The sequence below is a fragment of the Hibiscus syriacus genome, unplaced genomic scaffold (assembly GCF_006381635.1).
Source record: "Hibiscus syriacus cultivar Baekdansim isolate YM2019G1 unplaced genomic scaffold, ASM638163v2 tig00110418_pilon, whole genome shotgun sequence".
Lineage (NCBI taxonomy): Eukaryota > Viridiplantae > Streptophyta > Magnoliopsida > Malvales > Malvaceae > Hibiscus > Hibiscus syriacus.
The window spans coordinates 2420791-2492879 of NW_024062730.1; the positions used below are offsets into that span (position 1 = coordinate 2420791).

A 72089-nucleotide genomic window follows, 5' to 3' on the forward strand; every position below is an offset into this window, starting at 1 on the left:
CTAATGCATTTGAGGCACCGTCAAAATGCATTTTCCAAGAATCACATGTAGAAGTACTTGCTTCTTCTAGAGATATGGCCATCGAATATTCGTCTGGGAAGTCAAAGTCGAGTGGCGTAATTTTTAGAATCTCCTAGCCAAAAAGTCATATATAACACTTCCCTTTATAGCCTTTTGGCTAACGTATTCGATGTCAAATTTAGATAATAACATCTGCCATCAGGCTAATCTTCCAGAGAGAGAAGACACACCCATCATGTACTTTAACGGATCTAACTTAGAAATCAACCAAGTGGTATGGTACAACATATATTGTCTGAGTCTTTGTGTAGCCCAGACTAAAGTGCAACAAACTTTTTTAATGGGTGAATATCTAACCTCACAATCATTGAACTTCTTGCTCAGATAGTAAATGGCTCTCTCATTCCTTCCAGACTCATCATGTTGGCCCATGACACATCCCATTGAATTCTCAAAGATGGACAAATACATGAATAAAAGTTTGCCTGAACGGGAGACATTAAGACCGGAGTGTGAGATAAATACTCTTTTATTATCTCGAATGCAGTCTGACAGTCCTCATCACATATTCCAGAGCTGTTCTTTCGAAGAAGGCAGAATATTAGGCCATACTTGTCGGTCAGCTGAGATATGAATCGTGCAATATAATTCAATCTACCCCAAAAACCTCGAACTTCTTTTTGTGTTCATGGGGAAGGTAAATTCTCGATGGCTTTGACTTTATCTGGATCAATCTCGATGTATTTCTTACTAACCACGAAGCCTAGCAACTTTCTTGATGTTACCCCGAATGTACACTTGTTTGGATTCAACTTCAATTGAGCTCTCTCAATATCTGGAAGAGTTTTCTCATATTCTCGACATGCTCATCTTCAGTTTGTGCTTTGAAAATCATGTTGTCAACATAAACTCAAATTTCCTTATGCATAATGTCATGAAATAAGGTCACCATAGCTCTTTGGCACATTGCCCCGTCATTCTTTAATCCGAAGGGAATCACCTTGTAGAAGAATGTACCCAACATTGTGATGAATATGGTCTTTTCCATGTCTTCAGGGTGCATTTTAATCTGGTTATATCATGAGAATCCGTCCATGATGAGAAGAAAACATTTCATACTGTATTATCTACCAAAGTGTCTATGTGCGCCAAGGGGAAGTTATCTTTAGGACTTGCTTTGTTAAGGTCTAGGTAGTCGACACACATACGCACTTTTCCATCCTTGTTTGGAACTGACACTATGTTAGCCATCCACTCCGGACACTTGGCCGCTTGAAGAAAGCCAATATCGATCTGCTTCTGGACTTCTTCTTTTATTTTAAGGAGCATTTTAGGTCTCATTCTCCTTAGCTTTTGTTGTACAGGTTTGCATTCTAGCTTGATGGGTAGTTTGTGGACTACCATATCCGTGTCTAGACAAGGTATGTCTTGATACGACCAGGCAAACACATCTTTGTATTCTTGAAGTAAGTCTATCAAGTTTTGTTTTTCTTCAACCGAAAGTGTTATACCAATTTTAACTTTCTTCTTTTCCTCTTCTGTGCCCAAATTCAAAACTTCGATTTTCTCTTCATGTGGTAATATTTGTTTGTCTTCTCTTTTCACCATCCTTAATAATTCAGAAGGTAAGTTGCACTCTTCTTCATTGTCACATTCATAAATTTCTCCAAGATAACAGAGCTATTCAAATTCTCCCTCCAGGTCAGAATCATCATTGTTTGCATTATTAACATCTGGGGACCTGAAAGGGAAATAAGAGAAGAAATGTGTATATGCGAGAGGAAAGTATCCCACGTAGAATGAAGAAAAATACAAAAGAAATGAAATAAAAAAGAGAAAAAATGTTTGTCGGAAAAGAAACTGTATCTTTTATTGAACATGAATAAAAAATAATTTATTAACCCTTACAAAAGATCATCTATTGCCCCAAGTATAGGCAAATAGGGAAAGTTTGAGTATTACTCTGAAAGAAATTTGAAAACCACATGTAGTTCTTCAGCCGTCCAATTATTAAGCATAAACCTAGGTGGCAATGGGCAGATTCCGGATATATTCGCATCTCAGCTTTCTCTGTGATTATGGCATTGATACCTAAGTCTTTCAAAGTAACCTCCAAATCTGGTAAGGTCGTCTTGAACACATAGCCACCAGATCTAAATGTATCTTGAAGATGAGGGAATACCATTGGTTTCCATTGAATCTCATCCTCAGTCAATTTTTCCAATCTTCTCTCTCGACACTTCTGAATTTCCTTCCTCTTCTGTTGGTTATTGGGCTGGAAACAAAGCCCAAATTGATCTAACTTTGTGATAGGAAAAATGAGATCAATTATTCCATGCAACAGACTTCCAAATCCCTTTCCTATCTTAGCACCTTTTCCTAGGGTTTGCTTTAACTCCATTTTGGTGCATTCTGATTGCATAGGTTTGGGAATCTTACTTTCTTCAGCCACAAATGTGGCATTCACAAACTTCAGGGAGCGGAACGAACACTCTAAAGCCTCCTCATTCGCCTCTATGTATAGGGCATCAGTGGTCACACTTTCCACTATATATTCATCCCCATTAATGATTACAAGGGCCCCGTTGATGACAAACTTGAATTTCTGGTGTAGTGTTGATTATACTCCTCCAGCTTGATGGATCCAATACCTTCCCAAAAGGTAGTTATACGAAGGTATAATGCCCATCACCATGAACTCTATGTTATAAGTGGTGGGTCCAATGGTTAGGGGTACCTCAATCTTGCCGATTGCCTCCTTCGTGGTCCCGTCAAATGCTCGGACCACACTCCGGCATGTTCGCATGTAGGAGGTATCAATTGGTAGTCTTTTTAAAGTGACTAGAGTCATCACATTCAGAGCAAACCCGTTGTCGATTAACACACTTGGCAAGGCATGTCCCTTGCAATGTGTTGTAATGTGCAATGCTTTAGCCCAGCCTCTTCCTCCGGATGGGATCTCATTATTAGAAAATGAGATAAGATTGTCTGCCTGAATGTTGTTGACCAGTCTGTCCAACTTGTTGACTAGTATGTTGTGTGGTATGTAGGTCTGATTCAGGACTTTCAGGAGTGCATCTTCATGTGCCTCTGAATTCAGTAGTAGTGCCAGCATCAAAATGCATGCTGTCAAATTGTGTAATTGTTCCACAACACTGTACTCGCTATGCTTCAGGAATTTCTTGCGTCTTTGTTTTCGAATTAGTGTTAAAAGGCTGGAAACTTCTACGAGAATGATAAGTGTTTACCCCAATGCTAGTTTTACCGTGTCTCCGAGAGGCTGCCGAAGTTGTTACCGATACCTGAGTCCAATACGACGGAGGAGACGATTCTAACCGTTTGGGAAAAATCATTGCAGTGGCTTTATGGTGATAACTCCGTAAAAAGACTACTTTTAAGGTATTTTTCACTAAAGTTATTATTTGTTTAAGGGTACATATAGGTCATTTTATATGTATGTAGTTGCATTTTTGGTGATTGTGTTATTTTATTTTATTAAGGTGCTATATGAGGAGAAAGGTATATCTTTTAGTGATGTGCAGGAAATAACAAGCAAAAAGGGCAAGCTGGGAAGGAATACCGTGACATCACACATTGCTGAAGCAGATTGAAATGCCTTGGCATTTTTGACACAAAAAAGGGAAAAAAGATATTTTCATAAAAGGACAGCTGCCAAATCACGAGTTTGCTGCTTGTAACCGCCTGCTGGGGGACCACTACCACCTGGATAATAAGGTTCACGCACAAGGTGTGACCCTAGGGGTATGATGGACATTTTGAGCGCAACAAACTCATCATTACCCATAGATATTTTTATTATATATTACACCTCACAAGAGAGAGAGTGGGTGGAAAAAAAAGAGGTTACCAACCCAGAAAATTATCATATTCTCCACCATTTTTTCCTTCATTTTTCTTAGTGTTCCTCAATTGGTAAAGCTCGAGGGAGTGGCGAGCTAGGCATCCAAGAGGAGCTAGCGACCTAAGGCGGTTCGTGGTGGCCGAGGAGAGCTCCGATAGCGCGCGTTGAAGGTTGTTTCCTCCATCCCTTTACTGTTTTCTTTTATTTATTTTATTTGGGTTGTTTGGCATGAATGATTTTCATGTTTTATTTCATGGAATATTCGGGCCCCACCATGAACTAACCTTATTTGGTGGGGTTGTTTTATGGATGTTTAACTTTATTTTAATGGTAGATTAATATTTATCTTTTATATTTGCTTGCTTTGCTTATGAATGTTTCATCATCTAAGAATGTAGGAGGCATGAGAGTGTCCATTTCTTAGATGAAGGCTAGGTGTTCGAGAGAAACTTAGCTAAAAATACTTGTAGTATTCGAGAGAAACACAAGTGAGATCCAAATAAGCAATGGGGTATAGTATTTTCTTAAGCTTTGAACCGGCCTAGTAATACTAAATCCTAATCCCTTAGTGCTTGAGAGAGACTAAGATAGGATTTCAACGACTAAGTGGGGTAGTTTTTATCAATAGTGTAGGCTGCCACAACTGAGACTGAGAAAAGATATCGTGGCATTCTATTCTATTAGGTTCCTTTGACTAGAGATAGCGATAGCACTTTCAGCAAACTCCGTCGAGCAAGTGAATTAGATAGATTAAATCTGCTAGAGAGATAAGTTTTAGCAATCTTAAATCATTCTCTATCACTCATTCCCGAAGTAGTTTCATATGTGAGGATTATCAAGTTATTTCATTTATTTGCTATCTTTACCATTTTCCTTTGCCATGACATTTTCTTTTGTTACTCATACACATTTCATTTTCCTTGGCATAATCATTTGTGAATACCATTAGCTATACTTAATTACTTTAGAGTAGTGTATAAACTTTACTCAAGATCCTTCTAATCCCTGCGGAGATGATACTCACTCATCACTTCGATTGTGTATACTTGCACATTATTTGCGTATAATTTTATAGTACTCAAAACATACAACAAGTTTTTGGCATCGTTGCTGGGGATTGGCAATTGATGATGTTGAGTTTAGTTATTGCATCATTTTATTTCTTCTCTTTGTACATAGTTACTTGTTTTTGTGTTTACTTTTTTCAGGTGTTACGTTGTTGCATGACACATAAAAGACCCAAAGAATCATTATTTCATATTGAACCTGAGGCTTATGTTGTTCAAAATCAGGTGAAGGATCCTACAGTTCTAAAAGCCACGACAATTCCAAATGCTGGGAATACTGCTCGACCAAAAACTATTAGAGATCACTTAGCTCCCACATTGGATGACCTAAAACTTGCTATTATAGCTCCCAAGATCCAGGCAACCCACTTCAAGGTCAAACCAGTTATGTTCGATATATTGGACTTGATTGGACAGTTTGGTGGTGCTCCTCATGAGGATGCAATGCAACATGTTCGAGAATTTTAGGAGGTCTGTGACTCTTTTTGATAACAATGTGTGCATGAAGATGTGCTAAAATTGAAGTTATTTCCATATTCTTTGAAAGAGCATGATAGGGCATGGCTCAATGGATTACCTTCTGGCTCGATACGGTCTTGGTCTGACTTGTGCAAAAAAAAATTACTACGGCATAATCCACCCAATATGAACAACTATCTTAGGAATGCCATAACATTTTTTCATCAAGCTGATGACTAGTCAATGTATGAGTGTTGGGACCGCTATAAAGAATTGCTTCACAAATGTACCAACCATGGATTCCACGACTGGACTCAAGTCGTGATGTTCTACAATGGAACCAATGAACCCACGAGGATGATGCTAGATGCCTCGACAAATGGCACTTTGCTTGATAAATCACGCGAAGAGGCTTTTGAAATTCTTAATCGAATTGCTAACCATGATAACCAATTTCTCTCTTCAAGGTTTGAAAATAGAAAGAATGCATATGGGACTTTCAAATTAGAAGCTGAAGATTCAGTGTTGGCCCAACTCTCTACCATCACCAATATGTTGAAGAATTTGTAACATTCTAATGAGGTGAAAGAAGTAAAGGTTGCTAGCTTGGCATGTTTGTTATGCCAAGGTAATCATCACGAGAGTGTATGCCCGACCAGCCATGAGTCTATCAACTATGTGAGAAGCTTCAATGGAGGTAATAACAACCCTTATTCCAACACCTACAACCAACGATGGAGTCAACATCCCAATTTCTCAGGGGAAAATCAAGGAGCTCATAATGTTTGTCATCTTACTCAGTAATAGTATATGGATGAACCCCCAACCTTACAAACGAATATGCCATGACACACTTTTAATAAGGGGATAACATCTTCACTTAATACAAGTTCTTTAGAGGCCACTATGGAAGACTATGATAACTACAAAGGCTCTATTACAAGATCACGCCACATCTATTAAGAGTCAAGAATAATTATTACAAAGTCAAGGCGCATGGTTGCAAAGTCATAATTTGTCTTTGAGAGCTTTGGAAATGCAAGTGGGTCACATTGCAACGGCATTAAAAGAATACCAACCAGACAGATTGCCTAGTGATAGTGAAGTCAATAAGGCTAAAGGCAGTGAGCAATTTAGTATATTCACCTTAAAGAGTGACACCAATACCTACAAAGATGCTAAGTTTGGGGGAAAACACTCAAAGAACCTAGCTATGAGATTGTGCATGAAGAATCTCAATTGCAAGAGGACTCATATTTGCTGGAGAACAAAGTTGAAGGTTCAAAGAGTAAACCCAATGATGGCATGCAAAATAATGCCACGACAAAAGAAAAACCCCCACTAGCAGGAGTTGATGACCAAAGGGAAGTTGCAGAATTCTGCCACGATAATTTTTCAGGCACTGACGATTACTTGAAGCTCGATGAAGAATAAAAAGATGAGCTTAAGGATATTCCAAATTATATGAGTTAGTCTAGCTTACTCATAGCTAGACCAATTACGAAAATTGAACCTTTGGATTTCATTGAATTTACTCATCCTAAACCCTAAGGGTGCGTTTGGTTCACGAAATATAAGATTACTAGTAGGAATAAAATATTACCAGGGAATAGGATTACTGGAAATGTTACATTATCGTGTTTGGTTGGTTTGACAGGAATGTAAGATTACAATGTTTGGTTGAAGGAATAAAAGAATACTGGAATGCATATTTTACCAAATTGTCCTTGTTCAATATTTTTTAAGAAGTGAAATTCTAAATATTTAAATAAAAATTATTTAAATAAAAATTATATCTGTTGATAATATATTACTTGAGTATTTAAATATATCATGTATTATTAAATTTTATATAACTTATGTAAAAATATGATAAATAGTTAAAATTTAATCCCCGATAACCTCTAATTGATGCTGGCTACAATGCTTTAGATTCGTCAACAAAAGAAATAATATATGATAAATAGTTAAAATTTGTCTACAAGACTTAAATTACTTGTAATTTACATAGTTTTGAGAACATACAAGGAAAAGGGAGCGCACAAAGGCAAATAATAAGTTTCCAACATGGAGGTAAGAACTGAAAACCAACTCCACTCATGACACCCACACACAACAATGGCAAATTATTGTGTTTGCAATTGTTGGTAATTACAAATATTTTATCAGAAGGTATATTGCGACAACCAAAATCACGATTCCGATAACGGCTAATAGCATGCACGTACAGGAACAACCACATTTGGTTCGCTTGTTCAAATTGCTAGGTTTTTCTGCGCTCTCTGTTAGCAAAGAAAACAAAATCCTTAGAATCCACTATGACAATATAATTTAAATAACTAAAAGTCAAATAATTCTTAGTTTACTTGAGATCTTTTTGTCTACTCTAAACACAAATTGAATGGCCATGAATTATATCCTTCCTCCCTAACAAGATTCATCACCAAAGATTTCCCACAACATGACATATTATGAGGCTTAAAGTCATTTATAGGAATGCCTATTTCTAGTAGGAGCTGGATAAATATATTAAATAGCAGTCATTCGGTGTCATACCTTTCAAAAGCAAAAGGATAATATTGTGCTATGCATTTAAAATGTTAATTAATAACAAGTCTTTTACCCGTAGGTGAGAATCGGTAACATCAACATGTTCATCTAGGTCATCCAGCATTGAGAGGGAGCACAACATAAAGTTTACTGACTGTGAATCAATCTTCACCAAGCATTTCCTTTAAAGAAATTAGAAGCAAAAAAAAAAAAAAAGAATAAAGAGCAACATACAATAAGTCTGGCATGCAGATCAAGTTCTTCATTGACCGCCAATGCAATATGCTTTGTACTTAATATTGTCTCCTCCAACTTCTCAAGACCCTTATCTTGCTCTGCTTGAAAAAGACACGTTCATCAGTTGAGGAAACTAAGGCAATTATACAATTCAACAGGGATGCCATTTGAAACTAAAATAACTTGCCTTTCATGATTTGTCGTTGAAGACCAACAAGACCAGAGTTATCCAACCCAACAGTCCTACTCATGGCATCAACCTTTGTTTCAGGCCTTAACAAGCTATCTTGGTTTGCAAAATTCGACATATTGAATACAGAAGCCATCTGATTTGCTTTTGATAACAAATTTGCAACCATATCCTTGTGACAGTTCATCTCCTTCTCTGTTCTGTAACCAAAATATGAAGTATTGGCAAAAGGACAGTTTATTCCTCATATTACAACATATTCCAATTCGACATATCTTATGAAAATCCCAGCAGACATGATCAAAATTACTAAACACAGTATCAATTCACTCCTATTTTCTCCACAATTAAGATAACTTACAAGGGCTTCCCAGTAGGTACATAATGGACTGCAATCCATCAAGTCTAGTCCCTAAAATCATAATCTTCCTTCTAATAGCCGATGAGTGACGCTGAGTTTCTAGTCCAGATGCAGGTAAGGAAATCCTCTCAGATATCATGCCATTAATATCATCATCAATTTTTGCTTCTTCATTATATTCTTTTATCCACATGTCAGCTGTCATTGACCTAGAATGACAATCAAATTAAAAGATTATTTAAAAGCACACAATATACACACAATCAGAGGATAAAAGAAGAATAGATAAGAGTAAAATGAAGCAAAATGAAGGGAGGTTTGGAAGGTCAGGGCATTGATCAGGCTTTAAGTTCTACATCAGAGGATTCTGCTGGTTCATCGCCGGGGAAGTTGAGGGAATCTGAAGGGTTGAGGGAGGTTGCAGCAGACAAGGTTTTTGGAATCATAATATTTTTGGAATCATAATCTGAAGGGAATCTGAAACGTTCACAAGGAGAGTAGAGGACTAAAATCATAATATTTTTGGAATAATCAAGGTTAAGAAGCAATTAGTAGAACCATTGAAGCAGCCAAACAATACAATACAACAACCAAAACTTAAAAGAGGAAGCATAAAGAAACAATCACATTATTAAAATTGAAAATGTCAGTTCAGGTATAATCGAACCACTGTTCCTGGTAGGAATTTAGCCCAGAGTTTCATCCATTGAAATTAAAAGTTTAGCAAGACTTTGCAAATTTAAGCGACTCGGACCGAGAAACATATGCTAGCGGGGAGAAGAAAGGGAGTGGAGAAGAAATCTTACCAGGAATCTCACTGGGAAACGATGAATTTTTCGCAGCAAGGGGAGAAGAAGATATCACGCAGAGGCAAGCTGGAAAAGAGAGGTATTTTAGCCCTTAGCACGAGAATAAAATAAAACCTAAGACACATGTGGGAATAACATTCCCAAGAATAAAACACCAAAATTTACTGTTGGTATTATAGCATTAACCTCACTTGGGAATCATACCCCAACCAAACATGGGTATCTTTCATCAGGAAACAAACATGCCTGCTGGGAATGTTAAATTTCTTGATCCAAACGGGCTCTAAGTAGCTGCCCATTTTTCTAGGCTAGAAATTGTGAAAGAACTAAGGAATAAAATGGAGATTAAGAAAAAAATTCCTTGATGAGAAATTATTATTTGCCACGGCATTGTCGTGATATGCTGACATTGTCAATTTTCTCGTTAGTGGTGTTTTGCTTCCGTACTTGAATAGCCAAGGCAAGAACATGTTAATGCAGGATATTCGCTACTATCATTGGGATGACCTTCTTCAAAGACATTGTTGCCCAAGCAATTAAAATATGCCATGGTAACGGGGACTGAAAAGAGATCATATTCCACTACCAGTTAGCTTTATGTAGAGAACACTCAAGAGGAGAGAGGACTACTGCAATGGTCCTATAAATTGGGTTCTATCGGCTTACACTGAAGGTGTCGCTGTTATATGTGTGGAGCATTTTGGTATATACTGGTTCTCCAATCAAACACAACAAAAATGCTATAACAATTCATTATGTTTTGGAGTTTGCATCCCTTCAACCCTCTTTAATTTATGTTTTAGAAGTTTTGTTTTATCATGAGTGTTATTTATTTATTTTTCTTTATTTTATTTCTTTATTTTTAATTTTAATATTAGTTCTTTTTAGGATGAAGGGTGTTTTGGAGGATGAATATGACGAAATTAGGGAACTCAATTAGAAATTGCCTAAATTCGTTAAGTATAGATTATATACAATCACACACACACATAACACCATAAAGAATCTTGACCTAGGGAAGAGTACTTGAATTCTTGATATGTCTAGCATGTTGAAGCCAATTTTTCTGAGGGTTGAAATTCAATTTTTGTTTTGTTGTCCTATTGATGAAAATTGCCATGACATTTTGATTGTGTTAATTGTTATCCATTGCTTGAGGACAAGCAATAGATTAAGTTTGGGGGTGTGATAACTCTGTAAAAAGACTACTTTTAAGGTATTTTTCACTAAAGTTATTGTTTGTTTAAGGGTACATATAGGTCATTTTATATGTATGTAGCTGCATATAATTGCATTTTTGGTAGTTGTGTTATTTTATTTTATTAAGGTGCTATATGAGGAGGAAGGTATGGTTTTTAGTGATGTGTAGGAAATAACAAGCAAAAAGGGCGAGCTGGGAAGGAATGCCGTGACATCACACATTGTTGAAGCATATTTAAATGCCTTGGCATTTCTGGCATAGAAAATGACAAAAAGATATTTTCATAAAAGGACAACTGTCAAATCACGTGTATGCTGTTTGTAACCGCCTGCTGGGGGGTATGATGGACATTTTGAGCGCAACAACCTCATCATTACCCCTAGATATTTTTATTATATATTACACCTCACAAGAGAGAGAGTGGGTGGAAGAAAAAGAGGTTACCAACCCAGAAAATTATCATATTCTTCATCGTTTTTCTTCCTTAATTTTTCTTGGTGTTCCTTCATTAGGGAGCTCTGATAGCATGCGTTGAAGGTTGTTTCCTCCATCCCTTTGCTGTTTTCTTTTATTTATTTTATTTGGGTTGTTTGGCATGAATGATTTTCATGTTTTATTTCATGGAATATTCGAGCCCCACCATGAACTAACCTTATTTGGTGGAGTTGTTTTATGGATGTTTAACTTTATTTTAATGGTAGATTAATATTTATCTTTTATATTTGCTTGCTTTGCTTATGAATGTTTCATCATCTAAGCTTGTAGGAGGCATGAGAGTGTCCATTTCTTAGATGAAGGCTAGGTGTTCGAGAGAAACTTAGCTAAAAATACTTGTAGTATTCGAGAGAAACACAAGTGAGATCCAAATAAGCAATGGGCTATAGTATTTTCTTAAGCTTTGAACCGACCTAGTAATACTAAATCCTAATCCCTTAGTGCTTGAGAGAGACTAAGATAGGATTTCAACGACTAAGTGGGGTAGTTTTTATCAATAGTGTAGGCTGCCACAGCTGAGACTAAGAAGAGAGATATCGTGGCATTCTATTCTATTAGGTTCCTTTGACTAGAGATAGCGGAAGCACTTTCAGCAAACTCCGTCGAGCAAGTGAATTAGATAGATTAAATCTGCTAAAGAGATAAGTTTTAGCAATCTTAAATCATTCCCTATCACTCATTCCCGAAGTAGTTTTCTGTGTGAGGATTATCAAGTTATTTCATTTATTTGCTATCTTTGCCATGACATTTTCTTTTGTTACTCATACACATTTCATTTGCCTCGGCATAATCATTTGTGAATATCATTAGTTATACTTAATTACTTTAGAGTAGTGCATAAACTTTACTCAAGATCCTTCCAATCCCTGTAAAAACGATACTCACTCATCACTTTATTGCTTTAGCGATTGTGTATACTTGCACATTATTTGCGTAGAATTTTATAGTACTCATAACACGCAACACACGGTGTTTGATAATAAGGGTAATTTGGTGTTCAGGGTTGATAATTACATGGACGACCACAAGGGTGAGATCCTTCTCATGGATGCCACCGACAACCCTCTCCTCACCATCCACCGTATCTCACATTGACTTTACATATTTCAATCAAATTATCATATATTTTAAATATTTTCTATGGATAATTTATATTCAACTCATCGTCCTTTAAGCATACAATTTTATGTCCATGATGATGTTTCGACGTTTGTTTTGTCAGAAAATGAGTTTAGGAGATAACTGACTGATTTACGAAGGAGAAACCTCAGTGAATCCCAGACTTTGTGCGAGGAAATCGATGAACATCCTAAATAAAAAAATTCTTGGCCTACGTTAACAACAATGGAAACAATAATAATATGGTTTACGAGGTCGAAGGGTCATATTCGCAGCGATCTTGCTCCGTATATGACGAGAGTAGGAGATTAGTAGCGGAGAAAAAGAAAAAAGAAGCAGTTAAAGGAAAGAAAAAAGAAGTAGTTAAAGGAGTTGGCTATGGAATCGATGTCTTCCATCTTGTTGTTCCGCCCGGTCATGTCAGCACAGACTTTTCCATGGCTCTGGTCATCATTTTGGATCAAATGTTCGGATCTTCTAGACGATGATTATCTTTCTCCTTCTATTTTATTTAGCACAAGAACACCAAACAGTAGAATAGTTGTTGTGTATGTTGATATGTTTTCTTTCCTTTTTTCTTTTATGTTTGTTTGTGGTATAGGTTGATAATGAAGATGATGCGGCTGTGATCACAATTTTTACTCTATATTTTAGTGATCTTTTATTCCAAATAAATATTATAAAAATATATTAAATTCATAAAGCAAAATTAGGAAAATAGAATGTTGTTATCCCAGAGATTCTAAATTCGAATAACCAAGTCCGTAGTTATTTCGATACATTATAATCCCTTATTACGTCACGTCAATTATATATAAAGATAAAATAGAAAAATAAGATAAAAGTTCGAAAACTAAGAAAATTTCACTGAGAATTTTGCCACGTTGTAGTATGATAGGGGATTTAAGCCCAAAAAAATTATCATAGAAGAACCCTAATTTTACCCAACAAGTATGACGGGCTCCTAGTTATAAATGTCAAAACTTTTTTTGAGGATGTGTCCCAAAATCAAGCCCACCAGAAAGCTACCTTATTTTCTGACCTCCGCAACTGCATATGTGCAGTCATAGAGATAGAAAGAGAGAGATTTTGGAGATAAATGGAGAAAAGCAATGAGCCGCCTGCTAGAACCCTAAACCCAATCAATGGAGGAGAGGAAGGAGATAAATCTAAGGTTGTAGTAGTAATGGGTCCAACCGGGTCGGTAAAATCCCGATTAGCCATTGATTTGGCCGCCCATTTTCCTATTGAAATCATCAACGCTGATTCCATGCAAGTCTATCAAGGTCTTGATGTCCTCACCAATAAAGTTCCTCTCCATGACCAAAAAGGTATTGCCTTTATACCATCTTTGTTTGGAGTTTGGAAAAATACTCGTTGATTTTCTTAATTAGTTTACATATGTTATTTAGGTGTGCCACATCATCTTTTGGGCACTGTTAGCTCTGATGTGGAATTCACTGCAAAGAAGTTCAGGGATTCTGCAATTCCCGTGAGTTCAGCTTCGAGTTTTATTGCTTTAGAAGTATTGACTTCAATAATCATAAATCATATGTCAGTTTCTTTTCCATCTTGCTTGTAAAAAGCATGTCCTTTACTTGTTTGTCTAGTCACATAACTATTTTTCACTTGTCTGCCAATTATTCATGCTATATACTTTTCTATGTCGTAGTTTGCGAACATTTTATGCCTTAATTTGTGGAATTGTACTTTCAGATTATTAATGATATATTATCTCGCAACCATTTGCCGGTCATTGTTGGAGGCACCAATTACTATATTCAGGTAAGCATTTGTTTCTTTATGTGATTAGTTATCTTTAACAAATTCTGGAGTTTATACCACTAGCATGGTTGTATGAAGGAGTTTTGGTCCCTTTTGTCTAATAGTATGCTAGGAATCAATTACTTTAACAAACGTTTTATGTCAAAAAATCTTGTCCATAGTTTTCCATAAATACATCCAGTTCCAAGGATGCATTCATCTTTCGTCTCTGTCTGCCTGTCCAACTTCATTTCTTTCTTTGTAGTTGTGCTTCCTGCTTATTTAGAGTCTGAGAAAAATAACTCTTAGTTTCCTGCACTTGCTGTCAAATTTACATTTTAACCCTTGTTTGTAGGCACTTGTGAGTTCATTCCTTCTTGATGAATCAGCTGAAGATATGTCCGAAATCTATTCAAGCGATCATCCTGGTATGTAGGAATTCTTGCTTTAGATCATTCCAATTTAGTAGACTACTGATGTTGTTTAATTTATCACAGGAAATGAGCAGACAGATCATATGCTTGACGTGCTGGGAGACAGTTGCAATTATAGCTATGACCTTCTTAAAGAACTTGATCCAGTTGCAGCAAACAGAATTCATCCAAATAATCATAGAAAAGTAAGAACCAGATGTTGATGTACATGATATGCTAATCACATTCTGGTGTTTTGTCGAATGGTATTTTTCCTAAATATTTTTGCTGTATGTCTCATTAAGATGAATTTTAGGTTGAAATTCAATTGAGCTAAGTGTAAAAGCAAATTTTGATGATGAATTGTAATTTGTATTTTGGCTTAATGGATTTGATAGTATATTTTGCCATAGCACTTATAGGCTGAAAGCTGGGTTTCTTACTTTTTTCAGTTTGACTCAGCTAGTTAGACGTGACCCACTGCTTGAGTGTTGTCCTAATAAGAACTTTATAAAACCAACTTAGAATTGAGGCTTGCGTAGAGCTTGCTTTTAACCGTGTTACTTTAGCTATGCAAAGCACAAGTTGTTTAATGTTGTTTTGTTAATTGAGCTAAAATGGTTATTTCTTCTGAAAAAGGTTTCAAAAGTTTAAGTGACCATATATGTATTCTTGATATTGGTTCAATTTGCAGATTAATCAATACCTTAGTCTTTATGCTCGTTCTGGTGTTCTTCCAAGCAAACTTTTTCAGGGAAAGGCTGCAGAGGTTGGTGTTCCTTAATTATGTTTATGGGTCTTGATTATGTATATCCATTATAAACTTTTTTCTCATTTATTTTACAAGATATGTATTGTAGGTTCAAGTTAGAAAGACAGAACATTCACCTTCAAGATCAAACTACTATTTCTTTAGAGGGAGATGGCACTATGCTGACTGACTTGCATTTGAATTTTGTTAAATTTGTCTGTGGCAGGGCAGAACTGGGGTCGATTCGATAATTCTAGATACAGTTGCTGTTTTATGTGTGTTGATGCTGCCTTACCTGCGTTGGATCAGTATGTGGAACACAGGGTAGACTGCATGTTAGATGCTGGTTTGCTTGATGAAGTTTATGAAATTTACAATGCAAATGCAAATTATACTCTAGGTTTGCGACAGGCCATTGGTGTTCGAGAATTCGAGAATTTTCTTCGAGCTTACTTTTCTGGCAACATGGGTGATGAGATGGGTGATTCTTCTGATGGAACTCCCCTAAAGCTGTCAACAAGGATGGATGATAAATTGTGCAAAGAAAATATTAGGGGAATACTAAATTCCACTAGTGATAACCCACAAAAAATTCTTTTAGAAGAAGCCATTGGCAAAGTAAAAGTAAACACCCAAAGACTTGTTCGTCGTCAAGTAAGTCAATCTTGTCACATTATTCTTGATATTGGTTATGTTGATGCAACAGAATCTATATCAAGTATGCTCTTGCAGCCGATTCCATCTCTTATATTTGTATTTCCACGGAAAATTTTATCTTTCTTCCTGGGTGATTCATGATTATTGTGACTAATGGTTTCTATTATTCCAGAGAATTCAAACGAGTGTTGGGCAGGACAGGTGGTTGGACCAGCTGTGGAAATTATTAGATCTTTCCTCAATGAAGATTATAGTACAGGACGAGCGTCGGACGAGGGAAGTAAAACTGTGACGGATATAGTCCAAAGGGACTTGTGGACTCAATACGTATGCAAGGTCAGCTACTACTGAAACGGAATCGGTCCATATAGTTGTCATTTCCCTTTTTGTGTTGGTCTCTTTTGGATGTTAAGATTAGGGCTCTGGCTTTTTAAATTTTTGAGCTTTATGATTTTTACAGGCCTGCGGAGATAGGATACTAAGAGGAGCACACGAGTGGGAACAACATAAACAGGGTCGTGGGCATCGAAAACGAATGTCGAGCCTTCGGAAGTCCCAAAGTTTCACACAAGAGAAGCATCCAAGTTTGTAACATTTACTGTTGGAAAGATACTGGGCACTGGCTATTGATGACTGCATTCATTCGATGGAACCATTATCCTTTCAAATGTTGATAAGATGCATATTAGATATATATTCTATGATATTTTCCTCATATTTGAATAACTAAAATTGATTAAATTATGGATTTTGATTATATTTCGTATTTTGTGGATTAGGTTGAAGATTTGTATAAAACAAGTTCAAAATCTTATGATTAACATGATCTTCACAAAATCCCCGAATTAAGGAGAAAAAATTAGAATTCAAGAAGCTAGCAAGACAATAAGAGGTTTTCGCGTAAGGCGTGGGCACGACTTATTCATCCTGAACTACCGTAGAAGAAGTCTTCAGTTAAGGCGTGGGCGCATTTTACCAGTTCGTACAACTCTAAATTAGAGTTACGAATTTACAAGGGAAAAAAAGTTTAATGACGGCTGGAAGACTCTTTTGAATTATTCTTATCTTTAGAAGGTATTTAAAACTCTTATTTTTGTGAGATTTTCTTTAAGGGAAAATTCTTTATCTAGAATAGGAAAATCATTATAAAAGGGGAGCTAGGGCCATTAGTTTTACATAAGTTTTACATTAAGTTTTCTTTATTTTCTTTTGGTTTTCTTTCAATTATGAGTAGCTAAATACTTTTGTTTCAACCGGAGGATAATTAAAGCTTTGGTTCTTCAAAGATTGTGAGATCTAAATAATTTTTATTGTTCTTTTACTTCTTTGCTATTTATATATCTTCTGTTTTTATTAAGAATTATTGTCTTGATTGATTGCGTAAAGGATCTGTTGTTCAATTATCAAGTTGATAAACTGTCATTTAGAACTTTAAATCCGTAATTGTTTAAACGTTCTAATATTAGTAGTAAAGTAACATGGTTGATTATGATTATGTTATGAAGGTATATAACCTAATCTAAATGAATCGAGCTTGTGTATTCTTTGGCTAGAATTGGTGGTCCCTCTAGTGATTAATGCGTGATTAATGCTGTTGGTGGATTAAATCTTAAGAGCTTGTCTAGGATTGTTCATTAACTAGGGAAATAATCAAAGAGCTTCTCTTGATTATCGAGAAACTAAGGAGAGACATGTTGTTAGAGCTTCTTAATAACCATAACCAATTTAGTGAAAAATATAATATTTTATCATTGCATCTATGATAAATTCTCTGAACCAATTCTGAAATTATACCTTTAGTTGGATGTTTGCTTAATATTAATTTTTCTCAATTTTTAGTTAATTAGATTTGCTTCTTATTTTTATTTTTCTCAATTTTAAAACCCCTTTTCTTTGCTTTAATTTTCATTAAAATAAATTTACCTAATCCATGTGGATTCGACCTTGTTTATCGCTACTACAATTTTATATTTCCAAAAGCAAGAATTATTATTTATTGGATTCGACACCCATCAAATTTTGGCGCCGTTGTCGGAGATTGGTGTTATTTAGATTTATTTTGATGCCTCGTTCTTCTCGTGCAGGTGAACTCCAATACGATCCTGAAATCGAGAAGACCACTCGCAGGTTAAGAAAAGAAACTAACTTGCGCAACAAACAAGCTTCTTATTCTTCATCCCCTGAATCGGAATCTGCAGTCAACTTGGTTGATTCATCCAGCGATTTTGAAATAGAAGGAACAATGGCCAACGAAGAAAGAACTCTAAGAGAATTGGCTGCACCAAATGTGAATCAACAACCACTCTGCATTAACTACCCAACTTTGGAGGTAGCTTTTGAATTAAAATATGGTTTGATTCATTTGTTGCCTACTTTTCATGGACTTGAGAATGAAGATCCTCACAAGCATTTGAAGGAATTTCATGTGGTATGTTCAAGTATGAGACCGCAAGGAGTGACTGAAGAGCAGATAAAACTGTTCGCTTTTCCATTCTCGCTAACCGATAGAGCTAAAGAGTGGCTCTTCTATTTTACCCCCTATTTTTGTAACTACTTGGGCCGAGATGGTGAGGATGTTTCTTGATAAATTTTTTCCTTCTTCAAGAGCAGCTGGCATTCGAAGGGAAATATGTGGAATAAAACAAAAAGATATTGAGACCCTTCACGAGTATTGGGAACGATTCAAACGACTGTGTGCCAGCTGCCCTCAACATGGGATTTCTGAGCAACTTCTCATCCAATATTTCTATGAAGGATTACTACCCATGGAGAGAAAGATGATGGATGCAGCTAGTGGAGGCGCCATAGTGAATAAGACTCCTCACGATGCTAGGGAATTGATCTCCATCATGGCTGTCAATTCACAACAATTTGGCTTTAGGCAAGACACATCTTCAAGAAGGGTGAATGAGGTAGGTTCGTCCTCCATTGAACATCAACTATCACATCTCACCTCCCTTGTTCAACAACTAGTTGTAGAAAAAATGCAACAAGTGAAAGCTTGTGGGATATGTGCTGCGATTGGTTACCCAACTGACATGTGCCCTACACTTCAAGATGATTCTCATGAGTACACCAATGCAGTTGGAAGGTTTCCAGATCCACCACAAATGAAGTATGATCCTTACTCAAATATCTATAATCCAGGATGGAGGGATCATCCTAACCTTAACTATGGACCAAGATCATCACAATTCCAGCGTTTTCCACCTGAGCAGTCTTCTTCAAAGCCAGGTATGTCCCTAGAAGAAATTGTCAAATCACTTCCAACTAATACACAACAATTTCAGCAAGAGACAAGAACAAGCATGCAAAATTTGGAGAATCAAAATGAGTCAATTGGCATCCTCCGTGAGTCGGTTAGAATCCCAAGGTAAGTTACCTTCACAAACCATTGTTAATCCAAAGCAAAATGTTAGTGCAATCATATTGAGAAGTGGAAAGGAGTTGAATGAACCTAGTTCATTGGCACATGGGAGAGCCTTAGAGGAAAAAACTGAAAAGGAAGTTGCTCCTCAAACTCAGAAAGACCAACCTAAAGGACTCAAAAGCGAAAAATAAAAGAAATTTGTCATAGAACCTCATTTTCCCTCTAGATTCGCTAAATCCAAGAAAGAAGCAGAAGATAAAGAAATTATTGAGACGTTTCGCAAGATCGAGGTAAATATTCCTTTACTTGATGCAATTAAACAAGTACCTCGATATGCTAAAGTTCTTAAAGAATTGTGCACCAACAAGAGAAAGCTCAAGGGTAATGAAAAGGTAAGTATGGGGGAGAGTGTTTCAGCTGTCCTCCAGAAAAAACTACCCCCCAAGTGCAAAGACCCAGGTATGTTTACTATACCTTGTAAACTCGGTAATGTTAGGATTGAGAGAGCAATGTTGGATCTAGGAGCCTCAATAAATATCATGCCTCTTTCTATTTACTCATCTCTGAATGTTGGTCCTTTGAAAGAAACATGAGTGATTCTTCAACTTGCTGATAGATCTAATGTATATCTCGAGGGAGTTTTAGAGGATGTTTTAGTGCAAGTTAATGAATTGGGTTTTCCTGCAGATTTTTATGTACTTGATATGCAAGAAGATGATTATTCTAAGTCAACATCAATTTTGTTAAGAAGACCATTTTTGAAAACAACTATGACAAAAAAATTGATGTAGATGATGGTACACTTACCATGTAATTTGATGGTGAAGTTATTAAATTCAATATTTATGATGCCATGAGATGTCTCTGTTTTTGTCATGGATGTTATTGACCCTTTAGCACATGAAATGTTTAATAAAAATGAATATGACAAGTTGAAATATACACTCAACATGAATTTCACTTCTGAAAGATTGCAGGGAATCATGAAAAAGTCTGTGTTGGATCTTGATTTGAAAGATACAATCCAAGAACTAGAATCACTCAAACCCATGAGGTATGATGTATCTTTATATTGAGTCACCTCTTTCTAACACCAAGCTTCTTCATTCTCTTGTGCAGGCACCAAAATTGGAAACGAAGTCATTGCCAAATCATCTGAAGCATGTATATTTAGGAGAAGAGGAAACTATTCCAGTGATCATTCCCAACAAACTCTCTCGCTTAGAAGAAGAAAAGTTGATTCGAATGCTTAGAGAGTACAAGGAAGCTATTGGGTGGAGAAAAAATTTCTCTATTGTTGAAACACAAAGTTTGGATACAAGTCAAATGTTTAACGTCAACGATCATCGTTTGAAACCTTTTTATGAAGGTTCTCTGGCGCATACTGTTGGTCAAACCATTTTGGAGTACCCAACTTAGGATGATTGAGAAGCTACAACGTCTAGCCAAAGACGTTAAAGAAAGGCGCTCTTGGGAGGCAACCTAATTTTTTCTTTTTCAAATTCTATTTTCGTTGTTTTTATTTTTATTTTTATTTTTTTTCCTTGACTTATTGGAGTACAATTAATCTTGTTTTACTCTTTAGGTTAGAAGATGAATTTTTGTAACCCGTGGGCACGCCTTACAAAAGCATAATTATTCCTAAAGTCTCTCACTATTCAGAAGTTCTTTTTGTATAAGACGTGTCCACGTCTAAACTCAATACTACTTATGGTTCAGGAAACAAGATTCAAAGATTTTTTTAAAATATAAATGTGCCTTTTTTTCTTTATTTTCTCTGCTTCATCAGAAGAATGTGCGCCACCAGCCTTCCTTCCCGCTCCACCCGACCCACGTCTCCGCTCAATCCGAGAATCAGCCTAGCCGACCACATCACCTTCACCCCCAGCTCGTGACATATATTATGGTTGATGTTCAACATTTTCAGGAGAGTTTTCTACTCTTATTATTTTATGGTTTTTGAGCATCTACTTTTGATACATTGAGGACAATGTATGGATTAAGTATGGGGGAGAGTATTTCATACATAGTTTTTCTCTGAACATAATGTTGCTTCAATTTTTTTTTTTAAAAACAAGTATGCTTTAGTTCTTTTTTTGTGATTTTTCTCTTCAAAATTCCAGATTCTTTCGATGCTTATCCTTACATGATTTGGATTGTTGTGAATTATCGAATTAAGTTGAAGCATAATAGGGGATTAGTTTGAGTAGTTGAATTCTTATTTGCTACACACTGGTTGATTACTCTTGATGACTGATTGAATGAAAATGTGTGGGAGATAATACATGTTTACCTTTTTTGCGAGTTTTTGGGCCAATGAGCACTCACTTTCAGCATGCTCCATTTCTTGATTGAGTGATTGCCATACATAGTTAATTTTTCTAGAACTTGCTTTGATATACATGTCGAAGACCACATTTTAGAATTAGATGCATCAAAAACGATAAGGGCATTTAGGTGAAACCACTTTTAGCTTTCGTAAAGAGCCTACCCTAATTATCATCCTTAGAAAGCCAATTTTGAGCCTGAGCCTTTTTGTTTGAAATTAACCATGGTACAAGCAAACATCAAATTCTTTTTGTTAATTTCTCCTCTTTTGAACCTTGAATTAGAGGATTGTATGAGATTCTTCACATGAAAATTCAAATTATCTTAAGAAGATCAGAAGATATTGGAATATAGTGATTCGAGTTGCAATATCTTTCAAAAAAAAAAAGAAAAAAAAGGAAAAAGAGAAGCAAAAATTGTGCAAAGGAAATAAAGAAAGAGAGATTGTGCAATGAAAAAAAAAGTTATATGGCTTGAAGAGAACATTTGAAGGTTGAGTTCCATGTGGATAAGTTTGTATGACCCCTTCAATAAAACATCTCAAATTCCTCTCTTATCAAACCTCACTTAAGCCCCATTACACCCTGTTTAAGACCCTTAGGTTTTTATGCATTCAATTCATTGACTAGTGGTGGGGATGTGATAGGTTAGCAAGCCTATGGTAAAAATTTTCTATGTTTTGGCTTGAGAGTTTGTTGACACCCTTAAACACTTCAAGCGTATTGAGTGAATCCAATGTGAGGGTATTAGATCTCACTGCATTTTGATTTCGAAAAGATTGATGGAGTGATTATTCATGTGTGTTGGTTTATGAGAATTTCTTCTATGAATTGCTCGTTCCTTACTTATGTCTAGATTTGAGTCTTTAAGGCATGACAATTTTGATTGTGGAAGGATGAACAAAGGAAGAAGAAGGATTGATGTTGAGAAGAGTTATGAATTTGAACTATTGTATGCTTGAGGACAAGCATTGGTTTAAGTGTGGGGGAATTTGATAAGATGCATATTATACATATATTCTATGATATTTTCCTCATATTTGAATAACTAAAATTGATTAAATTATGGATTTTGATTATATTTCATATTTTGTGGATTAGGTTGAAGATTTGGATAAAACAAGTTCAAAATCTTATGATTAGCATGATCTTCACAAAATCCCCGAATTAAGGAGGAAAAATCAGAATTCAAGAAGCTAGCAAGACTAGAAGAGGTTTTCGCGTAAGGTGTGGGCACGGCTTATTCATCCTGAACTACCGCAGAAGAAGTCTTTAGTTAAGGCGTGGACGCGCCTTATGAGCCCGTACAACCCTAAATTAGGGTTACAAATTTACAAGGCAAAAAGAGTTTAATGACGGTTGTAAGACTATTTTGAATTATTCTTATCTTTAGAAAAAGATGAGGGCATTTAAAACTCCTATTTCTGTGGGATTTTCTTTAAGGGAAACTTCTTTATCTATAATAGGAAAATCCTTATAAAAGGGGAGCTAAGGCCATTAGTTTTACATCAAGTTTTACATTAAGTTTTCTTTATTTTCTTTTGGTTTTCTTTTAATTATGAGTAGCTAAATACTTTTGTTCCAAATGGAGGATAATTGAAGCCTTGGTTCTTCAAGGATTGTGAGATCTAAATAATTTTCATTGTTCTTTTACTTCTTTGCTATTTATATATCTTCTGTTTTTATTAAGAATTATTGTCTTGATTGATTGTGCAAAGGATCCGTTGTTCAATTATCAAGTTGATAAATTGCCATTTAGAACTTTAAATTCGTAATTGTTTAAACGTTCTAATATTAGTGGTAAAGTAACATGGTTGATTATGATTATGTTATGAAGGTATATAACCTAGTCTAAATGAATCGAGCTTGTGTATTCGTTGGCTAGAATTGGTGGTCCCTCTAGTGATTAATGCTGTTGGTGGATTAAATCTTAAGAGCTTGTCTAGGGTTGTTCATTAACTAGGGAAATAATCAAAGAGCTTCTCTTAATTATCGAGAAACTAAGGAGAGACAGGTTGTTAGAGCTTCTCAATAACCATAACCAATTTAGTGAAAAGTAGAAGATTTTATCATTGCATCTATGATCAATTTTCTGAACCAATTATGAAATTATACATTTAGTTGGATATTTGCTTAATATTAATTTCTCTCAATTTTTAGTTAGTTAGATATGTTTCTTATTTTTACTTTTCTCAATTTTAAAATCCCTTTTCTTTGCTTTAATTTTCATTAAAATAAATCTATCCAATCCCTGTGAATTCGACCTTGCTTCTCGCTATTACAATTTTATATTTTCAAAAGCAAATATTATTATTTGTTGGATTCGACACCCACCAAATGTTAAGCTTATTCCAAGAACCAAAAATTATGAGTTCAATTGGTGATTTTAGCCTGTTTAAGTCGTTTAATTAGGTGATTTTAGTTTTTATATAATTAGATATTAAAATATCAATAGTGAAAACACTTGTAAATGTATGTGAACTCATTTAGTTCTATATTAATATAAGTGGATTTATTTTAATATATATGTCAGAAAACCGTAGAAGATGATAAACTACTTTTTTTGACTTTGTTATCACACATTAATGAGCTTGGAATAGGTTAATTAGGCTTAACCAAGATGGTCCCTTCTAATATTCCTGTCTGCCAAAATCATTCCACAAAAGACCCATCAAATTTCATCAACAGACTCTGAACTCTACATGTAAATACAGTATATCAATGATGACTTGCTACTAAAGGCCATGAACTTGATGACCTACAAATATACATGAAGAAAGTTAGCAACCAAGATCAAAATTGAGATTTTGTGAAGGACAAAGCTACAAGAGGATATTTGAAGAAGAAAAACAATATTCCACCGCAAAAAAGATGCATTGAAAAACGAAAAGATTCTCTGTTTCTTTAACCTTCTTATCTCCCCCTTGCCATCAAACCCACCATCCCTGCAATTTCATTCATATCATCTGAAAGAGTCGAAGGAACAATGGAAAAGATCCTGCTAACATTCAACAGACTCAAGTTTCTATATTTTCTCCTTTTTATCACCTCTAATGCCCTACACACTCCCACGCTCCACTGTGGTAACATTCAGCTTCAAAGGCCTTTCTTGGCTCAAAATTCCACAGTGCCCTTCCCTTTGAACCGCATGATCAGATGCAAATCTCAGAAGCTATACTTCAGAACCTCTCTGGGTCTTTTCCCCATCTCTTCTATTGATTACACAAGTAAGACACTAACAGTGTCTCACACTAGTTGTTCTCCTCCATCACAGTTTGTGTCCCCATCACTCCTTTCAGCTGGTTTCCCTTCTCCTCCTCACCCCAACTCACTTCTTCTCTTCAACTGCTCACGCACAAGTCATCCCGCTGCATCGTTTATCCGCAACTGCACTCGGTTACACATGTGTAGAGCTGCTTCTGAAGTGCCTTATTCATGTCTAGTAATCAAAGATATTGGAAAGCTTGGCCCTGATTTTCATCCCAAAGATTTGAGTTGCACAAGTTACAAGAGGGTTTATAAAAGGACTTTGAACGAGGAAGACTTTGAAGGAGTTGAGTTGGGGACGAGGATTTCGTTCGACATTCCCGACCATGTACCGGATATCTGCAATGAATGTAAAAAGCCTAATGGCAGCTGTGGTGTTGGGTTGAAGTGCATTTGTCATGCACAAGAGTGCAGTAAGTCCCCCTGCTCCCTAAGGCCTAGTTTCTATTTGATCTTTATTATTTTCTTTCTCAATCTTACAATTTTTTGATTGATTTAATGGTGTTTTTGCAGAAGATAAGGTCCTTTCAGTTACCGGATCACTTGACACTGGTATTAGTTCTTGCTCCTTTTATTTTCCATCATTGTTCAGATGAATTCATGGATGATTTGAGCAGCTCTAGAGCTCGAAACAACCAGAACAAAGACTTTTTTTTGGATCTCTTCCTCATGGTTGTTAGATACTTATTTTGTACGTGATTGCTTGTATGTTTCTTGTCCTATCTCCATGCGCATACACATACAGAAAGTGCACCTAGTTTGGGTATCTATATGAAATGATTCCTTATGAATGCTAACCTTGAATCTTAACAATTACATGGTCACTGCAATGAGAAATATGATTCACGAATAGATGAACATTTAATCTCAGCCAAGTGGTTTTTATTAACATAATCTTTGTCTGAATGAAGATGATTATTAACGAAATTTCGAACTGCACACTTAACAATTCAATTCTAGAGTCTAGGCAATGGATGCACACTTTACTATGTCATGGGAAAATAATTGAACAAAAGCAAAAAAAAAAAAAAAATGAGCATACGCATCCATTGCCTTTTGACATAAAGCTTAGTTTTGAATGATGAAAAGGGAAGAAGAGTACATTAAAGAGAGTCACTTTGATAAGGCTTTCAAAATAAAGCAGATCCATAGTCATACCAAAGTTGAAATGGAAATATTGATAATTAATGGTAAATTATTCCAAATGTCACTGAACTTTAAGGTTTATATTAATTTTAGCATCAAACTTTGACTTCAATAGTTAGAGGACATGACAGTTTGATGCGACGTGAATGTTAAAAAAATATTATTTTATATTTTATATCGTACTCTTCATCAAAGAAATTTTTTAGCATTTGTCGATAACTGTCACTCTGATATATTTTATGATATCTTAAATACCGATAAATTCATCACATCATCCTTTATCATTTTGTTAGTTTTGATTTTCTTGAAACCTATTTAAAACTCACGTGATTAAATATAAAAAGGTATTAATTTTGGGGTTTAAAGTTCTCTTGAATTTGAAGTGTTTGTACAAAAATCTGTATGATGAGAAGTATTCTTTCAAGAAAACGGATAACATATCTTAAAATAAGTGTCATCGAACAATCATCAAAAGATACTATAGTATTAGAATGTTGAATTTTTAGATGGATTTTTATAGATCTCGAGTGGTTTTATAAAAAAAACAAGTAGAGAAAAAGAATGAGAAGTGAAATGCCGATATTTTGGTAATGATCTTATTGCAAATGGTGGGTGGTGACCGACAACGCTTGATTAATGATGACGGTCAGAATAGTTAACAAATTTCTACATAAACCAAAATGATACAAAAACTAATGTTTAATGTCTAAAAAATGAAACACGTTAAAATTAAATGATAAAAGTAATACACAAACAAAAGTTCACAGGAAAGAAAACGTTGAGGTCATCACTGATTTAAAAACCTAGTGTTTTATACCGTAGTCAAAACCAAAGTTCAATGTTAAAATTGAGACGTTTCAAAATCCAATGATAAAAACGATATAAACCCTAGAGTGTAGTGCAATCTAGAGTAGTTTACCCTAAAGACTAAATATAAATATGATGGTTAGAAAAATGAGAGGTAAACTGCTGAAGCATATACGTCGTTGAATTGATCTTTACAGGCTATACGAAACACTTTCCAGCTATAAAAAAAAAAACTATTTCCACTCCACAGCTGTAAAATTCACATGAAGAAGCTGACACGGCCACAAGGTAGAACCCGGAATGCGCCATCATATTCAATTTCCGAACATCATAACTAAAACCAACCTCCCAATCCAATTTCAAAAAGAGCCCGAATTTCAAAAATAAATGGGAAAAAAACTTTTAGGGTCCAATAGTCAAGCACCACCCCAATAATTGACATATGTTTTCACTTATTTTTTGTTGGAAAACCTCCCCCTCCAACATTCTCTTTTCATGTACCATAAAGCAAGTTTGTCTTTACCTTGGGACATTGATTCATGGTGTTGGCCACCACTACAATTCTAGTTTGTCTGCTTTCCTCGCCATTTATCCTTTGAGATTAAGGATAAAATTAATGTCCTTACAACAGATAAGTTACCAGGTTTTGCTTTTTCTGTCTAATTTCTGAGTTCGTAATACACAACATTAATGTCGGCACTAAAGATTTGTAAAATAATGAAATTCTAAAGCACATTTAGGGATGTTATGTATGGCTCATAAAAAGTCTCGTTGTGGGGTTACGAATTATGTGGGTTGGGGGTGTGGGGGCGCAGCCCCCGTGGTACGGTACAGGGTTGATTTTGTAATTATGTACCAGGGTTTTCTATTATAAATAGAGATGTAACCTAGACCTAAAACGATCATTGAATAAAACTTCTAGCGCCGCCTAGGCACCGAGGACGTAAGCACATTGCCGAACCTCGTAAAATTCTCGTGTTCTTTCGTTTTCTTTACCCGTTTTCGTCAACAATTGGTATCAGATGTCAGGAGCAAAATTCGAAGTCGCGAAATTCGATGGTCAGGGTAACTTCGGATTATGGCAAACGAGGGTGAAGGATCTATTGGCGCAGCAAGGGATCTTGAAGGCTTTGCGACCTACAAAGCCGGCGTCGATGGATGAGGAAGATTGGGAAGAATTGCAGCAGCGAGCGGCAGGAACCATACGATTATGCTTGGCGGACGAGGTCATGTATCACGTCATGCATCTATCGTCTCCAGACGAAATTTGGAGGAAGTTGGAAAGTCAGTTTATGTCCAAATCCTTAACGACAAAACTGTATCTGAAGCAGCGGTTGTATGGGCTGAAGATGCAGGACGATCACGATTTGGCGCAACACGTGAATGTCTTCAATCAAATCGTTTCTGATCTGGCTCGGCTTGATGTGAAAATTGAGGATGAAGACAGAGCGATGATTCTGTTGTGTTCGTTGCCTTCCTCTTACGAACACATGGTGACTACTCTTACATATGGGAAAGAGACTATCAATGTTGAGGAGATTACTGCAGCCTTGTTGGCTCACAACCAGCGGAAGCAGAATGCAGGGGAAAGCTCTCAAGCCGATAGCTTATGTCAAGGGTAATCGAGATCGTGGACGGAAGCCAGAGAAGGCAGGGTCCGGGAAGCGGAATTCCAGATCCAAATCCAGGGATAAGAAGACGATTCACTGTTACAAGTGCAAGGAGGCGGGACATATGAAGCGAGACTGTCCGAAGTTGAAAAAGCATACCGATGAGAAGCGTGATGGCTCATCCAAGTCTGTGAACGTGGTCGAGGATGATACTTCTGATTGCAGTAAGGGTGATATGCTTTCTATTTCAACGACACAATTGACGGATGCTTGGATTCTTGATTCTGGATGTTCTTATCACATCACGCCAAATAGGGAATGGTTTTCGACATACAGGCCGGTTAATTCTGGTTCGGTTTATTTGGGTGATGATCGATGTTGCAATATTGTTGGTATTGGTGATGTCAGAATTAAGATGCACGATGGCTCCGTTCGGACGTTGAGTGGTGTTCGACATATCCCAGACTTGAAGAAGAATTTGATTTCCTTGGGCACTTTGCACAAGAATGGTTTTATCCCTAAGGCTGACGAGGATAGGGAAACCATTCGGATTGTTAAAGGAGCATTGACTGTGATGAAAGGCAAGATGACTGCAGGGAATATCTACAGATTGTTAGGGAGTACCGTTGCAGGTGGAGTTCACTCTGTTGAGTCCTGTGATGATACGGCAAAATTGTGGCATATGCGCCTTGCTCATCTTAGTGAACGTGGTATGGCAGAATTACACAAGAGAAACTTGTTGCATGGTGTCAAAAGCTGTAAGCTCGACTTTTGCAAGTATTGTGTTCTTGGTAAACAGACTAAAGTCCGTTTCAAGACTGCGAAGCACACAACTCAAGGGATTCTTGATTATGTGCATTCTGATGTATGGGGGCCTTCCACGACATCGTCTTTGGGTGGATCTAGGTACTATGTTACTTTTATTGATGATTTTTCACGGAAAGTTTGGGTGTATTTTTGAAACAGAAATCTGAAGTTTTGAGAAGTTCAAGCTGTGGAAAGCTGAGGTAGAAAACCAAACAGGACGAAAAATCAAGTGTTTGCGGTCTGACAATGGTACGGAGTACACAGATTCACAGTTCCTACAATTCTGTAAGGAGCATGGGATTCAGAGGCATTTTACAGTGCGCAAGACACCACAACAGAATGGTGTTGCGGAACGAATGAACAGGTTGTTGAATGAAAGAGCCAGATGTTTACGGTTGAATGCGGGGCTTCCCAAACACTTCTGGGCTGAGGCTGTTAACATGGCGTGTTACCTTATCAACAGATCGCCAAGGGCATCGCTGGCTGGGAAAGTTGCAGAAGAGGTATGGACTGGTCATGATGTTAGTTTTGATAACTTACGGATTTTTGGTTGTTCTGCTTATGTGCATGTACCTGCTGATGAGAGATCCAAACTTGATGCAAAATCGAAGGAGTGTATTTTTCTGGGTTACAAGAAAGGTGTCAAAGGATTCAAGTTCTGGGATCCAGTTGCGAAGAAAGTTGTGATTAGTAGAGATGTCGTTTTTGATGAACAGTCTATGTTGCAGCAGAAGCAAGACACGACAGTGGTAGATTTCGAGCAGTTTCCAGTTGAGAAACCAGAAACTTCTCAACCGACTTCTGGTGGTTCCACTACGGATGATTTGCAGGATTATAGTCTCGCCAGAGACAGGGTGAGACGGACGAATATAAAGCCTCCGAACAGATTGGGTTTTGAAGACTTGGTATCTTTTGCACTTACTGTTAGCAGTGATGATCCAGTTACTTTTCATGATGCCGTTACTAGTCAGGAAAACGACAAGTGGATGGCAGCCATGGTTGAGGAGATGGAGTCTTTGAATCACAATCGCACATGGGAGTTAGTTCCCCTTCCTGAGGGTAAGAAGCCGATTGGTTGCAAATGGGTGTATAAGAAGAAACCAGCAGTAACGAAAAAGAGGGGGAGAAGTTCAAGGCTCGTTTGGTAGCGAAGGGTTTTTCACAGCAGAAAGGAGTTGATTATGATGAAATCTTTTCTCCTGTGGTCAGGCACACTTCAATCCGAGCAGTACTTGCATTGGTGGCTAGTTGGGATTTGCATTTAGAGCAGATGGATGTTAAAACTTCTTTTTTGCATGGTGATTTAGAGGAGCAGATCTACATGCGGCAACCTGAAGGTTTCACTCAACCTGGAAACGAACATTAGTTTGCAGATTGAAGAAATCTTTGTACGGGTTAAAACAGTCTCCGAGACAGTGGTATAAACGGTTTGACTCCTATATGATCAAGATTGGCTACAACCGATGTGAGTATGATTGTTGTGTCTATGTTAAGAGCCTTGATGATGGTTCTTTTATTTTTCTATTACTGTATGTTGATGATATGTTGATTGCTGCGAAGAACATGGATGATGTTATCGGTTTGAAAACTTTATTGAGTCAGGAATTTGATATGAAAGATTTAGGTGCTGCAAAGAAAATTCTTGGAATGGAAATTTGCAGGGACAGAGACTCAAGGAAACTGCGGCTATCTCAACGGGGTTATGTTGAGAAAATACTAGAAAGGTTTGCGATGAGCAGCGCAAAACCAGTTAGCACTCCATTGGCGAATCACTTTAAGCTCTCATCAGAACAGTGCCCCAAGACAGATAAGGAAGCTGAAGATATGGCAAAGGTTCCGTATTCTAATGCTGTTGGCTGCTTGATGTATGCGATGGTATGTACTCGTCCTGATTTAGCTCATGCTGTTAGTCAAGTTTGTAAGTACATGTCTAAACCTGGTAAGCAACATTGGGAAGCAGTCAAGTGGATCTTTCGGTACTTAAAGGGTACTGTGGGACATGGAATTGTTTTTTGGAGTCAGCGGGATAACCCTTTGGTTGTAGGATATGTGGATTCAGATTATGCAGGTGACTTGGATAATAGAAGATCTACGACAGGGTATGTGTTTCTTGGTGGAGGGCCTATTTGCTGGAAGTCTACTGTTCAATCTGTCGTGGCACTATCTACAACTGAAGCTGAATACATGGCAGCGGCTGAAGCTGCAAAAGAAGCTTTATGGCTTACTGGTTTAGTGAAGGAGTTGGGTGTTCAACAAGGTGGAGTTCAGTTGCTTTGTGATAATCAAAGTGCTATTCACTTGGCTAAGAATCAGGTGTATCGTGCTAGAACTAAACATATTGATGTAAGGTTCCACAAGATCAGAGAGTTGGTTGCATCTGGAGAGGTTTTGTTTCAGAAGGTACATACTGATGAGAATGCCGCTGATATGTTCACCAAGCCAGTTACGACAGACAAGTTCAAGCATTGCTTGGACTTGTTGAATGTTTCGAGTTGTTAAAGAAGCAAGGTAACCCAACCCACATTGAAGTTTCCAAGGGGCAGGATATTCGCCAAGGTGGAGATTTGTTATGTATGGCTCATAAAAAGTCTCGTTGTGGGGTTACGAATTATGTGGGTTGGGGGTGTGGGGGCGCAGCCCCCGTGGTACGGTACAGGGTTGATTTTGTAATTATGTACCAGGGTTTTCTATTATAAATAGAGATGTAACCTAGACCTAAAACGATCATTGAATAAAACTTCTAGCGCCGCCTAGGCACCGAGGACGTAAGCACATTGCCGAACCTCGTAAAATTCTCGTGTTCTTTCGTTTTCTTTACCCGTTTTCATCAACAAGGGACAAATAAATGGGAACAAGTAGGCCGGTGAACACACATCACATCAACTGCTATTACTTTTAGCATCACACGTTCAAATTTATCACCATTTCTTAGTTGTCTTCATTTAAATTTCACATGTACAAAGGAAGGAGTGGAACATTAGAATTAATGTGTACTCTTTAGCCAAAGATGTATACATATATTTATACCTGTGCTATCCTAATTGGTTTCCTGATGGTCCAATGAAGTAGAGCCTGACTATGGGGGTACTTAAATGCCTGCAATTTTAGTGGCATCTCACTGCAGTGCAACCCAAGTGCCCTTGAGAAACTTTTCCTTCTTGCTTTGTGGACCAAAATTTTAATTCCCAAAGGACCAAGGGGACCATTGTTCTTTCTAAAGAAAGGGGAGGGGGTCCTAAGACATGGACTGCTTATCCTTTTATGAAAGAAGGTCTCAAGCATGCCCAGTTCATGCTTGTACTTTGCTCAAACAACCCATGCTCATGTTCTTAGTCGTTTTAGCCAGAATTATGATCACTATAAATCTTCATTATGAATGTAACAAACGCATGCTATATGCCTAAAAAAAGGAAATATTATGGTCAAATTGTTTCTGAACATTTGCAGGAGATTCCCCCACTTTATTTTGTCCTTTTAAAGGCAAAAGCTACAAATCTTCCTTGATATCTTTCAATTATCCAAATACTTTTCGGCAAAATCTTCATTCATACCCTTCTATTTGAGATGTCTTTCCTTTCACAGTTTACAACCTTTTCAATTATTTAAACCTCACAATAATGTCATTGTTAGCATGATATTTTCCTGTAATAAATTTCCCAATTTTTTATTAAAAGAGAAACCAAAGAAAATCCAAAAAAAAAAATCTACAGTTCACATTCTGCAACTCTCTCAGAAACTAAAATTTTCTGCAGAGTAAGTTATGTTCTTCTTTCACATGTTCAAAGAATTGAAGTAAATTTGGACCAAAAAACTGGGGAAAAACACTAAAACAAAATAAACCCAACATGAACAAGTTGATGAATTTGATTATGTGTTCTTACAGGCACAAATCAACAAGGAGAAATCGAGTCTGTTTTGGTCTTTCTTCACCATCTTCTCTTCTAACCAAAGCCTGCTATCCAAACCACTTCTTGTTCTAAACAAGAACGTAGCCGAACCAGTAACAGGTTTGAAGAACCAATCGTACGCATCCCACATCAGATCAACCAACAAACCATCAATAAATATTGTCTGGTTTCCTCTAAAATTCCATTGCAGCCGCTTCACTTTTATCACCGTTTTGGTATCAATACTGACCGATAAAACCGGGTGCTTCAGGCCTTCATGTTCTCCGCTGCATCTGATTAGAATGTCATGTACAATTCCCGTTTCACAGAATTGAGCCTTGGTGGAATAAAGAGTACTGCCCGAACAATGTTCTTGCCTGGAAATGAGGGCAGCTTTAGCAACCGGGGTTGTATTTTTGAGCTTCTTGTTAACTGCTTCTTCCGCGGTGTCGCCTAAAACAAGGCCTATCTCCGAATCAACCATGACTAAAACGTAGAACCCGTCGACTGGTTCCGGTCCGGTATTGTACTTAGCGGTGGAAAGATCCCAAAAGACTTCGATCTTCAAATGATCGGATTCGATCACTTTGTTGCCTTTCTTCTTCCTGAAGAACCTCAAATTGGTGTTGAGCTTGAAACACGTTGAAGGGTCATCGCCGAAGTTTATGGTCATCCCCTGACCACCGGTCTGATTCTTGCACCAAGTGACCTTGATAAAACACTGCTTGCCAGTCGAAAGAACGACTTTATAAACTCCGATGACCGCGTTCTGGACCGATGGCACTAGGCCCGGAGAGAGGCAAGCGTTGCTTGAATAGCTAGAACATGAAGAATGTGAAACATTTACTGCGTTTTCACTGAAACATGAAACAATGTCTCTCATTTTATATATTGAAATCTGCAGAAGAAATAAAGGCTCCTGGTTTCGAGAAGGAAAGATGTAATGGTTTTGAGAGATGGGTGGTTACTCTTTTGGCTTGTCCTTAAGGAAGACAGGCAAGTATTAAATAAATATGAATCTGTATCTGTAACTTCACCCTTTTATATAATCTGCAATTATATAATCAAGGTGAAGAAGTTAAAGCTACTCTCTTTTGACAGTTCATCACATATATTAAAAATTTCAAAGAAAATGAAAAAGTAGAAAGAGAAGTTGTGACATGATCATGGATGCTTTTAATTCCTTACCCTTTGTTTTTTTTTTGGGATAATTTTACCCTTTGCTTTTGTGACTTATTAGATGATTAAAACATAAATGGAATATATATATATATATATATAATGGAGTAGCTCTTTGTTTATTCATTACTGCTTCAGAAGTGTATAAGATATGATGCTTTGCAAGTCTTCAATAAAGTTTAGGGGACAGTGAAAACAGAGAGGATGTGGAAAAATAGCATGCTGCAAATAAGGAAAAGGAAATTCTGTAATCCTGAAAATGATTCCTTGGAAAATAATAATTACTATTTATTTGGTTCTAATACGTTAAAATTATATTTTTATATTTTAATTTTAAAATATTAAATTTATTTATTATTTTTTGTTTAAAATGATCAGTTTATCGATTAATTTTTATTTAAGTTTACTATTAATATTGATTTAGTAGTTATAAAAAAATAAATGATTTTTTCTCGTTTGGACGTATTATTGTCATTTCGTTCTTCGTTTGTATACAATTTTAAAATTTTGTTTATAATTTTTTTATGATTGGAAATTTTTTATAAGGAATATTTGAGAATGAAAATCTCAAGATATGTTAGAAAATAAATAAATTGCATTGATAGATTTAATATTTATATTAAATTCATATTATTTTTTAGTATTATTAGTTAAAAGATATTATTTAATTTGAACATTAGTAGGATAATTATTCTTTTGAATATATCAAATTAAAAAATTATTTATTATCTATTTAACTTTGAATATTAAAAGATAATTATATCCTTTTTAAATATTTTAAATTAAAATAATATCTATTTAAGTTTGAATATTAAAAAAAGTTTATATATTTTGAATATTTGAAATTAAAAGATATTATTATTTATTTAAATTTATATATTAAAATATATATGGTTGGAGTAAAAGTCTCTTGAAAATCCCCTATAAATACCAAGACCTACTAGGTTTTTATATTTCATAATTTAGGAACTTGTATTTTTCTTAAAAAAATATTTTCTCTCATTCTCCAGTTTTCCAGTGATAGACAAAGGCAAGAAATAGTTCGTGACCTCGAAAGTTTGTGCTACTATTCGTTGATCATTGAATTGTTATATCTTGGGAGATAGATGACCAAAGATCTCAAGGACCATAGGAGTGGCCGAAAATCTGTTTTGAGGAAATTGTGTAGCAACAGACCTTATATGTTTCCGATCACAAGATCAAAATAAAAAGAATATTTTTCTTTTTATTTATTTGCTATATTTTTTAAAGAAATTTAATTTATTCTATTTTATTTTCTCTGGTTCGATATTGTCTCGGATTGTTATTTTGGATAACAATTTTAAGATAGACTATATCATTCTTCTACATTCCTTAATCCGAGATGATTCAGAAATTGTGAGAAGACTGAGATAACAAACAAATTTGTTTCGAGATTTATTCTGTCATCTTAACGGGTTTGCTAAAATCTCAAATCGAACAAATTTGTGTAACATAAATTGTCTTGAAAGTAACTTTGGTTACTGATTTTATTTAAGAACATTGATTCTATACGATAAAAAATCTAAAATAAACAAGAATTAATTTTCTGTTTATTGGAATTATTTCTAATTCCAGCTCTCATTCTTTTATAGAAAAAATGGAGACAAGAAACTTCACTGGTTTATGCAACTTGGATGCTGAAATGGTGGTACCGATTTAGAATCCAAATATTACCGCTTATAATATTGTTTATACTTGGAAGTAGAGTGATTATATATGTTGGAGTATAATACTGAATAATCTACAAGATTCTCTGTATCTGGTATATGTTGTTTATGAAACAAAAAAAATTATGGGAGGCATTGGACCACAAATACAAAGCTGAAGCTAAAAAAATATAGTTGCCAAGTTCTTGAATTTTAATCTGGTTGACTCTAAACTAGTAGTAAAATAAGTGGAAGAACTCCAACTACTTATTAATAGGATTTTTGCAGAAAGATTGGTCATAGGTGAATCAATTCAGGTGGCTGCTATTATTGAAAAATTACCTCACGGATGGAGTGACTTTAATAGTCATCTGTAGCACGAAAGGAATGAAATGATCATGGAAGAACTGGTTGTCATACTTCAAATAGAATAAGACAATAAAATTAATTTCAAAAAGCTCAAAGAAACCTTCAAAGAGGCTAAGGAAAACATGATAGAAGTCAAAGACTTCAAGAAGGGAAAACAACCTAAAAATATGTCAAAGTGAGGATATAAAGGTGAAATTTCCAAGAAGGAGAAATTCTAAGGGAAGTGCTTTAACTGTGGAAAGATGTGACACAAATCATATGATTGCAGGCATCTAAAGAAAGCCAAACAAAGCTCACGAGGTTAATACTGTGAAAAGAATGATTAAGGATGTGGATGATATATATCTATGTGTTGTGATCTTTAAAGTCAACATAGTTGACTCTAATCTAGGAGAATGGAGGCTTGATACTAAAGCCATACATCATATTTTTTACGGCAATGACTCTTTTTTGAATTAATACCTTACAACAATGGGGAGAAGCTCTACATGGGCAATGTCGTGACTTTCAAAATCAAGGGGAATAGTATTGTAGTATTGGAGATGACTTCTAGAAAAGAACTCAAGATACATTGTAACACCCTAGACCAATACGACACATAGTCGATCGATATAGGATGCCACATGGAACCACCAGATTGGCTGACCAACACCTTACTCTTTTCTTGTACTATAAAACGACCATTTCCACCAATAAACACATCTATAAAGTAAATATAATTTAAAACTTTATACCGGGGAGCTCTCAAAACAAATATTTACAATCAAAATATTACATATCGAATCTTAATAAAATTTACAACTAAACTGATACAACAGGGTTTATAAAATATACATGCCCTTCAAAAACTGCTGAGACGTGCTCTGAATATGCACCGAGTCTGGACCTTGATATATCTACTGCTTCTTGAACTATCTATCTAGTGACCTACCCATGAAAAGCAATCCCAAGGCTGAGAAAACTAGCTCAACGCCACACTAACAACTAAAACAAACTAAAAGTTTATCACTAAAATGCTCATTCTATCAAGTCTGCTGCTACCTGATCTACTATTATCTGGTCTACTTTTATCTGGTCTATTATTATTTGGTCTACTGAAATGTTCTATTCTACTTTTCTTTAATGAGTATACTCGTATACTCAATCTCTACTTTATGGTAGACATCATGGTGCGACTGAGGGTTATGCATCTTGGAGCCCCTCTAGTCTACCGTGAATGTGGCCTCTAGAATCCCTATACACTCTCGACTAGCCCACTCGTTGAGTATCAGACCTTGCTCCCAAACTAGTCAACTTAAAGTGCCTTGCACACTCCCCTAAGGGTATATGGAATGAATCTATACTTTCGATTTTACTATCTTTTTTTAAAGGAACTCAAGTGTCTTGGTCGTTTTCCCGAGCATTAACACAAGGATAGTCTTATTTCACCATACTTTGTTCTCATTTATACGTTTGAAATTTAACATCATTAATATTCTCAATTGAAGTCTTATGTGGGGAAATATTGGTGTTGAGGTACGTTGATTCTAAATCCCTTAAAAACTGACTCTTTTGCCCAAAATTGACTAAAAGTATCGATACTAGCCCAAGAGTATCGATACTCCTGCAAAAATTTTGATACTTTATATAAGTACCGATACTTTTAAACATTCTATTCTACCCAGTTTTGAAACTTTATTGGAGTTTCAAAACTATGACCCAAAGTTTTGATACTCTTGAAAGAGTATCGATATTATTGCCTAGAAACTCACGAATTTGCCCAAAATAAAGAACAAATATTGATACTATCCATATAATATCGATACTCTACCTGTAGAAGTCATAAAACACATACGAAAGTACTATATTTCAATTCCCCAAACATTCTTTAAAGTCTTATATGATTACAAGGAGCATAAATAAGTTTTTATATCATTTTTATAACATAAAATCATATAATCTACCACTAACATATAACTCTAAGCTTCATAACTTGCTCTCAAGCTAGAACTTAATTCTAATGATCACTAGGAGTATGGAAGATTTGATAGTGTGTTACCTTGCTTATTTCTTGCTAGAAACTTTATCAAGTTAACCAAGGGGAAACTTCTCTTTCTTTCTTTCTTTAGAGTTTTCTCTCACATCCTTTACTAAACAAAGACAAGAAAAGGGTTTACTAAACTAACTAAGCTCTTGAATTAAAACTTAAGATGTTTTAGGTAATGAATACACTATAACCAAGCTTGGATTTATGGATCCCCTTAACTTCCATAAAACTCATTTTTGAAAACAAATTCTAAAACTTACAAAATAGAGCTTAAAACGAAACTTGAAGGATGGAGTGAAACATTCTTACCTTGGCTAAACCAATCTAAGATTTGAATACTTGAACTTGGCTTTTGAAAGGAAGAAGAAATAAAAACTAATGAAAGAAAGAAAAAGAAGAGTGGGTGAAATATTAAAGGGAGTTTGGTTACATGAAATGATATAAAACGAGGGGGAAAGGTTTTAGCTTTAACAAAAGGGTAAACTATAATTTAGGTCAGTATCCTATTTACTTACTTTTAAAAACAACACTTTCCTATAACTATTGGGTCAACCTAAGCCCAATACTCTTAAGAATTGGTCTAAAATTGGCTTGGAAAATTTAATGGGCTCTATTGACGAGTCTCAGGTTGACCAAAACTACTAACCCGAAATTCGGGGCATTTCATATATAATGTGTTGTATGTGTCTAACATATAGAAATACCTTGTTTCTGGAATACTTCTAAGTGTTGACGGCTTTAGAATGATGTTTAAATCTCAAAACCTGATTTTGTCAAAATGGGGGAATGTTTTTGGGTACAAGATATGTATTGAATGATATGTGGAAACTCTATATTATTTCTGTAAAAGCCAAAAACATGAATAAGAATAATGTTTCCTCTTCCGTTTATATACTTGAGTAACTTAATTTATGGCATGGTAGGCTTGGACATATTATTTATAATGCTCTGTTGAGATTAATTAACTTAGAGCACATTTCTTTATTTCATGTTAATTATAATCATAAATGTGAAACATGCGTTGAGGTAAAATTAACAAAGTCATCTTTTCAAACTGTTGAATAAAATACCGAACCACTTGATTTAATTCACATTGACATTTGTGACTTGAAATTTGTTCAAACGAGAGGGGGAATAAATATTTTATTACCTTCATTGACGACAACACAAAGTACTACTATGTGTATTTGCTTAAGAGTTAAGATGAAGCAATAGAGAAACTCATACTCTATAAGTAGGAAGTCAGAAACCAACTTAATAAAAAGATTAAGATGGTAAGAAGTGGTTGTGGTGGTGATTATGTTGAACCATTTAGTGAGTTTTGTTCATAACATAATATTATTCACGACGTAACACCACCATATTCTCCTTAATCAAATGGAGTAGCCAAGCGAAAAAATCAGACTCTAAAAGAAATTTTAAATGTCTTGTTAGGTAGTTCTAGGTTATCGTAAAACATGGGGGAAAACTGTCCTTTCAGCTAATTACCTTTTAAATAAGATACTTAAAAGAAAAATGACAAGATAACAAACAAATTATGGAAAGGTCAAAAACTTTCCTACAAATATTTGAAAATATGTTGGTGTCTTGCTAAGGTAATGTCCCCATTACCAAAACAAATGAAAACAAGCCCTAAAAATATGGATTATATTTTCATTGGATATGCAGAATATAGCAATGCATATCGATTTCTTGTGTATGAATCAAAGAATCTTGAGATTCACAAGAACATGATAATAAAATCAAAGAATGCATCATTCTTTGAAAATATTTTTCCTTATAAATGTAAGGAGGTTGATCAAATTACAATGTAGCGAAATTTAGAGACTAACAATGAAGATAATCTAGATGATCAACAAGAGGCTGAAACTGAAATAGAGCCAAGAATGAGTAAACGATCAAGGGTGGAAAAATCCTTTAGACCCTTTAGACCAGACTTCCTAACCATTATGTTGGTGACTGAACCTCAAACGTATAATGATACTATATGATCCCTTGAAGGCACCTTATGGAAGGAAACCATTAAAAGTGAAATAGATTCCATCATGCAGAACCAAACATGTGAATTAGTGGATCTTTGTTTGGGGATTAAACCACTAAATTCTAAATGAATTTTCAAATAAAAAATGAAAGCAGATGGAACAATTGATTAATACATGAGAGATTTGTATTAAAAATGATACCAATAAAAGAAAGACATTGACTACTTTGACACATACTCTCTTGTATCAAGAATAACATCCATAAGAATTATACTCAAAATTGTCACTTTGCGAAATCTAGAAGTATATAAAATGGATGCTATAACAACTTTCTTATATGAAGACCTTGATAAAGAAATATACATGGAACAACATGACGATCATGTAGTTCTAGGTCAAGAAAAGAAAGTCTCTAGGTTGGTGAAGTCTTTATATGGACTTATGTTGAGTTAATCGATCAACGAAATAGACAAGAGGGGGTGAATTGGCAATTAAAATTTTGGTGGAAGCTTTTGCAGAAAATTAAAAGATTTGCACAGCGATTTAGAGTGGTTCGACTTTCTCAACCAAAGTCTACGTCCACTACCTTAGCTATCCACACTAAGGATTTTCCAAAAATTCACTAATTTATTTTTCTTTTGAGGACACAGAGTAACCTTACAAATCCCTCAAAAATTATACCCCAAATTCTTAGAACACTCTCTCCTAAAGAGAAAAATACAAATCTCTCAAAGTTAGAAAAAAACCTCACAAGTTAGATTGTTTGCACAATTCTAGAACAAAGAAAGAACACTCAAGAATAATACAATTGAGCACAACAAGTGTTCTTGAAAGCAAAATTAATATTGAATGAAAATAGGCTTGAAAATGCTCAAACGATAAGTTCAAGGTTTTCTCTTTGATTCTCTCTCAATTATTGTTTCTTGTTGTTGATCAATGGCTCATCAACTTTTTTAAATACACCTTAGATTACTTCTGAACGTTGGGGATCATTGGTGAAGTCAATAGAGACGTTATGGTGTAATTATCATTTAAAAAATCTGTTGGGAGCGTGAGTGTATCGATACACTCTCAAGGGTGTATTGGTACACTGCGTAATGTATCGATACACTGCGTGTAAAATTCAAATATTTCGACCGTTAGTTGACCTAGTGTATCGGTACACTAATTGCATTTGATATTTCTCGGAGCCAAGAGTGTATCGATGCATTGTCCGTGTATCGGTACACAAAATGCATTCGATGTTGGGTATGTACCGATACATCCAAGAGTGTATCGGTACATCCCTTTGTAAAATTAATTTTTGGCTCGATTATGGTTCGAAATACTTTGTAAAAAAATGTTTCAAAAATATTTTAAGTTTAAAACATAATTTTACACTTTAGTAAGGATTGAAATTGGCCTTTGAAAAAACTTAGAGTAATATTTGTAATATTCGAATACTTTAATCAAATATACTTTTAAAAATGATTGTAAAATCTTAAAATTCAATAACACTTAATTTGTTATATCGAAACATCAAAATGTTTTCAACAACTTAAACAAGCACCAAAATAATAGTATGAGAAGTTCGATAGTGTCATGATGAAAAACGACTTTAAGATAAATGAGTGTGACAAGTGTGTATATGTCAAAACTAAAAACATTGGATATGTTATTCTATGCTTGTATGTCGACGACACACTCATTGTTGGAAGCAACAATAAAAATGTAAAACGTACCAAAGACAAGTTAAATTCAGATTTTGACATGAAAGATATGAGATTGGTCGATTCGATTCTAGGCATCAAAAATTAAAAGATCATCTGAAAGCCTCATAGTAATCCAGTCACACTATGTGGACAATTTTCTTAAGAAGTTTAACAATAATGATTCTGGTATAGCATTAACCCTAATAGACTCTTGTTTACGTCTATATAAAAATCAAGGTGAAAGTATTCACCAAGTGGAATATGTAAGGTCATAGGTAGCCTAATGTATCTCATAAGTTGTACGACCATACATCATTTTTACTATGAGCAGTCTAAGTAGATTCATGAGCAATCCATGTGAAAACCACTGGAAAACAACAAGGATAATGAGATATCTTAGATATACTCAGGATTATGGGTTACATTATTCTAGAGATCTTATTGTCTTAGAAGGATACTCATATGTTAGGTGGATATTTGATATTCAAGATACCAAAGGTATAAGTGGATATGTATTCACTTTAAGAGGAGGGGTTGTGTCTTGAAAATCCTCAAGACAAATGATTATAACTAGATCCACAATGGAATCTAAGTTTGTAACTTTAGACAAATATGGAGAAGAAGCAAAATGGCTTTGAAACTTTCTTGAGAATATTCTAGAATGGCCTAAAACATGTGCTCACAATATTCATATAGTGTGACAACCAAGCAACAATTACTAGAGCACAAAATTTCATGTATAATGGTAAATCAAGACATTTGTGTCGTCGACATAATATCATTAGATAATTGATCTCAAATGCAATTATCTTTATTGATTTTGTAAGATCAAAAAATAACATCGTGGATTCGCTAACCAAAGGGTTAATTTTGAGATCAAGTTGAAAAAAGTTCTAAAGGAATGACACCAAAACCCATGAAATTTAAGGCTTTATGTGAAGGAAAACTCTACCTTGTTGACTAGAGATCTCAAGATCTAGGTTCAAAGAAACAACTTAATTGTATAAACCATGTACGGTCACTTTGGGGGTTTCTTATCCCAAGTTCGTTTCTATGATGTAGACAATGATCAATTTGATGTAGGCTAAGCAAAGCTTTTAATGAACATTATGTGCTTCAATGAGCTGAGCAATTTAAGTCACCTATGTGAGAGTGTAGTGGGGTTGCTTCAAAGAGATTGTCAGACATAATTCTTTCAAACTCTTGTTGAACCAGGTGATGTCAATGTCTTTAAGGACAAACCCATGAGAACTAAAATTCTTGTCGAAGAGATAGTTGTGTGAAGTATATCATCGTTTACGCAAAAGATAAAATAGTTCAAAGACATCGCATCTACTATTTAACCAATAAAGTAAATATACTGTCACAATGGAAGGTTCAAAGGAGGACATCTATATATCCTATGCAATTATTGATCTTAGAGTTTATCACCACATCGTGTCAATTTTTTTGATAAAATCATTAATTTCATTCATGTGAGGGGGATTGTTAGGAAAAAAAAGGGTGAATTTCATTGATGGATGTAATATTTATATTAAATTCACATTCCTTTTGAATATTACAAATTAAATTAAATTATTTAATTTGAATATTAATAAGATGATTATTCTTTTGAATGTGTTAAATTAAAAATATATTTATTATCTATTTAACTTTGAATATTAAAAGATAATTATATCATTTTTAAATATTTTAAATTATAATAATATCTATTTAAGTTTGAATACTAAAAGGAGTATACGTCTTTTGAATATTTCAAATTAAAAGATATTATTGTCTGTTTAAATTTGGATATTAAAAGATATCTGGTTGGAGCAAAATCTCTTGAAAACCCTCTATAAATACTGAGCTAACTTGTTAGGTTTTTCATATTTCATAATTCAAGAACTTCTTTTCTTGAAAACTATTTTATCTCATTCTTTAGTTTTTCGGTGATAGGTAAATGTAAGAAATAGTTCGTGATCTCGAAAGTTTGTGCTACTCTAAGAGATAGGCGACCAAAGATCTCGAGTATCAAAGGAGTGGCAGAAAATATTTCTTAAGGAAACTGTGTAGTGACATGCCTCAACTGTTTCCGATCACAAGATCAAAATAGAAAGAGTATTTTTCTTTCTATTTATTTCCTTTATTTTTTAAAGAAATTTAATTTCTTCTATTTTGTTTTCTCAGGTTCAATTTTTTCTCGGATTATATTTTCAATAACGAATAATGATATTATTGATAATATTCTTTTCCGACCTGATAAGAATAAGAACAAATTAAACATAAGAATAAGATTTCAGAAAAAATATTACTCTTGCTAATAACTTTTTCGCGAATCAAAGAACAAGCATGACGTTGAGGAGAAATATACACTTTTGCCCCTTTTTATTATTTTCATTTTATGCATTTACCCTCTTATTATTAAATATGTTCACCTTACAGATTAAAATATGTAACCAAATATATCTTATTATATGACTATTTTAATTAAAGCTGCAGCTGTAACACCCTTTAATACCAAAAATAAGAAGAAGAAAAAAAGCATGTGGTTACAGTTAAGAAGCATCGTTGAAATCAATGCTTCAAGCACCCATGAAGTTAGGGTTTTGGCTTTTAGGTCAACAAATAAATCAATGCTCTCAATTTTTTTTATTAAACTGAGTAATTCCTTCAGAGGATAAATAATAAGTTTAAATAAAAGATTTGATGAAAGAACCCAGGATTTGAGTGCTTTGAAAAGCTAAAAGCGGAGGGGAAAATACAACGTGCATGTGGGTTTTATGTTATCATTAACTTTTTAATCAAACATATTTATTTTATGTAATGAAAGTACGAAAATGTTTTTTCTTCTTTTGTTTCAAAAAGTATAAAGAATGCGTTCTATGTTATCATTAGGTTTTTTAATCGACGTTTGGAAGATATAAAAAATTGTCGCGAAAATATAAAACAATTACCGATTCATAAATTAATTAGGTTTTGAATCGTAAGTGTCATTATGTATGTACATTGCTTTCTTTTATTTTATTATTTTTTGCTGCAGCTTGTAATTTAAGTTTACTTTGGTTCGCTTATCATTTCTTCATCATCTCTAAAACGTTTAATTAGATAAAAATAAAATAATATTATTGACTATTATTGGATTATTATAGATGATAAACGCCGGATTAAAAGAATGTTTCAACTAATATTTTGTCTTTCAATTTTCTTTTTATTTTATTTTATGTTTGAGATTTTTTATGGATGTAGTCCCTAAATTTTTTTATTAGTTACATTAATTTTTATTAAGTTAAGGTGATTACTCGTTATCCAAACTGACTTGAGCTCATCCTCGTACAAATATGTATCTTTGACATGTACTATATGTATATTTTTTTTGAGAAAAAATCGTATTTTTTTATATTTCTACTCCTTTTTTATTTATTTTGATTCAATATGAGGCTGAACTCTTGCAACCGTACCACCACGAAAGAAAAAGTCATAGTTTATAGAAAATACGTTTGATATAACGTGTCTTTATCTTATTTAACTAATCCAAAAAATAATGTAATACAAGTATTAATCCTATATATATATATATATATAGGGAAAAAGAGGAATAAGTTACGCTTACATTGTGTAAAATTAATAAGTTTTATAATAATTTATAGTCATTAAATTTAAATAAATAAATGACATAGATTTGATTAAAATTTATAACCCACAGACAAATGTTTCTTTAACTCATGGTAAAATAATATTTTCACCCCATGGGTTTAAGGTTAAAGAAATATTGAACCTTGAACCCTAACCCTAAAAAGAAAAAAATATTATTTTACCAAGAGTTAAAGAAATATTTATTTATAGATTATAAATTTTAATTAAATATAAGTCATTTAGATTATAAATTAATATAAAACTTATTAATTTTACATGATATAAGTAGATCTTAACCTATATATATATATAGCGTCTGCCACTAGATAAGAAATAAAAATTTGTCAAGAAAATATAAAACAAATACTAATTTCTAAATTGAATAGGTTTTAAAGATTTTGGTATCAATTGCCATACATTTTGGTTAATGGACCCCAATAAAAGGACATGCCTTAGGGCATGTTCCTTCCTTCACGCATGTAAATGAAAGCTGAATCTGCACAAGAAACAGGAAAACAGGTTGATTGTATTCCACAGGCTCTAATAGACACATTCAAAGATAAAAGTTATTTATCTCAAGGTGGGAAAAATTGTTATAATTTAGGAGATAATTTTTGAAAATTGTCAGTTTTTCGTGAGTTAAGATCTTTATCTTTGTTTACCGAAGTCTTTAAGGAGGCCACATCAATTATGTATAAGCCTTCGAGTCAACCGTAGTGTATATACAAGATCTCTAATAGATTCATGTAGCATATGAGAATGAAATTCAAGATCTAACTATCAAATCTATTTAGTCCGCTAACCTCCAAATATCCATAATTACCCTATGTATGACACTACTAGTTAAGGTTAATTATAAATACCCCTCAACCAAATTGAGAAGGGGTCGAACCTTATGTAATCTACACATAATCTCCCTCCTCCTTCTTATGACTAATTCTTTTTACAGAAAAATATTTGTCAATGATTATTCTTTCGCCGATGATGACTCTCCATCTAAATTTAAAGGAAAAATACCAGTGGTCGAAAAGACAATTTTTTATCGTTGACAAGCATAATTCTAATTCGGCCCACAAGATTAAAGTTGTATATTTTTCTTTTATTTTTTGAATTAATCATTAGTATTTGATCTATTGATCGACTAATCCCGATCGGGTACTGTAGAGGCAAAGACGACCCTCCCAACCCAGTTTGCTCCATTTACAAAAGACAAGATTCAAACTTGTAACATTACTTAAGGAATCTAGTGTCTTATCCTACTAGATTAACTGGTTCTTGGTGCGTGTTTCTCTCTTTTATTTATTGCATCAATGCGTATAAAGAAATGGTCAAGTTAAAGCCGTATACCCTCAATTAAAAGCCAACCCTTTGAGTATGTAATTCACAAAGGAAGCAACAACAAGGAATAAATGGGAGAAGCAAACGGAATCCAACTAACTACTTTTTCTCTTTTGGACGTGTATCAAACCAATAAATTCTTAACAACAATACCTAAAACCATAGGCAACTGTTCTTTAATTTATTGATTGAGCAAATAACTTAATTACAGCATACTTGTTGTTTTGTCTGTTTGTAATTTTCTTGCCATGTTATTGCAATGATTGTTCTTGTTTGGAACGTATAGATAAAGAGAAAGAGCATATGCGTAGCTTCCAAATTTTATTGATTGCCTTGCATGCATGGTTTGGTTTTATTACAATTCTTGGAAAGGTAGACAAAGGAAAATCCAATAAGCAATTACAAACACCCAAAAGCCAGCTAATGGATTTATAATATATCTTTAGAGGGAATGAATCTGTATTTGTTTAGTGAGAGTATTGTGTCAGGCATGTTGCAACTTGGATTCAAGGGATAATTAATTATATTCAAGACCCAAACCAGCCAGCAGTTTTTTTCTCTTAAAACCAACTGCAATATTATATATATATATGAAGGAGAGACTTTTGAAATAATAGGGAAAATAAAGTCAATATCATTGTAATAGTAATTAAAAATTATATAAAATTAAATGAAAATAAATAAAACTATGTCATTCTAAGACAAAATTTTCACATTAAACAATATAATTATAATGCTTTGGTCAAATTTATTCTTAAAATTTGATCATCATTTTCAGCAATATCTTCTTACATCTTTTGATACAGAGTCGAGTGTAGAGGGGAGCACAATGAACTATTGCTCATGACCCTACTTTTTATCTTCATAGTTAAAAGACTCTTGATTTTTTCAATCTCATAAAATTCTCAGTTTCTCGTCTTCTTTGTTTATTTTTCTCATTAATTCATTTAATTTCAAATTAAACTCTATCATATTTTTTCTCTTTCTCCCAAGTCATATTCTTTAATTTATCAAATATTCTTTAACTATTAGTTTTTTCTAATCTCAATCTAATAGTAAAATAATAAATCATTCTTCGAGTTTTTTTATTTATTATTCAAAATCAAGTTCTATATCATAGACACAATTCAATTCTTTCAACAAGAATAAGAAGCACATTGAATATTTTGAACTTTTGAATTTACTAATTCGTGAAAGAACAATGTCCTAGAGAATTGGGAAGAAAATTTAATTTCTGAAATTATTTAGCTCATAAATTAAGTTGTGTTGCTCCTACCCTTACCTATTAATTATTCAATTACATAAAAATTGTTAAAAGTTTTATTAAAAAAATTTGATTGTTATAATAATTGCGGTATCTTGTACGGCTTATAGATTATCAGGCTTTATTTTACAATTACGCTATTAATGAAAAGTCTTGAAATTTTATGTTCTGCATGTTGTAGTCACTAGCTTAGTCGTTTAGGATATATTATGTGCTTGATTGTTTTTGTAATTTTATTTTTAGTTTATGAAATATGATTTCGTTTTATAAGAGATTCTTTATAGTTTTTGTTTAAGATCTTGAAAATATCCAAGGCAACAATGATATAATTTACCCAATGCAAAAATGATATTAATTCTTTAATGTATCCCTTATTTAATAAGTCATTGAACAAAATAATTTCATAAGTTCACAATATTCCTTTCATACACAAGAAATGATAAAGAAAAACTTTCAACATCTCCAAATTGGCACTTAGTTTATAAGAAGAGAATATTAAACTTGTAATCACGTTTCTAAGATTTAGGACAAATGAATAGGCAATTCCCTAAAACGAAGAGGTCATTTGCTGTATTCAAGGACGAGTTTTAGTCTCAGTTGTACTTCCATACCTTTGAGTCTTCGACTATTATAAGAAGACAGAACAATTTTATTTATACTAATATCGCAATAATTGATAATCTTTTCATCATTTATAGTGTGCTAAGTGAAGTTATTATATATATTAATGTTTAAAAAAGAAAACTGCTAGTTTTCAAAAAAAAAAATCATATTAAAATTTCAAGGTCAGCCATTGATCAGCAATATATAAGTAATTTATTTGGTAAAACTATTGATTAAAATAAGGAGTTGATCATTAATTAAGAGGCATGTGCAGTTTTTGGTTTTTCCAAACTAATTGTTCAGGGAAATTGTTGACATTTCCATTAACAAATTAGAGATAGGAGCAGGCGTCCTCAGCTTGAGGCTATTCAGGTAATTGATTCAGCAGTCTACTCGGCTGAGTAACAAGGATATAAAGCTATTGGGAATGTTCTGTCATCGAAGAGGAGCTCTGGAGCGTTCATGAAGGTTTAACTCATGCTTGGAACTGTGGAGAGAGACAGGTAATGGTGAAAGTGGATAGCTTGGAGGTTATTCGGGTTATTCAAAAGAAAGTTGCAATTCCTTCATCTTTCTTGACCGAGTTGTTGATTTGCTTAGCCGTGACTGGAATGTGCATATGGGATATATCAACAGGATTACTAATCAGGTAGCTGATAAGTTAGCTAAGATGACTGAATCAGGAGGTTTTGCAAACATGGTGTCCTCCACACCATCTTTGAGAGTTACTTCTCTTCTACAACAAGATAACACTGACCTTGATGAAGGCTGTTTTTTAACTACTGTTTTTATCTCTTATTCCAAAATAAAAAAGAAATAAAGATAGCATTAATAACATAATGACTTGTGGAAAATGACACTTAAAATTTGGGTATCTATGCATTAAATAAGTATATTAGATGCCTTTTGATTAACAGACTATAAAATTTAGCCAATTTCGACCATAATTGTATTCTTAGGCTCTTTCGGTTATCAACATTTTTCCATTTTTCAAATTGCTAATCTTTAGATTAAATAATTGATTCTATCTTTAAATTTTTTCTTTAATAATTCAGAGATTATAAAGTAATATTTATTCAGAATTTTTCTTAATTATTGACAACACACACATATACCATACGTACATATAGTTACTCGAATTAAGATCTTTTAAAAAGAAATACATTTTCTTTTACAACTATAACTACTCAATAAATTCGTATCACTTCATAATTTCTATATTCAGTCCACAAAAGGGTGAAAATGTTAGGTATGGAAGTAAAGGTAAATAAAAGAAATGATGATGGGGAATTGTCACAATATGAAAGGGGTTTAGCAAGGGAGGCATTGATGCTGCTAGGTATAATTCAATATTGGGATGGAGTACAAGTCCCTTGCCTTTTGCAACTGTTTTCTATTATCCCCCTTTACATCTTTGCCAGGTAAGTCATTGTTGTTCCACCCACAAAGATAATATTAATAATATAACTTCCTTTTCTTCAAAATTTTTCAACTTCTATAAAAAAAATCATATAAATTTATATTCGAGTTTCGTGACTACTTTCGGGTCATCATGAAGCTTGTAGCTCAGCAGCAGTAACCGTTCTGCTAGAGAATTAGTGTATTTTGTCACATATTTGAGAGATGAGGGATACGAATCCCACATAAAAATGAAAAGGATTATTTTAAAATTTATAAACAATGAAGTTGTTTATTTTATTAAACATGTCTTTTGAGAAAAAAGTAATAATTTTATTACAAAAAATAAAACAATCTTTTTAATTGTTTAATTTTACGTTGAACGCCCTAATAAGTAAAACAAAAAATAAAAAGACCCGATGATTACGTGAACCCCTTCCAAAATGGTCATATATCACTTAGGCCTACAAATGACATTTACCCTACCAAAATGGAAATATTTCACTTGGGCCTCTTCCTGCAGTCAACCCATCAAAGCCAGATTGCTTTATATATTATAGGTTAACCATAATGATCGTGACATATATTTGTGTTTTGTTCAATGACTTTAAATACATAAGATATGATCACTTTCGTTTTTATTTAATTAAGATATAGTCACCACGAGTTAATTACTGTTAAATATTTTTGTATAACCACACATCTGGTTTTTGTTATTTATATATTCTCTCAATGTAGTTATACTTTTAATAAATTAGAATAAACTTAATCCTCCAATCAAATGATGCCATGTGTCATTGGTACCACATTTTGTGTCATGTGTTACCATTCAGTTGGAAGACTAAATTTATTTTAATTTATTTTATTTAATTTAACAAAGCAAAGCAAATCGGTGGAAAATAAATATATTAAATTAAAATAAATTAAAATAAAGTTAGTCATCGAACCGAATGGTGACACTTAGCACAACACATGGCACAATGACACGTGACATCATTCGGTTGGATGATTAAATTTATTTTAATTTATTAAAAGTATAATTAAATTGAGAGAATATATAAATAATAGGAACTAAATGTGTGATTATATCAAAATATCACATCACTTAATCTATTAGTTGTGAACGATAGTTAACCCATGATTACCATATATTAAATAAATTAAAAATAAAAGTGACCACATGTATTTTGAAATCAGTGATTAAAAGTAGACAAAACACAAACATAAGAGATCATCTTTGTAGATTAAGTTGGTTAACGTCAAGGAACATGTGTCTTCTGATTTTTCAAGTAATAAACAAATAAATTTTAGAGTTCAAACTTTTTTTAAGACTCTAGGTGATTATAATTAGGGTTGTAAATGTGATGAGATAGATCACGAGTTACTTGAGATCGACTCGGTCAAAACTCGATAAATACTAGACTCCAATGAACTCGACTTGAGCTTGACTCGAGTTCTTAACGAGCCAAAACGAGCTACTTGATACTCAACTCGAAAAGCTCGTGAGCAGCTCGAAAATATAATATATTAATATTTTATTTTTTTTAAATAAATTATTAATAATATCAACATTTATGTGTTGATTTTTTTAAAACACATTATAAAGTTTTCATGTATTTAAAGTTCAGGTTTGAGTTCGAGTTTGATGTTTTAATCGATGTTGAGTTTGAGTTCATGATTTCGAGTTCGAGTTGAGCTTGAAAATTTTAGGTTCGCGAGATTTTGAGTCAAGTCGAACTTCATTTCAGAGTTTTCGAGTCGAGTTGAGCTCAGCAATACTCGAGCTCAACTCGACTCGTTTACAGTCCTAATTATAATATATCATTTGTTTAGAATCTTTTTTAACTACTAATAACTCACGTTCAGCTTACATATACATTTATTTGAATCTAGGACTTTTATAAAATAATACTTTCTTTAACCAATGATGTCATTTGATGGATTCAAATAAATTAAAAGCTTCATCTATTAGTTTATAAGTAGAAAAAAAGGGTCCCAGTGTTGCATAAAATTTATAACTTAGTGTTCCTTAAGTGTGTTTTTTAATGGAAAAAATGGTTTATGCGATTGTTCTGATATATCATTTTCACGATACATGTAAAGATTTTTCCTATTAAATAATATGTTGAATATAACGAGTGAAAAATTGGTTAAAGAATTCTGAAACAAAATCATTTTTTATTTTCAACAAGTTAATAGTCCAACAAAAGCCCAGAACGAAGGAACTCATCTTCATCCAAGAAGGTGAAACTTGAGCATCTCTTAGTCCAATCAAGTCTAGGTTGGTATGGCTCGCTTTATTTTGTCCAAACCATGCCCATTTTAGGGTTAATATCTAGAGATTTGGAAAACCGTCTATTTTTTTATAGGTATATGCCAATTACCTTGTTGGATTATGAATGAAAAATCCATAATTTTTCAATTTATTAATATTCATTTTACTTAAATCAATTTATCGGGTATGTTATAGACATAGGCCTAGCAGACAATCTTGCCCGTAATACATATATATGAAGTTTGAAAATAAAAATCTAGATCTCCCAAATACTTGTGTATAATTATATATTTTTTGGTGTAATACCTTAATTTTGTTAGGATAAATCAAACCAATGGAAGACAATAGAAAATAAATTTAAATTTATTTGTACGATAACCGACATGAAATTTTCAGGATCCGTAGATCGACACCTCGGGAGTCTCGTGCATGCGTTATTTTCTCGACGAAACACGGTGGAGTGTGGAATTTTAAAACGTTCGAACTTTCCCAATGGTGACCGGCGAGTGACAACGGCGGAGCAACAACGGTGTGACGATTTCAGCCAAGTTTTGAACGCACGACGAAGGCGAGTCCAACCATGCTGGTGATGAGGAAAACCAATGAGCGATGTGGTCGGAATTGAAGAAAAACCCACGCTCAACAAGTGTTTCGACAAATTTCTTCGGTTTAATTCACGACAATCGGCGGCGCTACTCGGCAAGGGGATAGAGATATTTTGGTCGCACGTGGCAGGCACTTCACCTGATGATGGCTGTTTAAGCCACCGTCGACCGATGACTGTGAACGGAGGTGAGTGGCTTTGGGTAAAACCAATTTGGTTCTTCTATGGTGTTTCACCAGAGGGGGAGTTGATTCTGGAAAAATGAGATTTCATTTAGTTTAAAAGATATTTTATTTATTTCATATTAACTATAGCAGCCTAGTCTAAACGGCTAAGGCGTAGATTTAGTTCCCCGTGCTAAAGAAATGTGGGTTTAAATGCCATAGACTATATTTATTTTATTTATTCTGCAATGAAAAGGATGGTCAATTTCAAACTTGGGTCCAGTCCCTGAACTTCCAAAAATTTCGAAAGCTACCATAACATCTGCAAGATCTTATAATCTGATCTCAAATTTTATTAAATAAATTTAATTTAAAATCAAGAGAAAATTAGAGTGTTACAACTCTCTCCTCTTTAAAAGAAATTTTTTCCTCGAAATTTTCTCAAGTTAAAGAAATGTGGAAATTGAGCTTTAATCAATTCTTCAATCTCTCAGGTATCTTTTTAAAGGGTTACGATTCCTTTACTAAACCTTAACCATCTGATTATGCACAAATTTCTTATTTGTCAAAATTTCAGAATCTAAACATAATTCTCCTCGTTGAATCAAACATATCTTAATTACCAATCCTTAATAAAAATAATACTTGTTTACTTTCATTGCAACATGCAGACATAACTGTTTTCTTTAATACGAGCAGCATCACCTCGAGGTTTGCACTTTTACCAAGTATTCTAACATTTTCCTTTAATCTCATACAGGTCAAACTGTTGGGGTACAAGCTCATCACTTATTGAGTTTCAAACTCGAAAAATTGAAACAAGCATGATTCCAAAAATTCTTCAATTTAGTACATCAGTGTAGAACTTTTGGAGAAGAACACCTTATTACAGCTTGGACTAAAATCATGCATGTTCTTCAATCTACTTGGGTAGCAATTCTTAATATTGAAACTTCACTTATAAGGTTTGACTACAAGCTTATCATCACAAAACATTTGGGGAGTAACAAAACTCAAATTCACGTAAGAAGTCGGGTCAAAATTTTCGAACGAATAATCTCCCACGTTACTCACTGGGTAACTTCCAAGATTGGAATAAATGCTGACATTATTCCCTTTTTGCACAAATAGAGTCATAACAGATAAGATACTTTGGTATACTTATTACAGAAAGATTTCTTAACATCAGAGCTCTGACTTAGAGAGTACAATCATAATCTAGGGCATATATAGAATGATTTTTTGGGTATTGAATTTGTTCGATTACATGCAAACATTCCGTATTGAAACAACTTATACATTCAAACAACGGATCAAAGGAGCTCTTAATGGATTAAAGGGTTACTAAACAAAATTTAATTTTGTATGCGTGGATTTGCTTTGCTTGAGTTGAAGGGTTTATGAGTTTTGAGATTGATGGTGTCCGCGAACGTCTTAGAACATTTGATTAGCACAACATAAAGAAAAATCAAACTTAAACTAATCATAAAATAAATATCAAATAATCCAATATTAATTCATTTACAGTTGTTCATCATCTATGAGTTCAAGACTTAATCAAGTTATCAAGTATTTTATTTATGTGAAGGTAAGCTTTTTAAAAATATTTTCAATTCAATTTATATTTATAGTTTTACTTCGAATATAAATAGAAAATAGAAAATTTATTAATTAATTTTTATAATATGTTAATTTATTATAAAATTAAATTAATATGTTTTTCTAGTTATATGTTAAAGGTTGTGTTAAATTATAAGAAAACAAAAAAGATTAGATTCGTTTTCCTAAAAAAAGACGTTGATAATATAGAAATTAGTATGCCATCAAAAACTCCAACGATTGAGCATCATAGTTGTAGTCAATCTCCTCTTAAGTCTCTGGTTGTTGAAGTTGAAGACGATAATCTTCCGTTTATAGAACGCGATCCTGGGCTACGTAAGACAATGTGGGAATATCAATGATTTTTTATATGAACGGGTGAATTTTAAGGATTTATAAGTTTTTATTTTATTAGTATGATATTTTAATTAATATGTACAATTTTTTAAATGGCTCTTCCAAACAAAAGATGTCGAGTTTCGCCATTAATTGAGTGTTTTTATATAAAAAAAAATGGTGTTTTCTTTGGCTAGGGTTTCAAATGGCCAATGTCACACATATTTTTTATTGCTTAAAATAATTAAATATTTAAATGAGGACTAAATTGCATGATTTTGAAATATGATGTTTGTTTCATAAGTTTTCACTTAGTCTAGGGACTTGAGCCTGATTTTACCATTATCTTTGGTTTTTAAATGGTGAAAAAGGATGAAATAAAATAAGGTATAGTTATTAGATGTTAAACATGTGACCTCTAGTATGGTTACTTATGCCTCTACCACTAAGCTAGGCCACTATAATTAATAATTTTTATTTAAATATGTTTTATATCTGATTTGGATTGGATCTTGTATAGAAAAAAACAATTATCCCCATTTGAAACAAAACCAAAACCTAGAAAACTTTTAAGCTTCCCGTCGTTGTCGAGCTCCAATCGATCACCATTTGGTCGATCGTGACGTGCACCGTCACCATTGCTGTGAGCGTCGTCATCTCGTAACCAAAACACAATCGTCTCGTCATCGTGAAGACCTGTCGTTGGCTGTGAAAGACGCTTCAAAGTTCATCGGAGTTCCAAGCTGTCGCCACTATTTTTGTCCAATTTCGGTCGCCTCCGACGTCCGTTCTTCACACCATCGGTGTCATTGGGTCTATCTCTTTGTCTCGCGTCGATTGGTGGTCCTTTTGATTTTGTTGTTGTCGTCGTTAGAGAGATCGAAGTTAGGATATTTGGTCGTTCTAGGAAGTTGATTCTCATCATTTTTTGTTGGTCTCTGTCTTGAGCCAACACCTGTAGAAGACTCACGAGTTGTTGATCAGCATTCCTGGAAAGCTTGGTGGAATTCTGACCGTCACAACTGTCACACGCGCCCACGAATCGTCTCCTGTGTGTGGGCATCTTCATCTACCAAGGGTTTTGTAGAACGGCTCAAGCTAAGCTGAGCCATTGAACCAAGCTAATACACTGAGTCAAGCTAAGATGCTTAGAGCCGAGCTACGCCGTGCCATGCCAAGTCGAGTTACCGTTGACTAGTGTTAAATGTCATTGATTAACGTTAACTGACTATTGACCGGCGTTAATTTTTTTTAAGAACACCTATATTTATTTTTTTTGACGTCTTTAGTTCGATTTTGGAATTTTTTGGTCAAATTCTAACACAATAAGCTATTTTCATCATTTATCTTCTGATTCGATCCAATTTTCCTATTTAGGTCTTGTTTTGGATGTAATTCATTTTATTATGTATTCGAGATATTATTAGACGTCGAATCTAAGTCTTAGGGAGATCGAATGGAGTTCAAAATGGTTGACTGATCTAGCTCAGAACTTGAGGTAATACATTACTACTTTTTGTATGTTTTATGGAACACATCAATATTGGTTGATTAGTCATATGCGTAGATTTAATTCTAAAGGTGATCAGTTCAATTAGTGCACTCATTATTTAAAAGTAAATATTCATGAAGTATCTCTATCTGAATAATTGACAAGTATCGTAATGTTGGGATTTATTTAGGGTCTGTTTGTTTCCCGTAATTGGAATTACGGAATTGGTTTTTCCCGAATTCCCGTGTTTGTTTCACGTAATTCGTTTTCCGGAAAATGTTTTCCCGTGTTTGTTTCACGTAATTCGTTTTCCGGAAAACGTTTTCCCGTGTTTGTTTCACGTAATTCGTTTTCCGGAATGTAATTCATTTTCCTAGTAACAGAATTTCCTTTGTGTTTTCTGTAAAATGACTTACGGATTCATTTTCCGTAAGTCATTTTCCGAACTTTTCACTTCAAAGCAAAAATACTCAAAATAATTTTATTTTATGAATTTAATATTAATAAAATATTTTAATATCATTTTCATCAAAATATTAATTATTAAAATATTTAAAATAATTTATTAATATTTATAATAATAAATATAATATTTTAATATTATATAAAATAATCATATTTATAATAATATAAGATATTATATTTTTTTTTAATAATAATAAATTTTTTATATTTAATAATGAATAATATTATATATTTCAATAATATTTTAGTAAAGATATTAAAATACTAATTAATATTTTTAAAATATAATATAGTACTATTACTTTAATAATAATTAATATAATTTATAAAATTTATTTCACTAAAATATACCGAAAAAATGTTTAAATAACATCTTCCAAACATCATAAAACGTTTTCTAGATGTTTTCCAGAAATGTAATTCATTTTCCAGAAATGTAATTCATTTTACAGAAATGTAATTCATTTTCCAGAATTCAAATTCCAGTAATTCATTTTCCAGTAATTCAAATTCCAGTAATTCATTTTCTGGAAAACCAATTACAGCTAAACAAACAGACCCTTAGTTCAATTTGACTCAAAATCCTGAATACTGCAAATAATCATTTTACCCTTATTGGGTTAACTTACTAAGAAATCTTCAAGAATCAAAATGTCTAAATTGCTCATGATGGCCTAAGTAATGGAATCACTCATATTATTTCTGAATATTAAAGAATTCTAATTTAAATGTTCTTGAATACCTTCATGATGCACTTAAATCCACATGGTCCTGAAGCATCAATTTTAAAATATTTGATTAGATCTATTAGTAATTGAACCTTTTTAATATGGACCTTATTTATGAAATTTGATCAATTTACAGAAGTTCCATATTTTTCCTTCCTGATAACCTCAAGTGCTTTTGAAAAATAACTGGATCCTCTAGTGTGTTTCTAGTTTCCTATATGACTGTTTTATATTCTTTAAAATACGAATATCTTTATCTATTTTAATTTATGAATGAATGATCCGATTGAAATCCTAATCACTGATTTACTGATTACAAACTGCTTTATCGGGGAACTTTATGGGATGTATTATGGAGTTTCTACAGGTTCAATTCTGATCAAGCTAATAATTCCTTATTGACCTAAGTAATTTTTAATTTGGTTCTCGCTTTTATGGTTGAGGTTCCATATTAATTATCTGATCCAACAATTTGTTAAATTTGGTTAGGATTAATACTAAAGCCTTCATTTTAGATTAATTTCATATTTAGTCCTTTAATTTAGGAGATATTTTAATTTGGTCCTCACTTTTATGCCCGAGGTTCCATATTAATTATTTGATCCGATAAATTGTTAAAATGGGTTACATTTAATAATAGAGTCTTCACCTTAGGTTTAATTTCACGTTAGTCCATTAATTTAGATGACTTTTTAATTTGGTTCTTGCTTTTATGCTCGAGGTTCCATTTTAATTATTCGATTCAATAACTTATAAAAATTTGATTAGGTTAATATTAGAGTCTACATTTTAAGTTTAATACTTTAGGTCCTTTAAAGTTCATGATTTGACACTTTAGTTAGAGGGAATCCTTAATTAATTCACCTAGTATAATTAGGTTCAATAATTGGTTATTTGACTGCATAATCCGATTTCAAAACAAGGCAATGTTCATTTATTAGGGGTTAATACTGTATCTTTCGCATTATACCGAGGGTGATCACTATTGATTCTCAAAGTAAATTAACATCTTTTTCAAAATCTTGCATCATGATTTTAAAATTATGAAGACAATGTTTATTTATGATGACTAATAATGAAGTTGTCGCTTGTATTTGGGGTATTTGTTATTAGTCCTAATAAATTGATACCTTTTTTTTAAAAAAAAGTGCATACATAATTGGTTTTGAATTAAATAAAACTTTGAAATCAAAATTTCCAATTTTAAAACATAGGATAATCGACTAGGTACTCATTTTTTAACGTTGTGGTGTAACTAATTATTTCCTACGCGTAACCGACTCCCAAACCCGTTTTTTGACTTCGTAGACCAAAACATTGATTTTTTTAATAAAATAAAATATTTATTAAAATTATCTGATTTTCGGTGTTTCAATATCAGTTTAAAAATTATTAATGATGACTCTCATCTTTTCATAAACCTCTTTAAGCCCAACACCAAAAGTCGTTATGACACTTGTAAAATTAAAATTTTAATATTTAGAACAAAAATTATAAATATTAAGATTTGAATTTGAATATAATAAACGAGTAATTATAATTATGTGTTTAATTTATATTTTATGATTGCAAACTTTTTTTTTTATTAATCTAGGGTGCTTTCAAGTTGTAATATATTTTTTAAAGACTCTTAATTATTTGACAATACACACTTAAATATTCTACAGTCTCTAATACTCGAACCTAAGTGTTTACAAGTGATAGTAGGTGTTTAGTTTATATTTATAATGGTGAAATTTTGTGTTAATTTTAAATATTACTTTTACTAAAATGAACTGATTTTATTTGAATAAAAAATATATGTTGGTCTGATGAGTTGTTACAACTAAATAATAAATAACAATGTAGGGTAGCATTATTGACCATGATTTGATCACATAAGAGTCGTGAGCATATTTAATTGGGGTGGTGTGATTCTCGCAATTCATGCGACAAATATATCTTAATTTAATAGTTAAAAATATCGTGCTAATGAGATTTTAGTAAAGTTGATAAAAGCTGCTACCTTGAATTCATAGATTTCAAGTTGAACTATTTTTCTGTGTAAATCATATATATGCGTTAATTATTACGTACATATCTAAAGTTTGAATAAGACAAATAGATTGAGATTTTGTTCAAACTTATTTTTTAGATTTAAATTTTTGCTAAATTGTTTTAAATATCAAATAAAACTTTCAATTTAAATGAACAAGTTAATCCATAAACAAGCCAATTGCTGTGGAAGTAATCAATGTTAATTGAGCTTAATTAGTTTATTCAAGTGGCAAACTAGAACCTTCAATTTCCAGAAAAGCAAGCCTTGAAGAATGACCAAAGAAATTAAATTGGAAAGTTATGAAGGTGGAGAAGCTTCTATATTATAGTCAAATCAAAAGCTATATATCTAGAAATCAACTTTATATTTATTAATTTCATGAATCTTTTTAAACATCAAAGTTTTTTTTTGGGACAAAAAAAACATCTAAGTAATTAAATAGGAAATATCTATAACTTCCAAGTTACTGCAAGTATCAATCAAGCCAAGGCTTAACTTTGATTAAATGCTTAAGGTCAACGATACCAAGTCAATAGTTACCAATAATCAATTGGTTTAGAAGGATAAGATATTTGATCTTTTTAAGTAAAGTCAGAGATTTAAATCATGTTGTTATGTATGGAGTAAGCTGAATCAAGTAGATCATATTCATAATGAGTCTTTGAAAGATCTAATTAAAATTAATTAATTATTCGATCAAATATTAATAATTTTAAAAAATAGCATTTCAATTTGCTTGTTGTACTTTGCTAGTCACACCAGTCTACTTTAATCATTAATCAACGTGGTCATAAAGGTATTTCAATTTTATTTATTTGTTGGGTTTAAGTGGGTTGGTGAGGGCGTAGGAAATGGCCGTTTAGTGGGATGATTATGTTGAAAAATCAAAGATTAATGTCACAATTATCAAAGCCATATTATAAATATTCAATGTACATGCATATATAAATAAGTGCCGAATAGAGCCAAATGGAATTAACCAATAAATATATTTGAGACCAACAAATAATCTTTTACTAGGATATTTTGAGGTCAATAAAAATCAACAAATATGTAGCCCCGTTATCCGTTTTAAATTCAAACAATGAAGGTTTAGTAGTTGTGTGTTTCAAAACAAAACTAGGGTTTCAAAATGTTTTCGGGAAATGTGGTTTATTACTCGTTTATCATTTGGGTAAACTACCCACATGGGTCAATAAACTATCGTGACTACTATATGTTGATCACTAAATTATTAAAATGATTTCAATCAAATCATTGATTATTTACTCTTAACGAAATTGTTGATGTGTCAGTTAAGCAAATTTTTATAATTATGCTTTTGATTATCATTTTTTATATATTTTATCAAGTTGATCTTAATTTTAATTAAAATAACTTAATAGTTTTTCAGTAAGACGATGACACATATCATAATACTATCGGAGAAAATTAAACTAAATAAAAAAGATGAAGGGAATCGAACCTTGATATTAGTGGTTGGTGGATTAAGAATATTTTAACCAATACTAATATTTGATACTTTATTAACAAATTATTATATTTAAGTTAATTTGTAATTGTTGCTTAAGAAAATATGAAAAAGGACGAGAATTTGAACACAAGTCATATGTAATATTATACTATCATTGTGATTATACTTGTTATTTTGTTTTTAAAGTTGATATTATACTTGTGCTTTACATATAACTAAAAAGTACTTTTTTAACTAAAATATCATTTTTTGGGCTAAAGAAATCAACTATTTGGTTATATTTTCCTTTTACCATGGTAAAATTGGAGCTTCTGCGTAGGAGAAGAGGGCTGATGACCATCGTCGAAGTTGCTTCGCAGTCTTTGTCGACAACATTAGTACGTAAAAGGATCAATCATTCAACACTGAAAGAAGCTTTTTATGTGTATAGGGAAGTATTGGATGTATTCATAGCATACAATAACCTTAAAAAAAAGATAAAAAGGTTGACTTTTGTGTTCGTGAGATTTAGAAATTTGTCTGAGGCCATGAGGGTAGTTGAGAGAGGTGATGACAGAGTAATTGATTGTTCCGCTGTAAGGATATTTGTTGCTAAGAATATTGGAGCCAACGCTCGAGAGGAGTCGGCCTTAATGTTAAGGTATTGTTAGGCTGCTGTTAAAGAAATATGCACGTGTATTGAATAGGCAGTTAGTATGTTAAGTGGTTAGCTAGGGTTGTTAGGCAGTTAGTGGAAAGCTGATGAACATTGTATTTCTTATAAATTGGTGTACTTGTTGATATGAAAGATAACAATACTTTCCTGTGTAGTTTCTCTATTCTCTTTACTTCTTAATATGGTATCTTTCACCGAAAATTCTGGGGTTCTTTTCTAAGCTTTCGTTGCTTGGTTGTTGGTCATGGAGTCATCCAAGAGCTTTGCACATAAGAAAGTGAATGTTGTCCTAGATGAAATGAATTTTCTGCTATGGAAACAACAGATTTTACTGTGTGAAGTCACCGTCTAGAACGATTATTGACTAAGGACTTGAAGCCACCACCGAAGACAGTTCTTGATGATAACGGCCAGATAGTTGTCAATGATGCCTTTGAAGAGTTTGTGGCACAGGACAGTGCGCTAGCGTCCTGACTTCTTTCTACTATCAGCCTTCATCTCCTACCACAGTTTGTAGGAGCAGACTCGACTGCTGCAGTATGGAGTACAATACATCAACTATTTTCTAGTAGGTCTACGATTGCACCCATGGGCTTACACTATAAGTTGCAATCACTTAAGAAAGGGAATGATCGTATGCGGGTCTACCTTACTGGAGTAAAAGAAGTGTGTGATGCACTTGCTTCTTGTGGAAGCACAATATCACATGTTGGCCATATAACCATTATCTTAAAAGGGTTACCCAGAGAGTGTCAACCGGTTATGGCGGTTATTACAATGATGAAAGAAACTCTTTCTTTAGAGAATCTTTATATTGTGCTCTTGGATGCTGAAGCTCAATTAGCAGGCTTTGATGAGTCGTTAGACTCACTGCCTATGAGTGCCAATGTTGCTTAGCATGAGGTGGATTTTTCTGACGGTGGTCGAAATGATCTTAGGTCTTCACGATCATCCTCAGTAAGCCAACCTGCTGGTCGTGGCCGAGGACGAACTCGAATTCAGTGTCAGCTGTGTGGTAAACTTGGTTACTTATTTTATCGTTGCTGGCACCGGTTTGATTAAGACTTTATGTGTGTTACATCTGACTCTCACACTCATAAAGGTCAGTCTGTTAACACTCATTATTCAGTTGTTGAATCCTCTAGCTCAGGTTATGAGTTCTGCAAAGGACGTTCTCAAACAACAACAGGTTCATCACAAGTTAATATGGCTTCTAAATCAGCTGATCTTTGGGTAGTGGACTCGGGTATAACGCATCACGTTACCCCTGATGTTTCCAATATTTTGAATCTTGCAGAATTTAGAGGCCCAGGTAAACTCACTGTAGGAAATGGAGTTTCCCTTAATATTAGCAATATTGGTAATTCAGTCATGGATTCTTTAAGAACTTTGCTTTTGAATGATTTATTACATGTGCCCCGTATAACAAGAAATTTGCTTTCGGTCTCCAAGCTTGCTAGGGATAATGATATCTACTTTGAATTTCATGCTGAAAAATGTTACGTGCATGATGAATCTACTAGAGATGTCCTTTTGCGAGGTGAAGAAAAAGGTGGGTTGTAGACCTCTGCTTTTGGTTGTGCACATAAAGAAGAACCGCGTGATGTTGTGCGTCTTGTGTCTGCAAATGTGTCTCAAGCACAGTCTAAACTTTGGCATCGATGTTTAGGGCATCCAGCTCAATATGCTTAGCTAAGGAAATCAATGTAAAGCTTGATTATGAGATTAATAAAACATGTATGGCTTGTCTCATGGGCAAAAGTCACAAACTTCCTTTTGCATCTTCTGTTACTCAGTATAAAGTCCCTTTTGAGCTAATTTTCTCAGATTTATGGGGACCCCCACATGTGGCATCTAATGGCTTTCGATACTATATTTCATTCTGTTGAGTTAATCGATCGATGGAATCGGCCAAGAGGGGGGTGAATTGGTAATAAAAATTTTGGTGGAAGCTTTTGCAAAAAATTGAAAGTAATTGCACAACGATTTACAATGGTTCGACTTTATCAACCAAAGTCTACGTCCACTACCTTAGCTATCCACACTAAGGATTTTCCAACAAATTCACTAATTTGTTCTTTCTTTTGAGGCCAAAGAGATAACCTTACAACTCCCTCAAGAATATACCCCAATTCTTGAGAACACTCTTTTCTCAAAGAGAAGATTACAAATTTGCAAACTTACAAGAAAAACCTCACAAGGCAAATATGTTTGCACAATTCTAGAACAAAGAAAGAACACTCAAGAATAAATACAATTGAGCACAATAAGTGTTCTTGAAAGCAAAATGAATATTGAATAAAAAAATAGGCTTGAAACGCTTAAACTTGAGGTTTGATGCTTTTTCTTTGATTCTCTCTTGGTTCTAGTTGCTTGATGTTTCTTATTATTGATCAAAGGCTTCTAAGCTTGTTTAAATACACCTTCAAATGATTCTGAACGTTGGGGATGCTTAGTGGAGTCAATATAGCCGTTTAAGTGTGAAAACAATTAATAAAATTAGTTGGGGGCGTCAGTGCATCGATGCATACCCATGGTGCATCGGTGCATCAGTGTAAAATTCAAATATTTTGACCGTTGGATCCTTAGTGCATCGGAGCACTAAGAGTGCATCGATACATCAAGTGCATTCAATGTTTCAAAATAGCCAGAGTGCATCGATGCATGGCTGGTGCATCGATGCATCAAATGCATTCAATGTTTTCATAAAATCCTTAGTGCATCGGTGTATGGTATGTGCATCGGTGTATGGTATGTGCATCGATGCATGAAATGCATTCGATGTTCAATTTAATTCATGGTGCATCAATGCATGGATTGGTGCATCGGTGCATCACTCTGAAAAAATTGATTTTAGGCTTGATTTTGGTTCAAAATACTTTGTGAAAATTGTTTCAAAAATATATTAAGTATAAAACACAATTTTACACATTTAGTAAGGTTTGAAATTGATCTTAAAAGACTTGGAGTAATAGCTTGATATTCGATTAATTGAATTGAATATACTTAGAAAATCATTTGTAAAATCTTAAAATTCATTTAACTTAATTTTTTATATCGAAACATCAAAATGTTTTCTACAATCTCCCCCTTTTTGATATAACAAAACTCTTGAGTAATTTTAAGATTTTCTTCTAAAATAAGTTTTGAAATCAATTTTGAAATTACTCCCCCTTACTATAACACTTATCCCCTTTAAAAACATTTTTAACACTTAACATTTCTCCCCCTTTTTGTTAAATCAAAAAGACTCAAAAACTGAAGGCTTTGAAAAACATAGCCAATTGATTAAACATTTTAATTGAATATAGCTTAAGCTGCTAAGATCAAAGATCAAAAGAGAGGTTAGCCATTAGTGTTCATAATCAATATTCAAATCAAATGTGAAATGGTAAATTGGTCATATTTCAACTAAAAAGTAAATTTATGCATATATTGAAACAAACCAAAATATATATGAAATAAAAGTTCAAATATCCATCAAACAAACATCCAACAATCAAAGAAAGGCAACCCAAAATGTTTTAACAATTTTAAATTCAAGTTCAAACCCAAAAACAATCAAAGCAAGATAAGTCTATTCTTCCATAGAAGGATCAGGAAGAGGAGGAGGGTAACGAGCTCTCAGCTCAAGCGTGAGTGCATCCAAACGATCATTCATATCTTGTTGTTGAGCTCCCAAGGTAGAGAGCTGGGACTCAATGAATGTGAAGCGCGAATCCATGGACGCATATCGTAAATCAAATGTCTCTAAAAATGAACGAAAATATGGAGGCATTTGATCTTCTTGTGGAGCTGGATCCAGTGCAGGCTCATCATCGGGTACATGATCATCGATGTCTTGCATAAGTTGTTGAAATTCAGGATCATCGTTAGAAGACAGAGCCGGAGGAGGAGGAGGAGCACGAGAGGAGCTAGGAGCAGCTCGTGAGGAACTAGCTCCCGGAGTTTGTTTACCGGGTTTAAAAGCCCATAAACCAGTTACCTCATCCAATTTCCAATCTGATTTCTTCAAGGATGTTATATTGATAGGGTTTTGAAGTGGTATAGGATTGTCAAGAGAGACATCTAGACCCAGTTTGATAAAGAGATTACTTAGAAGACAACAATAAACTAAGGTTTCGACATGTTTGGACGGGATAATGTTTATGATGTCCACTAGTTGACTGAATATAATGTGGGGCAGATTTATTTTGATTTTATTTTTACTACAATACATCCACCATAAATCCCTAGCACGAAGTGTAGAGTACCTACCTCCGGATGGTCTAAACCACCAAGAGATCATCAAATGGAGAAAACGATCATGATGAGATCGTAGAGTACTAACATTTGAGTTTGGAATATAGGGATATTCCACATTTTCACTCTCATTATATACGCCACTATCATCTAACCCAAAACGGAAAGCTATAGTCTCAGGGTCAATATTAATATATTGGCCTAAAAGATAGGATCTAATGGCTATAGTTCCATATTGAGTTTCATTTTGAATACACACCGCATTGGAATAGAAAATGCGGACCAATTGTTGATAGACGATAGGTTTAAGTTTAAACAATTTATAAAACTTCCAAGCTTTAAGAATCGAAAGGTATTCAAAATCAATGTCAACCATGGCTTGAAGTGAAGGAATACGCTCTTCACGGATTCTATAAGTTTGGAAAGAGTTTCTGTACCTATAGTACAATTCGTCTCTACGACGCTCAGGCATGTTAAAACAAGATACTAAAAGAGATGATGGTGGAGGAGGAACGAGATTAGGAGGTTGAGGAACGAGAGGACGGTTTTGTTTAGACCGACTCGAAGATGACCTAGGTCGTTTAGGGTTTGACATGATTATAGGAAATCAGAATAAGGAATATCACCTGCAATTTGAAATACATGTATGCACAATCAATCCTAAAACTCAAATGAGTCCTCAATAATTCAAGGTTCTCTAAACCATATCCTAATAGACATGTTTTGAAAACCTATTTGAAAACAATATTTGATTATAATATAGGTTTTATGACAAAAACAATTAAATCAAAAATATTTCTGATTTTCGATTTTTTTAATTTCGAAATTCAAATCAATTTTAAAAAATTGTGTGTTTTTGATGAAATTGGTTGTTAAAACTTGTTTAGAATCAACAATCAATTAATGCCCGATATAATGTACATTCAGGAACTAATTAAAACTAGTTCTAAAATCAAAAATTTGTAAAATAGAGGTTTTTAGAAAAATACCTTGAAAATTCGGATTGAGAGGGATGAGGAGTTATTTTGTACGATTTAATGATTGAAGCAGGTTTGAAAGTTGAAAAGCTTGAATATTCCGACGAAAAATCGTTGATTTTGAGCAAGAATGGAGATTTTTAGAGTGAGAGGGATGAACAGCTAGAGAGAATAGTTTTTAGGGTTTGAGATAAATAAGAAAAATAAGCCTTTAAAACCCCAAAACCCAACAAATGCATCGATGCATGGCTCTTGTGCATCGATGCACATTCAAGGGCGTGCATCGGTGTATCAGCTGATGTATCGATGCACATTCAAAGGGATGCATCGGTGCACTGTTAAGTGTATCGATGCATTAAGCACAAAATTGTCATAAATCCGTTTTAAACACTCAAAATGCTAAATTAATTAGCTCTAGTGGTATTGGCAACTCATATATTGAAAATTAATCATGTTCAATCAATCAAATTAATCTTTAAACAATATTTAAACATAAAATTAAATTTCACCAAATAACATAAACTCCCCCTAACTAATAGCATATAATGCAATCAAAAATTATTATTATAAGTATTTTTCATTTATTCTTAAAAGTGCTAAAATTATTTTAAACACTAAGTGATGATAGGTTGGTTAAACCTAATTCTCTCCAAAGTGTCTAAAATCTTTCCTTATCTAAAGGCTTTGTAAAAATATCTGCTAATTGGTGCAAAGTATCAACAAATTCTAGAACTACATCTTCCTTAGCGACATGGTCTCTAATGAAGTGATGTTTAATTTCAATATGTTTAGTTCTAGAGTGTTGGATGGGATTTTTAGTGAGACAAATAGCACTAGTATTGTCACACTTGATAGGAATAGTACCTACTTCAATTCCATAATCAAACAATTGTTGTTTTATCCATAAAACTTGTGCACAACAACTACCGGCTAAAATGTATTCCGCTTCAGTGGTAGATAATGCAACACAATTTTGTTTCTTTGAAAACCATGAAATCAGCATATTTCCAAGGAGTTGACAAGTACCATAGGTACTTTTCCTATCTAATTTGCATCCTCCATAATCCATATCTGAGAAGGCATGCAAGCTAAAGCTAGAGTCTCTAGGATACCAAAGTCCTATACTAGGAGTGTCCTTAAGGTATCTAAAGATCCTCTTAACAACTAGTAAATGTGATTCTTTAGGACATGATTGAAATCTAGTACATAAGAAAATACTAAACATAATGTCCGGTCTACTTGCAGTTAGATAGAGTAAAGAACCAATCATTGACCTATATAATTTAACATCCATACATTTACCTTCTTCATCTAAATCAAGCTTTGTTGATGAGGTCATTGGAGTGTCATAAGGTTTCCCATTTTCCAGCCCAAACTTCTTGAGCATATCTTTGACGTATTTAGCTTGATTGATGAAGATGCCATCTTTTCTTTGCTTGATTTGGAGTCCCAAGAAAAATGAGAACTCCCCCATCATGCTCATCTCGAATTCACTTTGCATTAGCTTAGAAAATTCTTGGCAAAGAACATCATTAGTAGAACCAAATATTATATCATCAACATAAATTTGAACTACTAATAAATCTTTACCTTTATGCTTTAAAAACAATGCAGTGTCAACCTTTCCTTTTGAAAAACCTTTTTCAATTAAAAAATTTGACAATCTTTCATACCAAGCTCTAGGAGCTTGTTTTAAACCATAAAGCGCTTTTGTCAATTTAAGAACATTATCCGGAAATATCGAATCTTCAAAACCTGGAGGTTGTTCCACATACACTTCTTCTTTTATAAAACCATTTAAAAATGCACTTTTAACATCCATTTGATATAATTTAATTTCATGAAAACATGCAAATGCTAATAGCATTCTAATTGCTTCCATCCTAGCTACGGGAGCGTATGTTTCATCATAGTCTATGCCCTCTTCTTGAGTATACCCTTGAGCAACAAGTCTAGCTTTGTTTCTCACTATATTACCACTTTCATCAAGCTTATTCCTAAATACCCATCTAGTACCTATAGTAGATTTATTACTAGGCCTTTCAACTAATGTCCATACTTTACTTCTCTCAAATTGATTTAATTCTTCTTGCATAGCCATAATCCAATGTTCATCATTTAACACTTCTTTAATATTCTTAGGCTCTATGCATGAAATAAATGCAACATAATTACAAATATTTCTAAGAAAAGATCGAGTTGTTACCCCTTTTGATGGATCACCTATAATCTCACCATCCTTGACATAGTTGTACTCTCTTGGATAAGATACTTCTCTTTCTTCAATGGTTGGATTATTGAGAGGATCATGAGTTTCCTCATCTTTCGTTTCTTCCTTTGATGATTATTCTCCAACGTCATGTCTAACGTCATTTGTATTTATAATACCTACATCATCATTAACACAAGAATCCTTCCTCAGAAGGAGATTATCTGTAACATCCAAAAATACGGGTTAGTGACTAAATCGTAAAACTTCAGAGTTTGGTGATTTAAGTAGGATATTTGTATAGTCCAATGATTTGTTCGAAAATATTTCCTAAAAGTTATTAGTTTTAACCATTAAATGAATTAAAATGTGATATGTTGGGGATATATACGGGGTAAAAGGATAAGAAGAAAGAAGTAATATCCAGAGAATTCTTCTTCTTCTTCCTTCATACGAGAGAGCCACATCAAAGTTAATTTCTGATTTGTTGGTTATTTGTTGAATTAAAGGTTAGGTTTTGATCATTAGATGATAACTAAACTTAAGGAAAGCTTAAGTTGTCTTATGATCAAAAGATGAAGAAGTTATAAAAGATTAAAGGAAACAAGATTTTATATGAAATTATGGAAAAGAGTTGATAAGCTGAATTTGAAGTTAATTTTGACTTGTCATCATGTTAATTAAGGAATATGAAGTGTTAGAATTGTATTTAGTACACATTGAAATTTAAGTATGATTCTTGAATTACATATGAAGGATATGATTTTGAAGTTATAGATGATTTTCATGGATATAAGTTGGTTTAAGTAATGGTAGTTGAGTTTAATGACATGTTAGGGGTTTAAAATAGAAGAATTGAATGAAGAATTGATGATTTTCGGGCTTAAAATACAATTTATGGGTAGAGGGAACAGATACCCTATGAATGTGAATCGATTCCCCCTCTTGAACGAAGAATTCCAGTATGTTCAGGGGTATTGATTCCCCTGGGGGTATCGATTCCCCCCTAAATGAAAAATGAAATTTGGTTCTTTAATTTGGTTTAAGTTGTTAACATCAAGTTTAAGGTTTAGGCTTCTGATAATTGTTTTGAAATGTTATATTTATGTAGATATTGAGTCTAAACAAGTTCTGGAATAATCAAAGGATTAGGATCGAATCAAAGCAAATAAGGCTAAGGTGAGTGTAATTTTAATTGTACTTATATTATTGAACGAACATTGGTTTGCGATGAGCCAATGATGGAGTTACTATGGTAAGAAGTGACTCCTAAAATGTTATTTGATATGTGATTCTTACATGTACATGAATACATGATATGCATAAACATAAGAGCATGAAACATAAGATATATGATATGATATACATGATTATATGCATATGTGATATATGCTATGAGACATGACCAATGTGAAATGAAATAAGCTATGTGAAGATATGAAATGACATATGAATATGCAATACATGATGCATGTGATATGATATGAAATACATGGTTGCACATACATGTGGTATGTGACAGAAAAGAAAGAACAAGTGATGAGAAATGTATTCATCATAAATGCCCATAGTATATGATACGAGAGCTATAGGTATAGTTGGCATGCCAAGAGTCGAGGGTATTGTAGTCGTTCAGAACGTAGTCCTTCAGAATGTAGTCCTTCGGGACGTAGTCTTTCGGGACGTAGTCCTTCGGGACGTAGTGGTCTTACATGACATATATAACAGTCCTTCGGGTAGAATACTGAACAAATGTTCGGTGCCCATGAGGGAATTTATATGAGCTGTGGTGATAGCATTAGTGCACAACCTCAATGTACTCACATACCTTTGTTCTCAACAACAATATACATGGGCAATTGAAATATAAATTAAAGTGAAAGTGATGCAAAAAGGTATGTTTCATGTGTGCATGACTTGGTTATATATGTCATATGAAATATATACATGCATATTGAAATATCATGATCAAATGGTAAGAATGCATATTCATGAATCTACTGTTACATTTTTATTTATTGCCTCACTAAGTCTATGACTTAGCGTGTAAGTGATTTACATGTAGGTACCAAGAAACGAGAAGAGCAAGAATAGAAGTAGCAAGGACAATATTATTACTAGAAGATCAGATCAGAAGTAATTGACAAAGTAGGTATTTTATTGTGTATAGAGTGTTGGCATGTAATAAGTCGTTAATTATGCGCACTCTGATCGAGTTTGTATTTTATGGTCTCTTTTATGTAAATTAACGTATTTTATTTTAAACAAAGTTTTAAATTCCCGGGGTTTTTCTTTAAGAGTCAAAGTTTAAAAAGTTAAAGTGACACCTCGGACTCGTATTCGAGTCGGGTATGGGTTGGGGTGTTAAAGTAATGGCATCAGAGCTAAGGTTTAGATGATTCTCGGCATAAACCAGAGTCTAGAGTGTTTTATAAGGTATACATGCCAACAAAATAGTGAAAACTTCTGATATGATGGAATAATAAGTATACTGTTATGCTAATAGAACTATATGATTGTAT

General features: G+C 33.7%; 3 protein-coding genes and 1 pseudogene across 3 annotated transcripts; 2 read left to right on the forward strand and 2 right to left on the reverse strand.

The window, feature by feature from the left end:
- Positions 1-7556: 7556 nt before the first annotated feature.
- On the reverse strand, positions 7557-8940 carry LOC120124360 (syntaxin-51-like). Its single transcript, XM_039143060.1, has 5 exons — positions 8744-8940; positions 8384-8586; positions 8194-8294; positions 8033-8077; positions 7557-7691 (listed from the first exon to the last, which is right to left on the reverse strand). Exons 1-5 carry the CDS (start codon positions 8938-8940, stop codon positions 7665-7667), a joined length of 573 nt encoding a protein of 190 aa, XP_038998991.1. The 3' UTR covers positions 7557-7664.
- Positions 8941-9053: 113 nt separating this feature from the next.
- On the forward strand, positions 9054-12893 carry LOC120124455 (annotated as a pseudogene).
- Positions 12894-24453: 11560 nt separating this feature from the next.
- Positions 24454-25645, forward strand: LOC120124376. Its single transcript, XM_039143080.1, has 2 exons — positions 24454-25333; positions 25434-25645. Exons 1-2 carry the CDS (start codon positions 24640-24642, stop codon positions 25514-25516), a joined length of 777 nt encoding a protein of 258 aa, XP_038999011.1. The 5' UTR covers positions 24454-24639; the 3' UTR covers positions 25517-25645.
- Positions 25646-33008: 7363 nt separating this feature from the next.
- LOC120124359 lies at positions 33009-34154 on the reverse strand. Its single transcript, XM_039143059.1, has one exon. It carries the CDS (start codon positions 34058-34060, stop codon positions 33158-33160), a length of 903 nt encoding a protein of 300 aa, XP_038998990.1. The 5' UTR covers positions 34061-34154; the 3' UTR covers positions 33009-33157.
- Positions 34155-72089: the final 37935 nt, after the last annotated feature.

Coding starts and splice junctions, on each gene's coding strand:
- LOC120124360 (XM_039143060.1), bottom strand. CDS start 8,940: ATGTGGATAAAAGAATATAATGAAGAAGCAAAAATTGATGATGATATT. Junction 8,587..8,743: donor CTACTGGGAAGCCCTTGTAA/GTTATCTTAATT, acceptor TTTTGGTTACAG/AACAGAGAAGGAGATGAACT. Junction 8,295..8,383: donor TCAACGACAAATCATGAAAG/GCAAGTTATTTT, acceptor TTTTTCAAGCAG/AGCAAGATAAGGGTCTTGAG.
- LOC120124376 (XM_039143080.1), top strand. CDS start 24,640: ATGGAAAAGATCCTGCTAACATTCAACAGACTCAAGTTTCTATATTTT. Junction 25,334..25,433: donor TTGTCATGCACAAGAGTGCA/GTAAGTCCCCCT, acceptor GTGTTTTTGCAG/AAGATAAGGTCCTTTCAGTT.
- LOC120124359 (XM_039143059.1), bottom strand. CDS start 34,060: ATGAGAGACATTGTTTCATGTTTCAGTGAAAACGCAGTAAATGTTTCA.